We start from the raw sequence: 62,914 nt of genomic DNA, 5'->3' as shown, positions 1-62,914 counted from the left end.
ACAGTTGTGATTACATCGCTCTACCCAAAGTAAATGCTGCAGATGTTTGGAGCGTCTAAAAATAGGACGGAGAAACAGTAGGACTCCATCAATCACATGTCCAGGTTAGTCAAGGTGGGAGAAACATCCACTGAGAGTTCACAGATGAACTCTGTGGTTAAACTTCGACCTGCTGTACCTGCTCTTGTTGTTCACGCTCTCAGTTTGGAGATGTTGTAACAACGCTGTCGGCCTCCAAATGACTGGTTTAGATCATCTGGTTAAAATGTCAGTGTGTTTGAAATGTTGAAGTCTTTCTTGCCCGGTTGGACCAACTTTTCAACAACACTGCCATATTTCCACAATTACTTTGATGGGTATATTATTAGTTATAACCAACAGAACCAAAAGCCAGAGAGTTAAGAAGAATAAAACTCCCATTAAAATAGAAGTACAGTTTGTTTTCTCTGTTTTCATAGATTTCAAATTCTTCTAGCTTCCAGCTAAATCTAATAACGAAAAAAGATAAATCGGAGAGAAAGCAAAACAAGTTGTCAAGATGACAGATCCAAGTCTGTGACACCTCCTCTACAAATTGCTCAGTGATGTTTTACATTCTGTACATGTCTTTGTAACTAGAGGGAGTAGCTCCTCTGGTGTTCGCTTCACTTTAAAGAGGAGGATGAAAAATAGAAAAAATATGAGTTGTAATTCTGAGCTCAGTGGAGATTTAAAGGAAAAACAGCTCAACTCAAAAGTGAGGACAGATCACGGGACGTTTTCTACTCCAAAATCTTAGGCTTACGTCGTCACTGTGTGGATTTCCCATCAGTGTCCAGCTATGAAATGTTACTGCAGGTTCTCCTCCATCGCCGGTGTTTTGTTAACAGTCACATCCAAAACAATCTTCCCTGAGTGCCGTAATACTGTCCAGACGACGCTATTTATGATTGTGTAACTGCAAATGTGACATTTTCAGGAAGTCATTCAGTCAGCCGCTTCCTCCGGCCGCCCCAGATTACAGGGCCGTGAGTGAGCTCGTGGCATGGCGCCACACTTCACCACCACATTAGCCTTTCGTCACCTCTGAGACATTCGCCCAGGTGTTTCACCGCGGTCACTGTCACGGTTTATTGTAGCTCTGACTGACAGGGGGGCGGTTCCTCCCCTCGTCAAGGGGTGTAATTATGACCGCGGGTTTGGCAGCCGATGGTGTTACTGTCATTGTCTGTCTGCAGTGACACAGAGGGAGAGAGAGAGAGAAGAAGTGGAAGAAGGAGAAGAGGAGGAGGAGGAAGGGTGATGATAGAGACTCAGTGTCTCTGCAGAGGAGGAGGGGGCAAACACAAAAGGATGTTTGAGATAGACAACAAAGGACAACAGAATTCCAGCCATACATAAGTGATGTGTGTGTGTGTGTGTGGCGTACCTGTGCAAGTATGCACTCAAATGTATACGGTATTCAAATTCAATGACAAATGACATAAATACAGTGCGACATGAAAAAGCAAGTAATGTAAATCTATGCTCAGTCAAGATGAGATATGACCAGAGGTGTATAAAGTAGACTTGAAAAAAATAACTAAGTAAAAGTAGAAATACCAATAACTGAAAACGACTTTGGTAAAAGTTAAAGTCACCCATAAGAAAATCACTTGAGTAAGCTCACATTAAATGTACTTAAGTATCAAAAGTATCTTGTGAAAAAATATACTCAAGTATCAAAAGTACAAGTAAAGTACAAAGTAATTTGATCATAAAAAGAAGCAAAACAACCACTTGTTCACTTTATTTCACTTTCAGGTGAATTAAATAGATGTGGCACATACTGTATATAAAGCAAGCGTTTGTCTGTGTGTACGTATATGACCATTTAGTAGCCTGGGCGTTTAATATGCTAAATCAACTTGGAGTCCAGGCGTTTATAAGAACCAGGCGGATATGACAATAGGTCTGAATACAAGACCAGGTAGCAGCCAATAAAAAAAATTGAAATAGTTTATTGTTTATTAGATGGATCCCCATTAGCTGCCGCCTTGGTGACCAATCTTATTATTATGTTATAGATAAAGAACTATAGCAGCTGGTAAATAACTCTTCAAGTCTTAATGGTAGCAGCAGTGATGAGTCAAAGCTGCATGAGTTAGGATTCAGACAGACTCTCAGACCACAGGAAGGATGTTAACCAGGCTATAACAGACCAGTAGTTGCTGACGAAGGAGGTTTTCTTTTTTTTTTTCTTATTATTTCACAGTTCCTCATACACAAACTTCTCAGAGGAAAAGGGAAGAAGACTTCTTTACATATTTAGTCATTTCTAGGTCATATTAGCCTTACCCTGTCATTGAAAACCAGTGGAGGGGAAATGAGAGGAAGCGTGGGGACAGAGAGAAACGGTGGCATCTCAAGATCTCAGGGCCAGACACAACCAGAGCCACATCAGACTGTATAATTAATTCCTGTGAATCATATCTACACAACTGATCTAGAAAACAGCTCACAACACTGCACTGCACTGCCAAACGCAGCGAAGCAGCAACAAAACAAGCTTTGTACGTTGCACCGATTCAGTTTTTGTGCTGGTTTTCATTCCAAAAAAAGACTGTGAAAGTTTAGTCCAAAACTTCTGATAACTTACGGTATGTGTTATCTAAAAAACCTAAAATAACCCCGCTTTGAGAGAAAATCATGCAATCATTTTATTTGGTCGGTATTAACACTCCTCGTGACCTGAGAAGTCTGTGATTCGCTGAAAACACACTTCAAACAAACAGAGGCCAATATTCATGACACTAAAGCCATTTTTTCCAGCTCATATTTACATGATCAAGGATGATAAGCGATCTGTGATTCTTTGGGAAACATGTTGAACAAGAGCTGCCAGATTAATGCTTTGTAAAAAAACAAAAAAAAACAGAGTCACTTCTGTTAAAGTTTTTTTTGGCTTAAAATCTCCAAACAGAATTTGCATGAATCACAGAGAAGTCATGATAGAAAACTCTGTCATGTCACTGGGGAAAAAACAAGTTATTAATCTGTGAATATGAAGCATCAGTACCAAGAAACCTCTTTCACAACTCCCCCTGCACACAATATATTTCTTGTTTCATATTTCACAAGCCTTTTGACTTTTTTTTTTGCTGATTTACGACGCCAACTTTCCTTTCATTTGTCTCCTCAGTCCTGGACCAGGTGTGTGTGTGTGTGTGTGTGTGTGTGTGTGTGTGTGTGTGTGTGTGTGTGTGTGTGTGTGTGTGTGTGTGTGTGTGTGTGCACCATGAGTTTACTGTTAATCACAGCCTATTTAAAACAACAGTTTTGATGATTAACTGTGTCTCAAGCGCTTTTATAGATCACAGAAAAGCAGAGCAGAAGATGCAAATAATAGTGGTTTTTTAACAGCCTCTCCTGGTGAAACCTGTCAAGGCTTTTGAAATTTCCGAGCAGCGCTTTGAAGCTTTTCTCACGTTACAGCGAAAGAAACAGAAACAGCCGACTCCTGCCAACGAGTGCAGGTGTGTGGCTTCTGCCCCAGTTCCCAAGGAGAGGCAGGTGAAGCCGGCTGATTCAGGGTTATGATGTGTGCTGGTGTTAATAGCTCTTGTTTTGTGTGGCCAACATTTTCTGTGGCTGTGTGTGTGGACCGGACCTGTTGGACTTGGTCCCTCCCTGTGGTTGGTTGGTTGGTTTGATGCTGCTGCTCATTTGTTGTCTTATCACTTCAATACATTACATTTTAGAGGAAATATTTAGGGCTGAGTATATGGAGCAAACTTAAAGGGATAGAGTTCACTTTTGAATCGTCCAAAACACACATTATGAAACATCCAGATACCTCCATACTGCTCGTCTGTACTGACCCAAGTGTCCTGAAGTCGCCACATGAAAAAGTTGTTCTGAAAAAATGAATTTGATCTCTGTTTTTAGCCTTGTTGTAGTAGCTCCCAGTGGCTGTGTTGGTGTTTGTGCACATGCACAAGATTTGCTCATTCCACCATTGGATGTATGATGTAAACTTAAGCAAATCTTGTGCAGCTACATCTTGCACAGCCACTAGGAGCTACTACTACAACAAGGCTAAAAACAGAGATCAAATTATTTTTTTCCAAACAACTTCTTCATGTTGTTGCAGCTTCAGGACATTTGGGTCAATACGGACGAGCAGTATGGAGGTATTTGGATGTTTCACAGTGTGTGTGTTTTGGACGATTCAAAAATGAGCGCTATCCGCCGCCATTATATGAAAATAGATAGATAGATAGATAGATAGATAGATAGATAGATAGATAGATAGATAGATAGATAGATAGATAGATAGATAGATAGGTTTTATTTGTCATTCTTATGCGTCACATAAAAACGAAATTATGTTTCACACATCCACCGTTCGATCCGTTGCCAGGCGGACCCCCCCCCCCCCCTCCTCCTGGAACTCCAAAAGCGTTTTGATGGCTCTGAAAGTTCTCCAAACCCTTCCTTGGCATGACGGTGAGTAGAAAAATTGGTGATTTTGGGTGAAGTATCCCTTTAAGGGAAAGTTTTATCTTCATTCATCCAGAATATCTCTCCAGGTTAACCACAAAGTGATACTCCAGCACATGGCACAAGAACACCTGAGTCTCGCTCTTCCTTCGGCTGAAGTTTCTCTGTTTTAAAGTGGAACTATACAAATCCGTTTTGCTAACCCTCCTCCTGGCCATGTGCATTTGTTTTCAACAAAGCCATCGAGAAATCAATCCATGGAGCGGTGGATAACGTTATTTTATCATGTGTAGTATTATCTGTCATAAACAAGTATGGGTTACGGGGCGCGTTTGTGTCGCAGTGAAACAGAGACGAGAGCTGGGACACGGAGGCTCTGATCTTGCAAGGTTGGTTTTCAGCCAAGAGACGCTAGGTGGAAGGCAGAGAGCCTCCATTCTCCCTGGAGCAAGTTACAAGTCATTTATTTAACCATCACAATTAGTCTGAAGCTGTTTGATTAAGGTAAAAAAAATGTAGCAGAATGAAGGTAAAAATCCTGCATAGTTCCTCTTTAAATTCCAGTTGAGTCTCCCACCACACCGCGAGCAGCAGCTGTTCCTCTCCATCTGAGTCATGCAGGAATAATGAAAGTGGGAGGGGGCGGCTCCTGAGCCGATGCCAGAAATGACCTGATGGTGGAATTCATCCCAGTTGGACTCATCTCTCCTCCTGACAGATGTCACCTCCTGATGAACAGACATCTGTCAGCGGTGCGATTTTACCCTCAGTCAGATGGCGAAGCCCGGGTGGGAAGAGAGACATTCTGCTCCACGCCGAGCTTAGTGTCTGTGTGTGAACATGATAAATCCTGTTTAGCTGTTTAGTGTCACTGGATTATTGTCTTAATTGTTTCTGTTTAAAAAAATATTATTAATTACTGTTGTATTTAGCTATAATGATAAATATGTTTTTTCCTCCAAATTTCAGATATTAGATATAAATGTAGTGTAATAAAATTTGATAAATAACACTCTACTCATCTATAACCTTAAATTTTTCTAACTTTCATCTCTGCTGCATGCTTAGATTACACCTGCATGTTTTCTACTTTATATTACTGGAAGATAGTCATACAGTGAGTAACTTACAGACTGTACTATAACTATTATGTAGAAATATAGAGAGCACACTTAACTCCTCTTTTTTTCTTCAAGACAAAACACAGATAGGGGAAATGTTATTTCAAGGCACTTAAACCTATATAACACAAATTAGCTTTGATATAAAAACATAATTCATCATCTTAGATATTTGTGTTTTTATTTGAAGGATCCTCTAAAGTATGAATGTGCATTTTTTCCTCCTTCTAAATGAATGGGGTGTTTTTTTTTTCTTCTTTTTTTGTATTTGAGTCTTGTGATAAGGTAAATCAGCCAACACCAACTGTGCCTTCTATCCAACCTCTATGTCCCATCGCCCACCCAGGAGGAGTGAGTCTCTCACGGCCTCAGTCCCACCACAGGGCAGCTGACAGGTAAAAAAAAGAAAGAAAAGAAAACACACACACACATGCACACTATCACACTTATACATGTTCATTCTCACACACACACACACACACAGTCAGAAGTATCTCTCTTTCACACACACACTCCCACGTAAATCCGAACCCTGTGTGCCGACCCCGGCCTCGCCCTGAGAAATGTGTCATATCGATGCTGAGAAGCAGGTCAAGCATTCTGTAAGTGCAGCAAACTGAGATAATTGTAACATAGACTTGCTCTCGGCTTATTATTATTAAAACACCAACCACCCCCGCCAAAAAAAAAAAATCATCCAGACCCCGCCCCCTTCAGGCCCAACCCTCCTCCTCAACTCGCACAACATTCAAAACAACATGCTTTTCCACTGGCGGTGTGGCCTCTCCACTGGTGCAAAGGGCCGACGAGTGGCAGCAGCGGCGGTGGTGGTGGTGGTGGCGAGGCGATCGTTTTTAGGATGGACAGGTCATGAAATGCTCTGCGACAGAGTGATTAGTGAGCCGGGCTAACGAGCAGCCTGATTGGTCTGATCTCTGGCTCACTGCGGCCCTCTCCTGATCCTTCCCCTTGATGTGGATCCGTGTGATGTTCGACGGGTATTAGGTCACAGAGGCGGCAAGGCCGGTCTTAGAAACGCTCCGACTTTTCAAGTCACTCCCAACGACTGGTACCCCGTCCTCCTCCACCACCACCGCCACCGCCACCATGGCCTCTTAGCTATTCCTTTGAACCTCAGGGATGAAGGGTTGTGGGTGCAAGGAAGCATGACCAAGAGTGATCAAGCACATGTGAACGTATGTGTAGGTATGGGTGGATGTTAGAGAAAGGGGTGGGGGGGCAAAGGCAGCCTTAGGGAGGGGGAGTTGACTGAGGCTACAACGGGTTCACAGACAGTATCTCCGACTTTGGGTTGTTTTTAATTCCCGCTAGAGCTGGAAATTCTGTGGCCTGGTGCCCTCATTTAAGGTGGGATGTGTGAGCTGCTGGTACAGACTTGTTGCAGGATTAACACCACAGACTTTGATGTGAAATGAGTGACCAGAAAAAACCTATAATAAACTGGTTGAGTGGCGTGGTGTTATAGGACGAAATCTCTCCAGAAACAACATGTAGAGTGCAATTTACATTTATTTATACCAATGATTTGTCCAAACAATTGACAAGACCAATGATGTGAACCTCTGCACTCTTTTTTTTTTTTTACCTTCCATCCACTCTTTTCTGGGCAAACTGAGTCGTAGGCAACTGGACTTGTATTTGTCCGGGAAGACGTTTCGCCTCTTATCCAAAGGGCTTCATCAGTTCGTACGCAACAAGTCTCACTAGTCCGCACTAGCTAAGACAGTGGAGTAAGACCCATACTGTTACCACCTTTACAGCTCTTTGCCTCCACCACACAGACTAGTTTTAAGTGATATTTTTGCTGTGTGAATATACTTGAGTAATGGCTAAAAAGTGTTTTGTGAGGTCACACTGACCTTGACCTTTGACCTTCGACCACCAAAATCAAATCAGTCCGTCTTTGAGTCCAAGTTGAACATCTAAACCAAATGTGAGGACGTCACCCCATGGTGTTATGGCAACATTGCATTCACAAGATCAAAACTGCATTATCTGAGGTCACTGTGATCTTGACCTTTTAAGCCTTTGACCATCAAAATCAAGGTAACGACCTGTGGTTTGATTCCATGTGACCATTATGTGCCAGTGGGAAGCCAGTTGGGGATCATCCATTCATCTTGTTGCTCCATAGCGACACCGACTGGTGGACGAGTCTGGTTCTCCCAGGTGGCGCCTGTAGTGCAGATGTAAAGCAACTTATATGAGTGAAGGAAAACATCTACATCCACACACTGTAGTTGATATTCATCTGAACCAATACACTTTAGGTTTCTATCTGTGTATCTGACAATGACAAGATCTGCTCTACATGGGAAGCTGGGATGCTCCAACTGGAAGAAGAAGAAGAAGATGAAGACGAAGAACAAGAAGAGATTTTTTTTTAAACAAAAAACACACACTTTATTTACAATTATCTACTTAATCTACATTCCTAAGTGCAACAATGCCCAAAGACAATGCAGATTTACATATGAATAAAATTAATAAATACGTAAATAATTGGGGCAATCACTCAGATAGAAAACATCCAAACTGCAGTTAATCTCTAGCAACAGTAAGGATGTTTTTGTGGCACCAAATGTAGAAGAAAAAGAAAAAGAAGAAGAAGAAGAAGTCTCAATAAAAATGTAATATTTTAAGGAGGTAGGTAATACCTATTACCATATCTATCAATGATTGGTTACTCAGTGAATGTTTGTGGTTCCTGAAATAAATAGTGAAGAAAAATGTTAGAAAATTGAATTATCTGGAAAAAAAATAAAGCCAGGAAAATCAGTGTGTATTGGGAAAATATCTCAACCTTGTTACATTAGGTTGGAAAGATCAAGACCTCAAAAGCTGCTATTGAAAAGCCTGCAAGCCTTAAGAACCGCTCGCGGCCATCTATTGGAAATCTGTAACATCTGGATATAATGGGTCCATTCTGTACCGAACAAATATGAAAAATCCCCCGCCCCCAATATCGGCAGCATTGTGCATCATGTGTACTGATGCGGTCAATTCACATAAAAAAAAGAAAAAAAAAGAGAGCAGTCCTATGTCTGTTTGTGTCAGATGACCTGGATCTAATTATAACCAACACACTTAGGGAGATATTCACCCATCAGACGTGAGAGTTCACTTCAGAGACAAAAAGCAGAGAAAAATAATACTGTAAATGTGTGAAATGCATCAGATTAATTGGATTAAACTACAGGTATAGCTGCGTGCAAAGGGGGGCTTAAGGCGACTCTCTCACTCTTGGTGGGTGATTCCTCCCTTTGTGTACCAGCAGGTTTTCCCTCCGACCAGACAAAGAGATTAGGGAAGATATACAGCGACTGTCATTTGCCATTGCCCCTGCTCTTTTCATGCTGTGACCAAGTGGCCTGCAGGGAGCAACCACTTAAAGGCAATCCATGAGTCTCCTGGGCCTTGTGTCTGCTGACCTTTCCTTGTGTACAGTACGGTATGTGTTTTTTTTTACAGACACAGTCAAGACCCGACCTGAAAGAAAGGGAAGAGGCTGCTATACAACAGCGGGATTGTGGGTCAAACACTCAAAGGAAGATAAAAGCTTCCTTGGTGGAAATAATCCATGATGCTTCACTGGAAACAGATCCATATGTCAGAGGTTTTTGCTGAAGGAGCATCGAGGTTAATGAACTCTATTTAAATGCTTTTTGTTATGCTTCTTCTGATTGCGTTCTTATGGAGGAAGATATTTGAATGTGCACACATATGACACATCCAATAAATTCAATACTGCTCCCCTATACTGTACACCTATTCTGTGGAAACAAAGGAGCACAAGGGGGGTGGGGTTGTTGTGTGTGTGTGTGTGTTTTTTAATAAGACCTTTGAGGTACACACAAATAGACAGCTTCCTATAGACATCATCTCCTGTCACATGGGATGACCCACAATAAGCGATTCAGGAAATAGCCGGATGATAACAATGAAGCGGACGGAGATCATCATGAGTGAGCTAACGAGACAACTCATCTTAATTAAGAGCATCATTAATGGGTAAATGACTCGATAAGGGTTTTTTTTTTTTGGGGGGGGGTTTATTATTGCAGGAGGATTATTGCTCCTACGGAAACACGAGGGAAATCACCCGAGGATGGGGAGTGACCCACATTTGGGAGGAGTAAAGATGGGGGTGCACGCGACCCCCATTCCCCTAACCAGCACCCCCATATCCCCCCCTGGGCAGCCCACTGATTGGTTCATTACCCATGGTGAACACATCTACTACCCCCCACTCACACACACACACACACACACACACACACACACACACACACTGACCCTGCCCCCCCTCTCCAGTCTGTCTATGATCATCCTGCCAGTGTCCAGATTCCTTCAGATTCATAAATAGCTCCACACTCTCCCCATCTGCTGGAATGCAGAAAATATTTTGCCTCTTTGACGTTAAATTTTTACAAATTTTTACACAGAGAAGGAAATAATCAATCAACATAAAGTAAATGTACAGATTATTTTTCCTAATTAGATTCTTTAAGACAATAAATTTGTGACTTTTGGTCAGTAAAGTGAAAGAAAAATGACAAATACTGTAGGTGCAACATCTATCTGGCCGTATAGATGTAAGACCAACAGATACAAGAATTCCTTTATTCCCACTGTCACTAGTCTTTTAAACACTATTACGTGAGTCTTTTAACTATAGCTCCTCTTTTAATCGTTAAGCTGCTTTTTATTTTTATTGTATCATGTTTTTTATGCTGTATTTTATTCTTTGTATCATGTTCTCATACTGTATTCATTATGTCCACTGTTTGGTGAGTTTTCATGTTGATTCTGTATGACGTGGTTCTTCTTCTCTCTGCTGGCTGCACAACAAATTGCCCCATTGGGGGTAATAAAGACACCTTGAACCTTGAAAATGCTTAATTATATCAAACACTATCTGAATGAATACATGTTCTTTATGTGAGGTAGCTGTTGTTAGCATTAGTCAGATACATTTAAAGTTTTAAATATCCTTGGGCAGATGTGTTAAATGATCTTGCACCTATTAGCAGACAGGTGTACAGGCTACTTTATACCTGCAGGCGTTGTCACACCCTTGCACCAAGATGGTCCACTTTCACCTCAGATCAACACCAGGAGCTCTATTTATCTGGACACTTCTGCAGAGGCGGGAGTGGTACTGTTAAAACACATATATTTCAAGTTGTTCTTCAGGGCTGAATCCTGCCAGCTCTACACGGAAAGCCCCCCCCCCCTCCTCCTCCACCCCCACCTCCCCTTGATGGACCACACTCTCATCGCCTCCTCCAGGGGGGATTTGGATGAACACTCTCTGAAGGTCAAAGTTGTGACCGTGTTGCATACTAGATGGTTATACCTTTACCATCTGATGCCCGTGCCTCCCTGCTCTCCATTGGCTGTCACCCCTGGTTACTGCTGCTTCGCTGGGTCGCTGGCCATTGTCCTCAGGCGGCGGTGTTTGCTGGCAGCTGCGCTCAGATGGAGGAGGAGAGGACCACAGACGTGCTGCCGTTATGTGTTTGCAACTGGTTGAAAAGATAACAAAGGAATATATATCATACTGCAGAATAATGCAAGCAGAAATGCACCTTGTGATAGGGATAAGAGATCAGGAGATGGTAGATAATAGGGCAATTAGGACAAATAATGGCTCAGCACATAGCTTCAGTTCAGACACATCAAATACAATCGCACAAAATTAGCTTTCTTTGTTCACATTAACATACACTATCCCCTGAATAGCTTAACCCAGCGATCCAATGACAAGGGAATGGTTTAGAAGTGGTGATGCTCAGCAAGATGGAACCATAGATGTAATATTACATGTAACATCCATCAAAAAATAACATAAAAGAGACCATTTGCTAATTTGAAGAACTATAGTGCATACATTGTATTTCCGCTGGCCTTTGTGAACCCAGTATCTCATTGACCACCTGTATTGATGTAGCCTATGTCTGCCTTAGTCTTTGGCGCCCTCAAGTGTGCAAAACAACAAAAGTACAGTGGGGGCCAAAAATCTGAGATCACGTTAGACTGAAATTACAGTAAAATGATAAACAAGACATAATGAGAAAAAACTTTTGAACTTGATAGATAGATAGATAGATAGATACTGTAGATAGATAGATAGATAGATAGATAGATAGATAGATAGATAGATAGATAGATAGATAGATAGATAGATAGATAGATAGATAGTCTCTATTGTCATTCAAATATTACATCAAGATGTATTGTAGAACGAAATACCATTTGCATTAGGCCACAATAAAAACAAATAGATAAAAAATACCATAATAAAAATAACCAGGTAGTAAAAAACAGTATTAAATATTTATCACTGACATGCTCTGAATTTGTTCAGTGTGTGTGTGTGTGTGTGTGTTTGTGTGTGTGTCTAAAAAGTCAACCATGAAATTCCAACGCTGCCATGATGTGAGTTTTTTTTTTCCCCTTCGCGCTTTCCGTAGCTCAGCTGTGTTGCATCTCCATAGCAACAGTTGCCGCGTTGCCTACGTGCCTACGCCTGGACGTTAATGTTGGCATTTAAACAACTCAGCTCGGTAATATTTGGACTAAAGTTATCCACAAAGTACTTCAGAGAAGCGTGGTGGCGACGCGGGACCACACCTGTACATTTGAGACAAGGTTTGTCCACACGTTTGTTGTCTTTTGGTTTTTAAGATGAAAGTAATACACTTTACAAAGGCTGTTTGTGCACATTCAGGTGTCGCGTTTAACGGAAGCTAATGCGCACGACGGAATGATGATAACCTTTATTCTTACAGACACACTTTGATGTTTTGGTAGTTTTTAAGAGGTAGTAACTAACTTGACAACTTCAATCGACGTCAAATGACAAAGTTAGCTTACCTGTACTTGAATTGTTGTTATGGTTAGCTCAAATTACGTCATTTGTTTACAGTTCTCCTTAAATGAAAAAAAAGAGTTCGTTGTTTGGTCCTCCAAGGGCATAATATGGTCTGGGTCTCAATTATCACCTTCAATCCATTTTTTTTTTCTGATTTTCCAAACAAAAACAGAGAAAAACAAAATATATGTCTACTTTTTTCTGCTTTTATTTTGATTTTTATGCACATCACTTCCTCTTCCTGTCTGTCCCCGAGCTACTGACCGTACTAAATGAGAAATGAGAAATACAATTATGTGTATTCATTTTCCCCCCATTTAATTACGTTTTTTTCTTTCTTTCTTTTATTTATTTATCTGGTCTGGTTCTCAATCATCATTCCCAATCGATTTTGGTTTTTTTTCCTTCTGATTTTCCAAACAAAATTATTAGGCTATTTATAATTATTTATAGCTATATAGCTTTTATTTCGACACTTCCTCTTCCTGTCTGTCCACCGAGCTACTGACTCCACTAAATGAGAAATGAGAAATAAAATTGGATATATTCATTTTTTCCCCCTGATTTACTTACAGATTATTTTTCATCCACATATGACAAAGAGTTAAAAAGAGTGAAACAGCAGCGTATCAAATCCGGGATTTGTTGTTCTTCTAACATAAATTATTTTATTCTGCCAGATGATGGAGCGAAAAAGAGTCGTTTCTTTCGGGCCACTGGTGCCACATCCTCCCAGCAAACCTCCTGAGCCCAAGCGCCCAACTCGAAGTGACGTACGCTTCCCTATAATCAGAAAATGCGCCCTGATTGAACAGAATGGCCTCTACTCAGATGATATCACGATACCCAAGTATCAGGTAAAAACACCATGAGCTCATCATTTATATGATGCTAAGTCCTCGCTCTGGTTTAAACTAAGAAGGACTGTTTATTTAATAGTTTCTTACAGCTGGACCTGAACTCTGGCAGAGGCCACGGGGTCAATCCAGCCTTCAGCCACCCAGATACAACATGCCAAAAGGTGAGATTTTAAGGCATGTAAACGCTTTACATGGTCCTAGTATTTCTCATATGCTGCATGTTATTCTAAAATAAATGAATTGTTCTGTATAATCTCTGCCCGGCTCCATAGTAACAACCATCAAGACCACATGTGACAGGTTGAGGTCTGTTGGTAAGGATTTCCGTCGACCTGTCTCACACCCCTCTCAGAATCCTTACTTCTGCCAACGTGGAGTTACGCCCAAAGTTCAGATTCCCTACGAAACCTGTCCTGGGCAGATACCCCGCAAGTTGGAGATAGAGAGGTTTGTACTCTTTGTGCGTATACATTGTATGGCAAAACAGCTCATTACATGCCCTGTAGTCATAATATACTACAGGACTAGTCCATGTAGTAGGAAGTCCATCGATTATTTCAACCGCTTACTGTTGTGACTTATTTTCACTTTATTTGTTTTATTGTAGATGTCGAAGGGAATACTTGAAGATAGATCTTGAAGAGCTCCTGGAAGAAAAAGGCGTAAACTCTAGTCTTATAATGCCAAGATGTTCCAGCAGTCACGATGAGGCGGTGACACCTGAATCATCCTGTCTCCCGCTGGAGGTGAGCCAGTCACAGCTGCAAATCTTGTCTGCGCTATTTTGGTTCCTGTTAAACATAGGTAAAGATATCTAACACTTTGGGGTCCAGCAGCAGCAGCACCACACACCACACTCATCTTCCCTGCTGTGTTTCTTACTCAGATATTTGACAGTGTGGAGTATGACTGCTGGACTCCACAGGACTGGCTTGCCCTGGGCAAAGATGAAGTATCACCTGATCAAAAACCTATCCCAGCAAAAGCGCTGCTACCTACAGACGACCCTGCATCCTCTGGTGAAATGTCCTCAGAAAAACATTTTAGCAGAGTCAACCAAGACTTTTGTTTTTTTTCTTTTTTGCTCTTTTTATTGGTCTCTGTCTTCTCTCTCTTTAGACGAGGACGCAACCGACGCCTGCCTGGAGTACAGCTGGCATTTAGTCGGGGTCCTTAACTACAGTGAAAAGAAAGGCCAGTACCTGGTGGAGAAGGTTCGCCAACAGAGCGAAGTGACAGACGATGAGGAAAATCGTATTTCAAATGAAGAACAAAAAAAGAGCAAATTTCCTGGTTTGTTTTTATATCACTGTGCCGTAAATTGATAGTATTGACTATTGAATTTGTTCAATTTCCTGCGTTTTATAACCCTCCCCCCTCCCCCCTCCCCCTCTCTCTTGCACAGAAAAAGTCCCTTTTCTTCCAGGCACTCAGTACTGGGTGCCCAGGATCAGACTGTTCTTCTTCGCTGAGGACCCGCGGGTGTTTGTTGAGCGGCTTCAGTTTGCCCTGCACCTGCGGAAGCAAACAGAGGACCTGATCGCCTTCAACCGACCCGCGGACTGCATGCCCGTCTGGAGCGGAGGACCGTTTCTTGAAACCCACAGTCTTCAGTGTATGAAAAAGTTTGCTCTTTCAACCCCTGGGCTCAGGCAGGCAACGTAAGTGAAGTCTCTGTTGTAATTTCCCCCACCAGTACTGGCCATACTTCACCCAAAATCTATAATTCACCAATTTTCTACTCACCGTCATGTCAAGGAAGGGTTTGGAGAACTTTCGGAGTCATCAAAACACTTTAGGAGTTCTAGGGGGGGTCCGGCTGCTAACGGGTTTTCATATAATGGCGGTGGATAGAGTTCACTTTTGAATCATCCAAAACACACACTATGAAACATCCAAATACCTCCATACTGCTCGTCTGTACTGACCCAAGTGTCCTGAAGCCGCCACATGAAAAAGTTGTTCGGAAAACATTAATTTGATCTCTGTTTTTAGCCTTGATGTAGCAGCAGCTCCCAGTGGCTGCGCGAGATGCGCGAGATTTGCTGTGAGATGTTCTTCCGTGTTTACATCTTTACATGTTTAAATCTTGCGCATGTGCACAAACATCAACAGAGCCACTGGGAGCTGCTACTACAACAAGGCTAAAAACAGAGATCTGACTAAGAAGATAATTGACTTACGAATGAAAGTTGAATAAGCAAATATTATCTTTGCAGGGCTGAGAGGTTTATCAGAGACCTGGAGAAAGATATTAGTCTGGAATTTCACTTTGCTACGAACCGTATGATCTATGACAAAGTTGCGATGAGCATCTCAGAGGAGTTTTCATACCTCAACGTGCAAAAGAAGAAACCTGAGTCTGTACCACAACAAGGTGAGATACTATTTGTTCAAGTCACTCGAGTCAAGATTAAAGAAACGTTTCAGCATCCAAAACCTGGTATTCACCTCAAAATCTAATCACTGGGTTGTTTTACTCACAGGGTGCTTCCCAATTCCTCACATTGACTTTAAGGCGAGGCGAGCTGCATTCATCTTCCGCTCCTATGTGACAAGGGCAGAGGCGATTCATGCGATGTCTGCAGTGTGGCATGAGTGTAACAAAGTCACAACCATGAAGCTGTTCAACGTCACCTCAAACAAACCCCTGCGACTGGACGATTTCGAAGCCCTCCAGATTCAAATTCAAACAAAGGTATTTATTGTAGCATTAAAGCTTTTCTTTTACCAGAGCTAGGCAAGAGAGCTTTTAATGAAATGGCGAATGCATAGTTTGCTTTAACAATGGGTCACTAAGTAACATGGCTCGTTGCAATCATCAAATCACTTTCAAACCCTGGCCGAGAGGCTGAACTGGTGCACAACAATTATAAAAACAGTTGACATAACAATACAAATATTTCATCATTCAAGAATAGCAGGTGCACATTTATGTTACTGTAGTTTATATTTTATAAGAGCCTTGAATTCACCCATGAGGAAACGAGACCAGACAGTTGAAGAGAGTTCTGAATGTGCTTAATCACTTGTTGAACAAACTAAAACTAAACTGAAATAAAAAATCAAGCTGAAAAACTAAATGAAAATACAAACTAATGAAAATTTTAAAACTATAATAACCTTGGTGCTCACACAGAGACATAAAATCACAAACACTGATTTTCTCTCCTCTTCAGACAAACCTGTTTCTTCGGGAGCAGTGGAGGATCATGCTGAGCAACATTGTCACCTCCAATCTGGGACGTATCGGCAAGGGCACGTTCAACCTGAACGAGTCTCGATGGGAGATGTACTCGACGTCCAAGCTGTTCAGCATGATGGGCGTGGTGCGCTTTAAGATGCAGGAGTCTCTACGTAACCTGGTGCACAACTCGCTGCTCAGCCTGACCGGCCTTGTGCTGGACGCCTGCCACGGCGTGCTCAACTGTCCCCAGGACCTGGTCTGGGGGAAAGACCTCATCACCAGCCCTTACACGTAGGACAACATGCACTTCATCCTAGTACTACTTAGTATAAACACACACCACTGGAAATACGGCTGGGTCTCATTACTGATTTACTGGTTTGATTTGATTCCGATTCACAAGGTCCCGATTCGATTCAATGTTGACTCATTTAGAGATATTTCAAATACCAATTTTGCTTGGTTATGAAAGAGATTTTCACAAAACTAATGTTGCAAATTGAGATGAAACTCTCTCTAACCTGTTGTATTATTAAAAATATTCATGTTTACATTAAATTGACCAAAAAGCAGTTACATTAATGCACATTCATTTAAGTTTTTAGTAGTTTTAGTTTATTTGTTCGCACCAAAAAAAAAGACAAATGTAAACATCACACACTTTTATTCTGTATTGTTTTATTCTCTCATTATATCCTGAATTCAAGTTTAGGTGACACAAGCAATTATACTGTTGAATAAGTAGCATTATGCTGCTGATGTTAATGCATTGTTCCTATCTAGCCCAAAAAAGAACGCTGTCTTCATGTTGGACTTGATCCTGGACCAGAACGGGGTTCACTACAGCACACCGCCGGAGAACTTTCAGCCATCTGTCATTAGCCTGTTTGATAGAAGCATCGCGGCCACGTACAATGTACCGCGGCTCGAGAAGGTGAAGTTGAATATGCACCTCTCCGTCACCTCAATCCCACAGCATCAAGTTAAAAACGTGAACAAGGAATTTAACTCCTCCTCTCTTGTCCACTCAAGTTAGTGATGCAGAAGTTGCTAATCGGTGGCGATCCGTTGCTCGAGACGGTGCATTCATGGGAGCCACACGTCAATGAGCTGAGGGAGAAGGTCCGCCACGCACTGATACAAGCAGTCATACCCCTCAGGGCTTATGCTGCTGAATATGTACAGTATTTGGATCTACACAACCAGGACATAGACACCCTTCTCAGGTAAATGTGTTTTGAAAATGACCTATTTTGCATATCTGTAAGTGGGGTAAGAAATAAAGCAATGTCCAAGTATAAAGCTGTTATAGTATAATCTGTTTATAAAGATTTAATCCTTATCAAATATAGGAATGAAGCAATTGTTAAATGGTTTAAATGTCATTTCAAATGACATTAAACTAATATGAATACAAAATGTACATGTTTAACAAATCTGATGCATGCTTTTAAAACAATTATTTATTTATTTATTTATTCATTTTCATTTATTTAAAAACATTTTTATTTGTTATTAACCCATTTACAAGGTGGTATAGGGTAATGTAGCAATTTTGGAGAAGACCATTGTCCATTCGGGATGTTGTCTTTGACGTTTCCTTCTTCACTGGTGCTGCCAGCTCTCATACAGACACAGAACAGACAGCCCAAGAAGCGAAGAAGGAGGTGGAGCAACATCTCAAAAAGATGAAAGAGATCGACAACTCGATGCCATCGTCCATTATGATTGGTCCATTCATTGTCCGTGTGGAGGCCGTGCGTCAGAATCTCTCCAGCAAGAGAAAAACTTTAGCCAAGACAATACTCGATCGTCTGTCTCTGAGGCTGCGCAAGAAAGTCGATGATGTAAGTCATTTGATCAAACTATATTACTGTTTTACGTCCTGCAACTCAACAATAACCTTTCTTGCGTGTGTGTGTGTGTGTAGGCATGTGAAAAGTGTATCGTCATTAGTAGAAAGCTACAAGAGAAGCCCAACAACATCGAGGACCTGGCTGAAAAGAGAGAATGGATGAAGCAAATCCCAGGAGAGCTCAAGAGTCACAGGGTACAGAATGAATTATTTCTCTCTGTTCATATCATTTAAAGAGTTACTTTGACTTTGTTGACTCCTTTATTCTAATCCGTCCACAACAGGATTTCATGACCAAGACCGTGTCGGACTATGATGTACTGGACGACCTTCGTTACACTCTCTCAGATGAGGACGCAAGTAAAAAGTAAGTGCATACTCGTCATTTCATATGAAAATATCATTAACATGCTGTAATGTGGAATTGAGAGTGATTTAATGGGTTAGTTGTTAGAGCGAGCAGATGAAACAGAGGAGTATTTATACTTATCTATACAGGTGGGCAGCTGTTGCGTGGCCTCAGAGGATAGTCAGCCAGGTGGAGGCCACAACTGTCCAGCATGAGGAGGATGAGGAGCGCTTCCGCAAGATCCAGCTCTCCGATCAGGACAACTTTGGGGAGACCCTGGACTCTCTGCAGGTCAGCTGAGGCAGCTTGGGGTTTTTGGCTTCGGAGGTGTTTATTACAGTATCAGCTACAGCCAAGTGTCCTCTGTTGGCTGAGTTACTTACAGATGATTCCCAGAGGAAATCTTTTTGAAATGTTCCCAACATTTACAGGACTTTTGATCCAGCAAAACACGTCTAGAGGTGTGAAAACACGAAGACCAGCTTTTGTTTGTTGTGTTTTGGAAATTATTTTGTGCCATTTCAGGAAATAACCATCAAAAAACAGTGGTTATAAATCACCCAAACTCTGTTTTATAGATGCTTGTGGCTGGGTTTGCGACACATACAGACATCCACCGTGTCCACGAAATAGCCAACGAGATGAGGCGAACACAGAAGCAGCTGAAGGAATGCCAGGCCATGGCCCAAACCTACAACATCAGAGAACGTCTGTTAGGTATTCCTGTCACCAACGTAAGTGAAAAAGATTTTTTAATACATTTTTTAATGTTTTAAATGTTTAAATGCGTTTTCTGACAATTACAACGTATATTACAGTATGACCGCCTGCAGAAATTGATGAAGGACTTCCAGCCCTTCAAAGACCTGTGGATGACCACCTCTGATTGGCTACACTTGCACGAGAGCTGTCTCAACGATCCACTGTCGTCCATCGATGCCGAGCAGCTTGAGCAGAGTGTCACCGACGCCCACAGGACCATGCATAAATGTATCAAACAGTTCCAGGAAATCCCTGGTAGGTGACACATCTCTCACCAAACTAGACAAAGTAAAGGGTGTTTGTCTGCGTGCTGGGGTTGACCTGTTTATTTGTATTTCTATGTGACACTAGACTGCCAGATGGTGGCGACGTTAATCCGCGGCCAGATCGAGGACTTCCTTCCTCACGTTCCTCTGATTCAAGGCCTGAGGAACCCGGGGCTGAGGAGCCGCCACTGGGGGATACTTTCCGAGCGCATTAAGGTGAAAGTCCAGCCCAAGGCGAGTCTGACCTTCTCCCGCTGCCTGGAGCTCGGCCTGCAGAACCACATAGACGACGTCACTCATGTGGCTGAGATGGCTGGGAAAGAGTACACCATTGAGCAGGTATTTCAAAACCACAGTCAAACATGCATTGCAGTATGAATGTTTTGTATGGAGGCATAGAGAGGATTTGGGCGGCTTGTTTTACTGTCTAATTGCAGAGTATTTATTTATTTATTTGATTAGGACAATGCACATTAATCAACATATCAGCGAAAAGCATCAGTATAAATATGCCGGAGTTAGCAAAGCTGCTAAATTTCCTCCGTTGTCCTAAGGCAGGTATCATAAAAAAACATACAGAGATGACACCATGACAAATAGATAAAATATGTAGAAATCTTACATAAAAAATAAGTCCTGCTTCACATCAAGGTTAAGAGTCCATAGTACAAAATAGAGAAGACGAAGACAAGAGCAGGTCTGGGTTGTTTTCAAGTTAGGTTTTGGAAGGAAATCCACAAAGTGAAGGATCAGAAATAGACTTCACCTACCACCTACACCTACAAAATAATGTAATAGAAAAAAGTTGACTAATGTTTTTTTTTCTCACACCTTCTCCCCCAGACACTGGAAAAGATGGAGAATGAGTGGGCGGCGATTCTCTTTGAAGTGTTGCCCTACAAGGAGACGGGCACCTACATCATCAAGAGCCCAGATGAGGCATCGCAGCTGCTGGACGACCACATTGTCACCATGCAGAGCTTGTCCTTCTCTCCCTTCAAGAAAACCTTTGAGGAACGCATCAACGGCTGGGAGAACAGGCTCAAACTGACTCAGGTACAGTATGCACACACACACACACAACAGCATCGTGCAGTTTCATGTGCTGTGGCTTTGTGGTGCTACTGCCGTCCTGTCGTGCTGTGCTTGCAGAACGTGCTGGACGAGTGGCTGACGTGCCAGCGCTCCTGGCTCTACCTGGAGCCCATCTTCAGCTCCGACGACATCAACGAGCAGCTGCCTGTGGAAGGAAAGAAATACCAGCAGATGGAGAAAATATGGAGAGCGGCCATGAAAAGCGCCTTTAACAATCCAGTGGTCAGTGCTTGCTTGCACACTTGAAGGAAAGTGAATAAGAACGGATAATAATGGTGTCCAGGTGTTTGTTGACCACTCGTGTGTGTTTCTGTTTGTGCGTCCAGGTGATTAAGCTGTGTCCAGACGCTCGACTGCTGGACAAACTGACGGAGTGCAACGTGCTTTTGGAGCAGGTGCAGAAGGGTCTCAGTGAGTACTTGGAGACAAAACGAGGCTCCTTCCCCAGGTAAGCCAGAGTGAAAACAGTGACACCATTCAGTTTCAGCATTTAAACAAACTCTTGTATATCCTCACAAGCCAGACTATTCATGGGTTGCAGTGACGTCACGTTGAAGGGACCGCCGCCATATTTGTGTCCGATTTGACAGGTCTCCTCATATGACAGCATGCAAACCACAGGATGGAAATGACAGTTTCTTGACAAAATGACAGGGTTTCATACATCCTGTCTGGGTTTATATCTCTATAACAACAGACAAACTCTATATTATCCCACTTATTACACAGTTTATGAATTAATTAATTAATTAATTTGAGACGTAATGTTGATCAAAGTCCGGTCACTTCTCCGCTGTTTGCTCCTCACCCTCCTCCCGGTCGACTCGTGTGTAGTTGTTTTCAACGAGCTTTTGATAATCAATCAGCAGATTGATGAATTATCATGTAAATGTTACGATGTGCGCATTTATGTCGTCCTGTCTGTCATAAGAGACTACGGGACACGTTTGTGTGGCACAGACACAGCTGATCACAGCTGTGACACTGCGCTGGCCCGTCCGCTCTGTCCGCTCTGATCGCAGGTTTGGTTCCCAGCAGCGGTGAGGGAGGCAGAGAGCCTCCACTCTCCCTCTAACAAGCTACAAGTCATTTTTCTAACATCACAATTAGTCTGAAGCTGGTAAAAATGAAACACAAGGTAAAAATCCTTGATAGTTCTTCTGCCCTGCTCCGCGGATCAGAGCGGCGTCCCTAGCAACGGCCCGTTTTACTTAGCAACGGTCTGTTATACAGAAATAAAAGATCCTAAATGCAGAATCAGTGAGTAATTAATAAGAAAGTAATCAAAATGCAGAATTCAATATATCCATGTTATTAAAAAAAAGTGAATCCCCTCTTTTTGTGAGACTTGTCACAGCCCACGCTGCCACTGATAGACTGCCTGCAGTCAACCATTTATTCCGTCTATAACTTTACGTCTTTTGGGAATAAAACTGCAGTCCGGGGTTTTTTGGCGACTGCTATCACAGTCAACAGCACAATATAATCCTGGCATCTTTCAAATAACGTAAATTTTCGGTCTCTTGCTGATTTCCTCCTACTACTCCAGTTGTTCTGGTAACGTGACATGCTGTGATCTGTGCCCAGATCGCCCTGATTCGGACACAAATATGGCGGCGCAGAAACACAGTGACGTCATGTGAATCTGATGAATATCATTAAAATGTCTAGTCTGGCAACGACCGGTAGAGCTCGGCTCAATCCAGGGGGCGGGATGAAGGCTGTCTTTCAAACTGCCTCTGCACGCAATAGGGTAGCGCTACGACTAATCAGAGCAAAGAGCAGGATGACTTTAGCCTGACAAGCCAATTAAAATGCATGTCGTCATCGCGTTAAGCCCGCCCAACTAGCCTCGCATCACCAGGCTCTTCAGACAAGCGAAGAGCCTGGTGTCAGTTACCTCCCAATTAGTCTGCATTCTGGTTCCTGTCTGTAGCGGAAACAGAAATCACCAGATTCACCAAAATAAAAGTGTTCACCAACATAAAACTTATAAAATAAACATTAACTTGTAATACAATAAAAGCAAAATGTTAACTTAATGGCTCAGGGACTTTCTTGTAAATTATATTCCTTAAATCAAAGAGTTTTACCGCATTTTATTAGCTTGGTGCTTTTATTTTGAAGGAAAGGTCTGTCTCTCTCGCCCTGGATCCGTTTCCTACCAAAACAGCGAGTCAACGGCCCCAGACTATGCCCAACAACTCTCTAAACAGATAGAGCGCTGTGATTGGTGAACACAAATGGCGTTAGAGACTCAAATAGTTCCTATGGCTCGTTTCTAGACCCACCTACGGAGCAAATATACAGTATTTGCTGCCGCTAGGGTGCGTCTAGATTTCTAGGCTAACTCTTGTATGTACCGTAAGAAAAAAAAGACCATCCTGAAACACACACCGACGATTTGATGTGAATATTTGTTTTTAGGTTTTACTTCCTGTCCGACGATGAGCTCCTGGAGATCCTCTCCCAGACCAAAGATCCCACTGCTGTTCAGCCGCACCTGCGCAAATGTTTCGAGAACGTTGCACTGGTTTGTTTTGCCCGTTTCTTTCTTTTCAGTGACTCTTTCGTATCTATTCGTACCGCATGTCTGAAACATCTGTCGGTTCTCAGCTTCAGTTCCAGTCAGATCTACTGATCACCCACATGTACTCCGGAGAGGGGGAGGAGGTGAAGCTGTTCCTGCCAGTGAATCCAAGTGGAAATGTGGAGGACTGGCTGAGGGACGTGGAGAAGTCCATGAAGGCCACGCTGAGGGATAACATCGACCGCTCACTCAAAGTGTACCCTGAGGTCTGCAATCTTGATTTGTTTATCTTTTTTTTTTTTGTAATTGACTCTTTTATTGATTCCATACAGCATTATCTCATCGACATTTTACATCTTGTATACAACATTTACAAATATATAGAACATACCCATACTCCACACAGGGAAGCAAAGACAGAAATAGACATAAACTCACAATTAACCACAAAGTAGAGTAAATGAGAAGTAATATCAAGTACTGCTTTTCTACTCCCATCCCCCAGTCCCTTTTCCCCTAATACAGAAAATAAACATATGAACAATGAACAATTAAAGTCTGTAGCGTGAACCAAGGGACTCTATAATGCACAGTGTCCTTATTGCTCAAAATCTGCTCGCAATGGTGACACAAAATCAACCCAGTTTTCCCAGTAGTTCTTAAATTTAAGTTGATTCCTGCTAAGAAAGTCAGCTTCTCCATCCTATAAATCATAAACATTACCTCGACCCAATCCCTGATTTGATTTTCTTTTACACATTTGATGGTTAAAGTGTTTTTTTTTTCAAGTTTAAGCATTTTAAAAGTTTCTAGCTTTATAAGTGAGCTCTTGCTGTGTCCTGTCGACCCTCAGCATCCCCGTACAGAGTGGGTGTTGTCGTGGCCCGGTCAGGTGGTGATAGCTGGCTGCCAGGTCTTCTGGACCACTGAGGTGTCTGAGGCTCTGGAGCAGGGAGACTTGGCCGAACGCCTTTACCCCCAGTTACAGACACAGGTGTGGACAGGTGTCAGACGGGCAAATGTTAAAATAAGATTAAAATACAAAATTATCATGCACTGAACACATTACGGAATACGTAAGTATTTCGTTTTTCATTTGTGCAGCTGGGCGACTTGGTGCAGCTGGTGAGACAAGGCCTCTCCAGGATGCAGCGAGCCGTGCTGTCAGCGCTCATCGTCATTGAGGTCCATGCTAAGGATGTGGCGGCCAAGCTGGTGGAGCAGCAGGTCTCAAGTGTCAACGACTTTGAATGGATCAGTCAGCTCAGGTTATCTGACTGATTTTGCTCTATTTAGTTTTTGTTTTTTTACTCCTGTTACGGTTCTGACTAATAACATATGGTGTGCACATTTGTGTGCAGGTACTACTGGGCAAGAGATGACCTGTACATCCGCGCTGTGAACGCAGAGTTCTTGTATGGATACGAGTACCTTGGTAACTCTGGACGCCTGGTCATCACACCGCTCACCGACAGGTAGGCACCTAGCTATCAGGAAATACATAATGTTGTCCACTCTTTTATTGACTGAATGTCATGAGCTCCTTTGAACATGGTGCATTGTGGGGGCTTGCAGATGCTACTTGACCCTCACAGGAGCCCTGCACCTGAAGTTTGGAGGAGCTCCCGCTGGTCCAGCAGGAACAGGAAAGACAGAAACCACTAAAGACCTGGGGAAGGCTCTCGCCATCCAGACCGTGGTTTTCAATTGCTCTGATCAGCTGGACTTCATCGCTATGGGCAAGTTCCTCAAAGGACTGGCCAGGTGAGAGGCAATCACCCTCAAGCGTAGTGGGATTGTTCGATGACGCCATCAGACACGTTCTTATAAGATTTCTCATCTGTCCGTCACTCTGCAGCTCCGGTGCGTGGGCATGCTTTGATGAGTTCAACCGTATTGACGTGGAGGTGCTGTCTGTGGTGGCACAACAGATCACCACCATACAAAAGGCCCAGCAGGAAAGGGTGAGAAACAAAATGACAAGAAATTCACACAGTGGCACCCACAGTCACTTAAGTGTTTAGTACTTTACATTATTACAGTGATCTTCTTTATTTACTGTGAACATACAATACAAATATGTCATGCAAAAGTAGATTTTTATATGTTTGATTTGTGAATTCCTGAACAACTCTCCTCTCCTGAGAGCACGACACAGACTTGGAAGCACTGCTGTACAGTGAAATGTAAAAATCCATTGTCAGCATCAGCATCAAACATGACAAACGCAGCTCATGTGCGTTAGAAAAAATAAAAAAGTAAATTACAAGTTATGTTATAATGCATAGTTTTTATAGGAGTTTAATTACAGAATATTCTAAATACAAAATTTACCATTACCTCATTAAATATAAATTTCATTTCCACAGCACCAGCAGATCACAATGTGGCCACAAGGGGGCAGTGTTATCTTTCTCTGAAATTACTTTGTGCACCTTGTGCTTACAGGCAGAGCGGTTTGTGTTTGAAGGGTCAGAAATCCCTCTCGTCCCTTCCTGTGCTGTATTCATCACTATGAATCCTGGCTACGCCGGCCGCACAGAACTGCCAGACAATCTGAAGGTTTGAAACGATGACTGAATCATAAATGACAGTATAAAAGACACTGATGATGAGGCAGATGGGTTTCAACAAATGAGATTCAACCTCTTGCAGGCCCTGTTTCGTCCCGTGGCCATGATGGTGCCCAACTATGCGATGATCGCTGAGATCTCCCTGTACTCGTTCGGCTTCAGCGATGCCAAAGTCCTCTCCAAGAAGATCACCACCACTTTCAAGCTCTCCTCTGAACAGCTCAGCTCTCAGGTACTGTGAGGATGCAGAGGCCCAAAACTGAATTTAGTATGAATGCACATGCCTGTATATCAGAATAACAAGGATGCTGACTTTTACTTTACTTTACTTTATTGTTTTATTGTACGTGGACAGTCCCAATTAATCAACTGCATTAAATACAGTAAAAAGGGCAGCTTTAGCCAGCATGGCTAATATCCTGCTGTAGTCCCCGGCCAGATGACAATGGGCATCCTAAAAAAACAACAACAACAATATATTACAACACAATGATTAAAAAGAATCAATAGGGAAAGGATAGAACAGGTAGGCATCAGTACAATCATGCAAGGACAGCACATAGAAACATACAAGAGCAGCACATGTAATATACCAGTAATCACACACAATAGGCCACATCAGCACATACTGTACTACACATTCTGGGATGCAGACAGACAGGGGTGCATGCAGACATCACGTAGACAGATAAAACACAGACAGGCAGCATGATCATGACGCAAATAGCACAATATCTTAGTGGGTACAGGTGTAATTATGAGCGAGCCATGTTTTTAGTTTGGATGTAAAAGTACAGTATGTATTTCTTTAATATGGGTGGGAAGTGAGTTCCAATTTTGTAATAGCTTTAACAGAAAATGATAGCTGGCCAAATGTACTTTTCCTGAATGGGACTGTTAAGTCACCACGAGTGGCGCTTCTAGTGATCTGACTAGTGTTACTGCGTTGGTTTATGAATGAGTTCAATGGTGGAGGAGCTAAACCATGCAGGATTTTAAACGTTCGTTCTTGTTTATCTGAAGGATCATTATGATTTTGGCATGAGGGCTGTGAAGACTGTGATTTCAGCTGCTGGAAACCTGAAGAGAGAAAATCCCCAGATGAATGAGGTAAGGAATGCTTCATTTGTTTTTCATGGAAATAAAGTTTAAGAAAACAAAGCATTTGAGAAACTCCAGCGGTCCATTTAAATATCTTCCCGTTCTTGAATCCCCCAGGAGCTGATCTGTCTGCGAGCCATCCAAGACGTCAATGTGCCAAAGTTTTTACAGGACGATCTGAAGCTCTTCAACGGCATCGTGTCCGATCTTTTCCCAAAGATAAAACAGGAGCCAATCGACTACGGCACGCTGGAAGAGTCGATGCGCAACGTCTGCATCAAGAAGAACCTCAAAGATGTAGATGGTTAGTGTTGTTGGTGTGTCTCATCAGATATGTCTTCTTTTAAATCTCTTCTTAAAATTCACTTTTATCAATTGGCTCCTACTGTAACTTGATTGTATTGTACTTTCTGCTGATTTTATTGTATTCTATTTTATTTGTTATTGTTTGCTTGTTCCGGGTTTTATATTTGAAGCACTTTGTGATTTTGATTTTGATAAGTGCTATAGAAATGAAGTTATTATTATATGCTGTTGCCAAATTAGTAGATGAAAGTTTTTGTTGTTGTTATGATTGCAGGTTATATCAGTAAGTGTATCCAGCTGTACGAGACCACAGTGGTGAGACATGGCCTGATGTTGGTGGGACCTTCTGGATCTGGTAAAACACAGGTTAGTTTTTTGCTTGCAATGCTCAAAGTCAGTTAGGACTTTTATTTTGCAGTGTAGAGCTCAGTACATAACTGTTACTGTTACACACAAACTGTGGAATAATTGACCTCTTTCAGTTTGTTCTTCACCCTCCATTCATGTCTTCAAAACACGCCTAAAAACCCATCTCTCTTCCTTAGCATTTGATTCGGCATAGTACTAATACTCCATAGTCCCCCAAATTTATTTTATTATACCCACTGTTTTAAATTGTTCTATTATTATTCCATTGTCATTGTTGTTCTTGTTTGTGCACATAATTGTAAAGCACTTTGGTCAACATTTGTTTTTAAATGTGCTCTAAAAATAAAGCTGACTTGACATATGTTTCAGTGTTACGAGATACTGTGTGCAGCGATCACAGCTCTGAAGGGCAAGCCCTCTGTGAGCGGTGGAGTGTATGAGGCCGTTCACACATATGTCCTCAACCCCAAATCCATCACCATGGGACAACTGTACGGGGAGTACGACTTACTCACACACGAGTGGTAAGGAGTGTTTTGTTCTGCAGAATAAATAGAAAAAAGCCACATGTATTATTATCATTACTGTACCGATGCACTTTGCCTCTGTCTGCACACCTGTAGGACGGACGGCATCCTGTCATCTCTCATACGAAGCGGAGCGGTGGCTATGGACAAAGATAACAAGTGGTACATATTTGACGGGCCGGTGGACGCCGTGTGGATTGAGAACATGAACACGGTGCTGGATGACAACAAAAAACTCTGCCTCAGCTCGGGGGAGATCATGAAGCTCTCTGACGTACGGCTGAGTTTTTTTTAAAAGTCTTGGGTTATCAGTCTTTGTTCCACACTCCAGCACTCGGGATGTTCTGTGTCTCCGTCCTCCAGGTGATGACCATGATGTTTGAGGTGCAGGACTTGGCGGTGGCTTCCCCGGCCACGGTGTCTCGCTGTGGCATGGTCTACCTGGAGCCCAGTATTCTGGGCCTCGTCCCTTTCACAGAGTGCTGGCTGAGGCGGGTCCCTCGGTTGTTCAAACCCTTCACGGAGCAGCTCAACGACCTATTTTCCAGATTCCTGCAGGTGAGAGTTAAGACGAGACACAAGCAGGGAGTCTTACAGTATTTACATTATCGGAGTTAAAGGGATAGTTCACCCAAAATTCAAATTTCACTCATTATCTACTCACCCTCATGTCACCTAAGAGCTGTGAGAATTTTCAGAGTTATCCGTGCCTTCTCTGAGTTACGGGGGGGTCCGCGCAGCAGTATTTGTCCATATAATGATTGTGAATGGATACCACTTTTCTTTGTCCAAAAAGACACACCAAAAAACATCCAAATACCTCCATAGTGCTCGTGTGTAATGTCCCTCTTGTATTGAAGCCCCGACATGAGAAATTGTTCCGAAAAAAAATTAAATAAGTCTATATTTTAAGCTTGTTTGTAGCGGAAGCTCCCAGTGTCTCGGTTCACTGCTCTTCCTGTGTCAGTGCAAATCACGTGTTATTTGCACTGACCGGCGGAACAATTTCTCATGTCGGGGCTTCAATACAAGAGGGACATTACAGACGAGCAGTATGGAGGCATTTGGATGTTTTTTGGTGTGTCTTTTTGGACAAAGAAAAGTGGTAAACATTCACAACTTAGTCAACATGAGGGTGAGTAGATAATGAGTGAAATTTGAATTTTGGGTGAACTATCCCTTTAAATAATGACACAATGGTTTGCTTTTGTTCTTTCTTTTTTAATTATTTTACGCAGGACTCCATCACATTTGTCCGCGCTTCAGTAAAGGAGGTCATCACCTCCCTGGACAGCAACCTTGCCTGTAGTCTGCTTAAACTAATGGACTGCTTCTTCAAGCCCTTTGACTTCAAAGAGGTTCGTGTTAAAGAGGAATATCGTGTTTTCTGCACAAATATGCGAAAAAGGAACTGGTAGAAGTTTCAGCTCTGTGTCCTATGCTTTGTCTCTCCTCGTCTCACTTGTCTCGTAGGACGAAAGGCCACCACCCAAGAAGAACGTGGACCGTCTGAACGAGCTGATCGAGTCCTGGTTCTTTTTTGCTCTGGTGTGGAGCGTAGGAGCCACGGGCGACGCAGCCAGCTGCCAGCGCTTCAGTGCTTGGCTCAGGAAAAAGATGGCAGAGGAGAAGGTCAGATCACACACCTCTGCACCAAGTTATTTTTTATCTCTGTGGTTTAAATTAACACGCATCTATTTGTCCATCAGATTAATATGTGTTTTCCAGAGGAGGGTCTGGTGTATGACTACAGGCTCGATGATGCAGGGATAAGTAACTTTGACGATGACGAGGAAGACGGGGACAGAAGAGTAAGATGATGATTCATATAAGGAGACCGATTACTGTACATATGGACGGCACATCAGACACTCTCTCTTCTGTTGATTCATTCATTCATATTTTTGCCTGTGGTCTAGGTTGAATGGGTCAGTTGGATGAAATACGCAAAGGATGTCGTCATCACCCCAGAGACAAACTACTCTGACATCATCATTCCCACCGCTGATACAATCAGAATGTCTTTCCTCATGGACATGCTCTTAACCAATAAGAAACCAGTGAGTACTCATCTGTCTACATACCATAAGTGTGAATGTTTTATATTGAAATAAGAATTCATTATCCGATATTTTAATGCTTTCCTTTCCTTAAAAAAAAAAATAAAATTCAAACATGTAAAACAAAATAAGACACAATTTCAGTTAGTTCCTTCATATGTTAATAACATAAATGAAATTTGGAAACAAAAACACAAAAGCATAATCATACATATTCGAAAAGGAGTGAGAAGAAGCTGTTCTTATTGAATCCCTTAAACTGGTACCATTGGATTAAATCTAAGTTTGTCTGTGATTGTGATCCAGGTGCTCTGTATTGGACCAAGTGGCACAGGAAAGACTCTGACCATGTCAGACAAGCTCCTGAAGAACATGCCTGCCGAATTCATCACACATTTCCTCATGTTCTCTGCCCGCACCTCGGCCAACCAGACCCAAGATTTAATCGACAGTAAACTTGACAAAAGGTACACATCCTCTACTGCCATGAATACAACACATACTGTACAGTACATACAGGTGTATATACATGTGGCTCACAATTTGAATGGTGTGTGTCAGGCGGAAAGGAGTGTTTGGGCCTCCGATAGGGAAGTACTTTATCTTCTTCATTGATGATCTAAACATGCCAATGCTGGAGACGTACGGTGCACAGCCTCCTATTGAGCTGCTGCGGCAGTGGATGGACCACGGAGGCTGGTATGACAGGAAGCAGATAGGTGAGAACATTGAAGTATGTTTATATAGACTGTTCCTCCGTGTTTCACCTTGATTACAACTTAAATTGTTAATCATCATCATTTCTTTTGTTTTGCCTGTCCTCACTCCACAGGCACTTTCATGCACGTGGTGGACTTAAATTTTGCCTGTGCCATGGGACCCCCCGGTGGAGGCCGAAACCCCATCACCCAGCGCTTCACACGTCACTTTAACTTCCTGTCCTTCACCGAAATGGACGACACCAGCAAGAAGAAAATTTTCTCCACTATTCTCGGCAATTGGATGGGTAATGTGTTTAAATTTAAGTTCATAATATGTTTGTGGCTGCAAATACATATAATGAGTGAACAGTTTCTGACCGAATCTTTGTTTTCTTTCAGGGGGAAATATGAGTAAAAAGGAGTCAGGCAGTAAGTCAGGGACACAGTGAAAGGAGTTGTTTAAATGCTTGGCGGGTCATTTTATTTATACAGCACATTTATAGCAAATATAAAAACAAAAAGTGATTATCAATGTTTGTAAAATATCTGTTATACTTTTTTTTTAATCTATAAGAAAATAGATATTCAAGTGAATGTTTTACTAATATAATTTCTCTCTGCTGCCCTGCTGTTGTTTTTTAATCAGCACCTGTGGCAGCAATCACGCCGCTGAACGAGCCTCTTGTAGACGCCACTATCCACGTCTATACCACCATTACCTCCCAGCTCCTCCCAACTCCATCCAAGTCCCATTACACCTTCAACCTGAGGGACCTGTCCAAGGTCTTCCAGGGCATCCTGATGGCGGAGGCGCGCATGATAGAGGTAGTCAGATCTAGAGCACTGGAAAAGAGAGTAACGACACCACCATTGACTCCCGTGGTAAGGGTTTTGCGCCCCGAGTGGCAGGATATGGGTATTGCAAAAGCACCCAGAAAACCCATTCACTCCAATGTATGTGTTGCCCACTTGCTTGTAAATTGATGAAAACGGCCGTGTTTTTGTTTTTAGGTGTCTTGGTCATATCAAATTATACTTATAATTTGTTTATTACAAAATGTAGATTGAAACATTAATGTAGATAACTATTTTTTATTTTTTTCTCGCCTATGTGTTAATGTTTATCTGTAAAGGATCCTCAATGATGCTATTAACGTGGGTGATCTATAAATGTCCTTAAATTATTGAAAATACCACACTTGCTCATTCACCAACAATGCAGAGTTGTCAGTTCTTGGGCGCTTTTGCAATACCCATATTCCGCCATCAGGAGGCGCTTCCATTGAACCAATGAATAGAATAGAATAGAATAGAATAAACTTTAATGTCCCACAGGGGAAATTGGTTGTGGACTCAGTGCATGGTAAAAAGCTGCCTTAATATACATACAATGCGTGTCGTTACTCTATTTTCCAGTGCTCTAGTCAGATCTAGTTAATGTGAAAACACCACGTTACTATAGACTGTGAGTTGCTGTATCCACCTGAAATAACTGGCATGAGCATGAGTGTGATTATTCGCGGTGCTCTTACGCAGGACAAAGGGCACCTGCTGCAGCTGTGGTACCACGAGAGCTGTCGGATCTTCCAGGACCGGCTGGTGTGTGCCGAGGACAGAGACTGGTTCACCAGGCTCCTCAGAGATTGCATTCAACAGTTTGGGTGCAGCTTTGAGGAGGTTGTGCCATGTCATCCTCTTCTGTACGGAGATTTCATGGCACCTGGAGATGACATCAAAGTCTACAAATTCATAGACGACGAAGAAAAGGTTGGCGAGTCATGTTATGTTCAATAGACATTTAGTATAATACATATAATTCATCCATTCTTGTGGTTGTTATCTGATTATTTTATTGCAGTGTCATTGTTGTTCACAATTATCTTGCGCTTTCCATCTTTTATCCAGTTAGCAAAGGTGATGGAGGAATACATGGACGACTACAACCAGACCAGTACCGCCAAGATGAAGCTGGTCCTCTTCATGGACGCCATCGAGCATGTGTGCCGTATCAGCCGCATCCTCCGCCAGCCGTTGGGCAACGCTCTGCTGCTCGGAGTGGGCGGCAGTGGACGTCAGTCGCTCACCAGGCTCGCAACACACATGTGAGTCATATGTTTTTATCCTCCAGTTATTTGCTTAATTAAGGGAACACCCTGTTGGTTTTGTGTGTTTTTTTCTTCTAAATATTTGGACTAAGCCTTTGTCCAATTTTTTTATAGTCCTGTGGCACTGATTACGTGTTCCTATGTTCAGTTCAGGATATGAGTGTTTCCAGATTGAACTGGCGAAGAACTACGGTCAAACAGAGTGGAGGGAAGACATTAAAGGCATCATGATGAAGGCTGGCCTGCAGAACCTGCAGATCACCTTCCTCTTTGTGGACACACAGGTAAAACAACAGTATGCCATGTGCTGCACAGCTGTGGGAATATGCTTTTTAATCAGTCTAATGTAAACATGTACACTACCAGTCAAAAGTTTGGACACACCTTCTCATTCAATGTTTTTTCTTTATTTCCATTACTTTAGATTCAGACTGAAGACATCAAAACTATAAAGGAACACATATGGAATTATGAAAACGCAGAATATATGTAATATTTTAGATTTTTCGAAGTAGCCACCTTTTGCTTTGATGGCTCACCCCAAACGCTTTTTTGATTACCATATAATTCCATATGTGTTCCTTCATAGTTTTGATGTATGTTATATCAATCTACAATGTAGAAAGTAATAAACATACCGGTAAAGAAAAAACATTGAATGAGAGTGTGTCCAAACGTCATTTTTTTAACACTTTATTTATAAAACATTTTAAGTTTCAACCACATGTAAAAACAGAAACAATATACAACAAAACGAACAGAACAAAATAAAACGAAACAAACCGCCAGCCCACAGAAATATAAACATGTAAAAATTACTGTTATGCATGTCAGTCCACACACTGAATCAAAAGTACAAAAGTGGATTTTAAAGTCCAAGACAGAGTTCAGAGAGCCAGGACCAAGTGAGGTCAAGGTGCGTCCAAACTTTTGACTGGAAGCGTATCTCTGTAAGACACCGTGCCTTTACTCATATTGTACTGCATGTGCTAACCTCGCAGATTAAGAGTGAGTCGTTCCTGGAGGACATCAACAACATCTTGAACTCCGGGGATGTTCCCAACCTGTACGCGTCGGACGAGCAGGAGCGCATCATGGCATCCATGAAGCCCGTGGTGATGGAGCTGGGGCAGCAGCCGACCAAAGCCAACTTAATGGCCGCCTACATCAGGAGGGTTCGCAACAACATCCACACTGTGCTCTGCATGAGGTCGGTGAATGTGCTGACTTCATTTTGACTGAATGAACGGAAATGAAAATAGATAATAATCCTGTTGCTCACACCCCTGCAGTCCTATCGGTGAAGTGTTTCGTGCGCGGCTGAGGCAGTTTCCCTCCCTGGTGACGTGCTGCACAATAGACTGGTTCAGCGCCTGGCCGGAGGAGGCTCTGCAGGCCGTCGCTACGTCGTTTCTTCAAGAGCTGCCTCAGCTAGACGCCAGCCCGGAGGCCATGAGGGGAATGGTGAGTGCTGCTCGTCGTGTCTTTATGCGTGACTTTCGTTTCTTGGTTTTCACTAATCACAGTCTTCTCCTCCTTGTTGATTTTCTTCTCCAGACAATTATGTGTGTGAAGATCCACCAGATGGTGGCCAGGAAGTGTGCTCAGTACCTGGCCGAGCTTTCACGCTACAACTACGTGACGCCCAAGAGCTACCTGGAACTCCTCAAAATCTTCTCGGATCTCATTCGGCTCAAGAAACAAGAGCTGTGTTCTGCTCGTCAGAGGATGAAGACGGGTCTGGACAAGGCAAGCTGTCTAGTTTGGCTTTAGTTTATCAGAATCAGAATCAGAATGCCTTTATTTGTCATTATACTCGCGGTATAACAAAATTAGAGCACCCCTTCAGTGCAAAACAAGCAATACCATAAAAATACAATATAAAAACACTTTCAATAGTATAAAAATAAATAGATGAAAATAAATTATATGCACAGTATATTGCACAGTGAATTATGTATATTGCACATTACATTGAGGTAGTTGGGTATATTGCCATATATGTTATTTGTCCTTTCCAGGATAATCATTTTCATATGTAGTTTATTTGTCCTCTCCAGGATAGTAATTTTTCATATTTAGTTTATTTGTCCTCTCCAGGATAATCAGTTTCATGTTTAGTTTATTTGTCCTTTCCAGGATAATCATTCTCATATTGCATGACACATTCCCCAAAAACACCCAAAAGAAGCATAAATACATGACTCAGATCATTGATACAGTACGGAACAAATGATGTGGCAACATATATCCACTGCCATCTACACAGTCATTCAAAATACAATCAAATACATTAATACCATTGCTGTCTCTTAAATGTTTTGTTTAATTCAGTTACAGTATTGCAGTGAGAATAAAGCTTTCACTGAACTTGACCTTTTTCCAGGCGAGCGGCCTGCTGCTGAAGCTGCTGGAAGAAAATAGCAATACAACTCATTATAGTTTGTGTGCCTTTGTATTTTGTAATTTGTGTACATGTCACTACTACTATACTACACTGTGATCCCGTAGCTCCTTAGCACGGCAGAGGACGTGAGTAAAATGCAAGAGGACCTGGGGACAATGAGGCCTCTTCTGGAGGAGGCTGCAAGGGAGACTGAAGTCACCATGGAGACCATCCAGGCAAGGAAACGTTCATACAGTTTCGAAGTCACACAAAGACGCGTATTGCATATTTTGCATTGCGTATATTTATATTTTATATTGACAGAAAGACACAGCGGTTGCGGAGGTGACCCGAAAGTCGGTGAAGGAAGAAGAAGACAAAGCCTCAGACAAAGCCCGGTTTGCCGGAGCCATCGCCGCCGACGCCCAGAAAGACCTGGACGAGGCTCTGCCGGCCCTGGACGCTGCCCTCAATAGTCTCAAGTCACTCAACAAGAACGATGTCACTGAGGTCGGGGATTTTGATGATGCTAATTTACTATGACCACCTTTTAAAGGGATAGTTCAACATTTTGGCAAATTGGCCCATTGCCATAATCCCTATAGTCATAGCAGTAGGTTCGTTACCTTTAATTGTCAGTGCAAACTATTTTTAGAACAGCGGAGCAGAGCCGCGAGCTGCTCAGAGCTATGCTACAGAGTTGTTTTCGAGGTAAATTCATGCAAAACCGCTGATGTGCGTTCCTGTTGGGGGCAGTTTTTCAGCAAGGAGTCTCTGCATTTACCTCTAAAACAACTCTGTCTCGTAAGTCTGTCTCTGCTCCACCGTTCTAAAAGTAGCTTGCACCGACAATTAAAGGTAACGAACCTACTGCTAAAACTATAGGGATTATGGCAATGGGCCAATTTGCCAAAATGTTGAACTATCCGTTTAAATGGTTTTATTGAATTGGGATCAAATGTTTTTCACAGGTGCGAGCGATGCAGCGGCCGCCTCACGGGGTCAAGCTGGTTATCGAGGCAGTGTGCATTATGAAGGGCATCAAACCCAAAAAAGTACCCGGAGAGAAGCCTGGCACCAAGATCAACGACTACTGGGAACCTGGGAAGGGTCTTTTACAGGACCCTGGCAAGTTTCTGGAGAGCCTGTTCAGTTATGACAAGGTAGAGCACATATCTAATGAATTTACATTGCTTCCATGTTCTGGTTACGCTGTTGATTATTTTCTTTTTCTTTTTTCTACTGAATTTCACTCTCAGAGTTTGATGCTGATTTGGGCATTTCCTGTTACTGCTAATAAGAGAAGCTTTTTTTGTGAGAATAATTTCTCCATTTCTGCAGGAAAACATCCCCGATAGTGTGATCAGTCTGGTGCAGCCCTACATCGACAATGAGGAATTCACGCCAGACTCCATCGCTAAGGTTTCAAAAGCGTGTACCTCCATCTGCCAGTGGGTGCGAGCCATGCACATCTATCACTTTGTGGCCAGAGCTGTGGAACCCAAGAGGGTAAAAAAAAAACCAAAAAACATGTTTATTGTTTAAAAATATTTGGTGACGTGAATGTATTTAATGTGGAATTTCCTCACTTGACAAAGTCGTCTAAACATTGAAATTGTATTTCTGCAGAAAGCCTTAGAGGAGGCCCAGGAGGACTTAGCGGCGACTCAGCTGATCCTGGATGATGCTAACGAAAAGCTGGGAGCGGTGGAGGCCGGCATCGCCGCTTTACAGGCCAAGTACCGGGACTGTCTCGCGAAGAAAGACGAGCTGGACAACAAGTATCAACTGTGTGAGGCCCGACTCGTCCGAGCAGACAAGGTCCGATAAGTTGAGAAAGAGGGACGAGATGTTTACACGACGGATATAAACGGTCCTAAAATGAGACATATTGAATGATCGTTTGATGATTTATGTCTCCTCAGCTTATTGGCGGACTGGCAGATGAAAAAGTGCGCTGGAAGGAAACAGTGGAACATCTGGATTACATGGTTAATAACGTAGCAGGCGACGTGCTTCTGTCTGCAGGATACATAGCGTACCTGGGCCCCTTCACTGTGAGTCTGTTGTAACTAGGCTAGCGTGTCCTTCGCTGCACTTAACTTCATCCTTATCAGGACAGACTAATGAGGATAAAGAGAGACAGGTTTGAAGATGAAATTACATTTATTGTGCACAAAAATAAACTTTGGCGCTTGGCCCCGGGGAGAGTTTTGCTGAAATGACAGCTGGATGACGGCAGAGAAAGGGAGTGCTTTGACAGCTAATGACTGTGATTGGTAGAAGAGAGAGGGTGGCAGACTGTGATTGGATGTATTAGGAGAAGAAAGAAGAGGAGAGGAGAGGATAGCGGGAAAACTGAGAGGAGGCTTGGAGGCGTGCTTAAAGAGATAGTCTTCTTGGCTGAACATTCGCTTATCTCCATAAATACATATTTCCTTTGTGCATAAACGGCACAGAGCAATCAAAACAAGGACAAACTGATTCAAAAACATTTTCCACACCAAATAACATAATCACAGTGCAATATGAGAGTGCAATTTGGCAGATTTAATTTAATGAATTCTTGTGTGTTTGTTTTGTTTATTATTAATATTATTAATTTTAGTTTTTTTTAATGCTCCGGCTGGTTTGGCATTTTAATTTCGTTGTACATGTGACAGTGACAATAAAGGATATTCTCTTCCTTTCTATAGGGAGAATACAGGGCAGCCATGGCGGAGGATTGGCTCCATTGCTTCACAGAGCTAAGTGTCCCACACACCGACGAACCCAACCTGATGAACACCCTAGGAGATCCGGTCAAGATCCGGTCCTGGCAGGTCGGACCCACGCTTCTACACTCAAATCAACTCAGTCGCTTACCTTAGCTTTTCTCATACGTCGTCTCTTTTGCATGTCTAGATATCAGGTTTGCCCAAGGACAACCTTTCAGTGGAGAACGGTGTGATCGCTCAGTACTCTCTGCGCTGGGCTCTGTTCATCGATCCTCAGGGACAAGCCAACACGTGGATCAAAAACATGGTAAAGGACGGTTTCCTCTCTCTGTTCTGATCTCAGCTCGGCTGCAAAGGATACAAGAGAGATAACAGATTACAAAAAACAGACATCATACATATCGCCAAAAGTATTCGCTCATCCGCCTATATTCTTAATCAATAGAGTTTGATATGATATCGCCCCACCTTTTGCAGTTTAATCCGCTTCAACTCTTCTGGGAAGGCTTTTCACAAGATTTTGGAGTGAGTTTATCGGAATGTTTGACCACCCTTCCAAAAGCACATTTGTGATTTGAGGTCAGACACTGATGTTGGCTCATCCATGTCTCGATGGACCTTGCGTCATGTTGGAACAGGAAGGGGCCATCCCCAAACTGTTGCCACAAAGTTGGGAGCATGAAATTGTCCAATATCTCTTGGTATACAGAAGAATTAAGAGTTCCTTTCACTGGAACTAAAGTGCCAAGCCCAAATCCTGAAAAAACTATCCCACACCCATAATCCCCCTCCAGACTCGTCCATCAGATTGCCAGACAGAGAAGCGTGATTCGTCACTCCAGAGAACACGTCTCCACTGCTCTAGGGTCCAGTGGCGGCGTGCTTTACACCACTTTGTGGCTGAGTTGCTGTTGTTCCCAATCATTTCCACTTTGTTATCAGAGAGTCAGAGTCAGAGTCATTTTATTGTCCCTCAACAGGGAAATTCGTTTTGCAGTTACAATCACGTCAATAGTAACTGTCACTAAAAATGGGTAAAAGTGGAGTGCTTGAGACAGTGCAGGCATATTTTTGTCGTTTCAAGTTAAAAGCCTAGTGCAGGTTGTTCATTCTGAGTGCAGTAGGGATAAAATAAAAATTTTATTTATTTCTTTTGGCCCTCTGAAGCCTTTAACACCGTCCAGAGGGGAGAAGGACAAACTCCTTTGACAGAGGGGGATCAGGCCTGGACAAGATTTCCTGTGCCTTTTTCAAGACTCGACCCTCGTAGATGTCGGCTAAAGAAAGCTGCTGAGTGCCGATTAATTTACTGGCCACTTGGACAATGTCTTGCAAGCAACTGTTTTTTGTTTTTGCACTGTTAAGTTGCCGTACCATGAGACAATACAAAAGGTTAAGATGGATTAGATGAAAGACTTATAAAATAACTCCAGAAGTTTTTTAGTCCACATTAATCTGCGCAGAAAATAAAGTCCTTGCAGGCCCTTTTTACAGATGATAGATGTGTTGAGGTCATGGCCAGATGTTACCCAGATGTTACTGCTATGTTCTGACACTGTACTGTTTTTATGTTTTGGGACTCCGGATGGAAACTAGCACTAGCTGCTACAATCCGGCACATTTACATGTTTTTATATGTCCATTAATGTGCATTGTCCCACCCAAATAAACCAATAAATAAATAAAATAAATGTTTGTAACTTTCTACCATACTACGCACGTATACTACTGAGAGTTGACTGTGGAATATTTCGTAGCGAGGAAACTTCACAACTGGACTTGTCGCACAGGTGGCATCCTATCACAGCTCCTGAGAGCGACCCATTCTTTCACAAATGCTTGTAGCAGTCTTCATGCCTAGGTGATTGATTTTATACACCTGTGGCCATGGAAGTGATTGGAACACCTGAATTCAATGATTTGGGTGGGTGAGTGAATACTTTTGGAAATATAGTATCTACAGTGATCTACTGCTCATATTTATTTGCTTTCCTTCACCAGGAGCAAGACAATGGGTTAGTGGTTATGAAGCTCAGTGACGGCGACTTTCTGAATAGACTTGAAAATGCCATTTGCCTCGGTCAACCCTGTCTTCTGGAAAACGTAGGAGAGGAGCTCGATCCTGTTCTGGAGCCCGTCCTGCTGCAACAGGTGACGACACACACACACACACTGATGAAACAAACCGAAATCAAATGAAAATCACTTGTATGCTAGTGTTACATGCTTCTCCACCACACACTGTTAGTTAGTTAGTTTATTTGCACATTATATACAGTAGCCTACATAAAAACAATGAAAATAGTGAAATTAAACATTGTGCAGGAGAGGTGGAAGCAAAAAGAGGCTTATGAAAATATCTCCCCTATATAAAAACAACAGTGGTGGTCTTCAAAGTCAAAAAAAGATGATAATACAGAAATTCATAACAATAGCAATGTACATACAAAATGAAAAATAAAGATTGACAGATGCAGAAGTGCTACAAATCTTTTCTTAAGAATGATTTGTTTCAGTTGTTCTCTGCTTAACGCATTGATTCGTGCCTCTCAGACATTTAAGCAGCAGGGCAGCACCAAGCTGAAGCTGGGCGACTCGGTCATCCTCTACCATGAAAGCTTCAAGATGTACATCACCACCAAGCTGCCAAACCCACACTACTCTCCTGAGACCTCCTCCGCTGTCACGCTCATTAACTTCACTCTGTCTCCCAGGTAACATATCACATCATGTGGAGTTCAGGTTACTGAGGGTAATTGTAAAAAGTCCTACACTCTGTCATAGTGTTTCTTTAAAGGGATAGTTCAACATTCTGGCAAAATGGCCCATTGCCATAATCCCTATAGTCATAGCAGTAGGTTCGTTACCTTTAATTGTCGGTGCAAGCTATTTTTAGAACGGCGGAGCAGAGCCGCGAGCTGCTCAGAGCTACGCTACGGAGGCTCATGGGATTTCTTGGTTTCCCTCATCAAACTCATCAAATACACAATCCAACAACTCCAAAACACTCTAGTGGACAAGTTGTGACCTGCACATTCACCACGCTATGAGATAACAGAACATTACGAGATGGAGTTGTTTGCGATGTAAATTCATGCAAAACCGCTGATGTGCGTTCCCGTTGGGGCCAGTTTTTCGGCAAGCAGTCTCTGCATTTGTCTCGAAAACAACTCTTGGTGAGTTGGTGAATGTGCAGGTCACAACTTGTCCACCAGAGCGATTTGGGGTTGTTGGATTGTGTATTTGATGAGTTTGATGGGGGAAACCTAGAAATCCCAATAGCCTCCGTAGCGTAGCTCTGAGCAGCTCGCGGCTCTGCTCTGCCGTTCTAAAAATAGCTTGCACCGACAAATAAAGGTAACGAATCTACTCCTAAAGCTATAGGGATTATGGCAATGGGCCAATTTGCCAAAATGTTGAACCGTCCCTTTAAAAGTGCACCGTGTGTGTATTCAGTGGTCTGGAGGACCAGCTGCTGGCCCGCGTGGTCGCTACGGAGCGCTCAGAGCTGGAGGAGGCCAAGAACCAGCTGATCATCAGCAACGCCCAGATGAAACAGGACCTGAAGGAAATCGAGGACGAGATCCTGCTGCGACTCAGCTCCACAGAGGGAAACCCCGTGGACAACGAGGAGCTCATCCAAGTGTTGGGCGTCTCCAAAATCAAAGCTGCAGAGATCCAGGTCAGCGAGCTGCTTCATCGATGCATCACCGAACACCAACAAGCTTCTTCCCCCCTGTTGGATTTCCTACTAACACACAATGGTTTTCCCGGCAGGCCAAAGTGGCGGAAGCAGAGAAGACGGAGCAGCACATCGACGCCACCCGCCTGGAGTATGTACCGGTGGCCGTGCGCGGGCAGATCCTCTTCTTCTGCATATCGGACCTGTCCATCATAGACCCGATGTACCAGTACTCTGTGGAGTGGTTCCTCGGCATCTTCATGGGCGGCATTACCAAATCTGAGAAAACAGGTACGGAGAGTTCACACAGGAAGTTACTGTATCTCTGTAGTTGTAGATGTTACAAGTGGTTCACGGACACACACACGTAAAACATATGTTTCTGCTACTGATGATTGTTGATGATTGTTCTCTACATGTTTCTTGCAGACATAGTGAAGGAGCGCGTCGACAACATCAACAACTTTTTCACCTTCAGCCTCTACAGCAACGTGTGTCGCAGTCTGTTTGAGAAGCACAAACTCATGTTCGCCTTCCTTCTCTGCGCTCGAATCATGATGAACGAGAACAAAATCAACATGGTGAGCGCCGTTGGAGTTTTGTACTGTTGTCTCGTCTCTTTAAAGGAATAGTTCAAGAATTAGGCAAATTGGCCCATTGCTATAATCCCTATAGTTTTAGGAGTAGGTTTATTACCTTTAATTGTCGGTGCAAGCTATTTTTAGATCGGCGGGGCAGGGAAATGAGCTCTGCACTGCGCGTGGTATTTCCGGATTTCTCTCATCGAACTCATCAAATACACAATCCAACACCTCGAAAACGCTCTTGTGGACAAGTTGTGGCCTGCACATTCACCACGTTTTGAGACAATCATGTAACATTACGAGACAGAGTTGTTGTAGGCAAATGCGTAGCCGGAACTACATTCCCGACACGGCTGCTGGGTGGAGTGATTTCAAAAGCGAAAGTAGTTCCGAGTACTTGCTTCATGTGTCGTAATTTTACAGAATTATACGTGATCATTTCATAGCGTGGCGAATGTGCAGGCCAGAACTTGTCCACGTTTTGGAGTTGTTGGATTACGTATGTATTTGATGAGTTTGATGAGGGAAACATGGGAATACTGTGCACCTCTGTTGCTTTAGCTGAGCAGCTCACATCTCTGCCCCATGATCCAAAAATAGCTTGCACCGACAATTAAAGGTAACGATCCTACTCCTAAAACTATAGGGATTATGGCAATGGGCCAATTTGCCAAAATGTTGAACTATCCCTTTAATCTTCTCCTGAGTTAATCCAAGTATGTTTATGACTCTATATCAGACTGAGTGGCGCTACCTGCTGTCTGGGGGGATGCCCGCCCAAATGCTGCCCAACCCGGCAGCGAGCTGGCTGTCGGAGCGCGCCTGGCTGGACGTCCTGGGCCTCAGCGCTCTGGACACCTTCAGCAAACTGGCGGCGAGCTTCACCAGACACCAGCTGGGTTTCAAGAGGATTTTTGACAGCAACCAGCCTCACAGGCACGCAGCCTCTTTTCCTTCCTTTACACAGTGCAGACAGAGTGGCGTTCCCATTACTTTCAACACATCCCGCAAATTGAGACGCCGTCCCGCATTGTTCTTGACAGGCTCCCATTTTGTTTTAAAATCTGGCATTTATAAAAATGATTATGTGACAGAAGCAGGGAGGGCTGTTGGGCTGTGTGATCATGACTACACTGGCCGTCCGGCTGATTTGATTCACATGAATGTCAATCAAACTAGGAACTTTAATACAGGTTAAGGGCGCGTCCACCAACAACAAACAAACAACAAAAAAGTGAGTGAGGATGGAGGAAAGGGAGACAACGACTGCGGCGAAGAAAAGAAAATGCAGTTATAACAAGAGACTGGGAAAGCCTTGACTGCTTGTTCTGTTTGATTGTACATAGTTAAAGGGATAGTTCAACATTTTGGCAAATTGCCATAATCAAAAAATTAAAATAGCTTGCACCAACAGTTAAAGGTAACAAACCTACTCCTAAAACTATAGGGATTATTGCAATGGGCCAATTCCCCAAAATGTTGAACTATCCCTTTAAGGTGTGTTAACTTTAGAGGAACTGTGAAATAGCATGAAAGCTTCATGCTTACTATGTGAGACATAAGAGACAAGTTGAATCTAAATTAAATACATAATACATAATTGCTAAGTTTTTATAGTAATGTTAGAATAAAAGTTATTTTAAACTTTATCTTGATGCATTGGAATCTCATATTGTCCCACACACATGTAGTCTCTGTCCCACATTTGGTGAGTTGGGATCTGGTCACCCTAAATACAGAAGCTGTCAGTCACTGTCTAACGAAGAGTGTGTGTTTGCCTACAGGGAGCCGCTCCCAGCGGAGTGGGACACGGGGCTGGACTCGTTCCAGAAGCTGCTGATCCTGCGCTGCCTGAGGGCCGACTGCCTCGTTCAAGGCCTGCAGGACTTTGTCTCGGCTCACTTAGGGCAACGCTTCATTGAACCTCAGGTAGACAGCCAGTCCCGCTTCTAGCTCAGTGGTTGTAATTGCTCCACATGTCAGGGCTGGGTCTGCAGCAGTGCAGATCTGAAAATGATTCATGTTTATATTTCTGCTTTGCGGCCATAAGACTTTTTAATGATCAATAGTGTGCAATAAGCTGTTCTTATCTCAATTAGTGTTTTAATTATTTAAATATGTTTTTTTTAATGGTTGCTGTTTCCTTTTGTGTCTGTATCTTGATATGCTCGATATGCATCAGTGCTTCTCTCTCCCATCCTCCCACAGACTTCAGACCTGTCCGCCGTGTTCGCAGAGTCGTCCCCCTCCACTCCTCTCATCTTTGTCCTTTCCCCTGGCACCGACCCCGCTGCCGACCTCTACAAGTTTGCGGACGTCATGGAGTTCTCCAAGAAGATGAGGTCCATCTCTCTGGGCCAGGGCCAGGTCAGAGCCACGGGGACACCTGGGAACTCTCTGTCTCTGTGCACTCGCCTCGGTGCTATTTGTCTTCTCCATTTCAGACAATGTAGCATACTAATTTGATTGACAGATGCTAAATATTAAAGGAGAATTCCGGCCATTTTTGACCCCTAATGGTCACCAAGTGTTGGGGGGAGCAAAAAACGCGACTAAAATTGATGCAGGCAAACCGGAGTTACACTATGGCTACCCGGCTTTGTGATTTTGCATGTGGTCACTCACCTCAGATAGCCTAACTCTGAAACATCCTGGAATCCGACCGCAGAGCGCCTGCTCTCCCCGCCACGGAAACAAACAGTTTTTCCTTGTTCTGATGATTTCTTTACAAAAATAAACGGTCGAGCAGTGCAGTGGTAATGTCCAAAATATCTCTGACCTCTTTTTTTGCTCCCCCCAACACTGGATGACCATCAGGAAAACAATTTAGGGGTCAAAAATGGCCGGAATTCTCCTTTAAGGCATACAGTACAACAAGCGTAAACACACCATGTGTAGGTTTTTAAGATGAAACCAGATTCTTTGACCATGAACACAAGCTGTATTTCAGTTTACCGTGTTTACAGTGGACTGAGTGCCAGACCGTTAGGAAATCTAAATGTTGTCTCTTAACTGAAAGCCTTGCCTTTGTCCTCACATCTATAGTCACATCTGTCCTCTTCTCTGCTGTCGCGTGTGTGTGTGTGTGTGTGTGTGTGTGTGTGTGTGTGTGTGTGTGTGTGTGTGTGTGTGTGTGTGTGTGTGTGTGTGTGTGTGTGTGTGACTCAGGGCCCTTGGGCTGAGACTCTGATGCACGCTGCCATGGAAAAGGGTCAGTGGGTGTTTTTCCAGAACTGCCACTTGGCTCCAAGCTGGATGCCCTCACTGGAAAGACTGATTGAAAACATAAACCCGGCAAAGGTCAGAACCGAGGCGTACATAAGGGCACGGACACAAACCACACACACAAAACACAGAATTCACTTTTAATATAGTTTATTGCCTCTTACATGAAAATAGGCATGACGTCGTGTTGCTTGACACGATAAAAGCAGACACATTTAGGACAGGACATATTAAAATTCACAAGGCAATTCACGGAGGCAGAATTAGGTCACACAAAACAGACTGATGCCGTGTAGACTCACCAAAGACACTGAACACGTCCAATCCTCTCCACAGGTGCACAAGGACTTCCGCCTGTGGCTCACCAGTCTTCCCAGCAACAGGTTCCCAGTGTCCATCCTCCAAAATGGCTCCAAGATGACCATCGAGCCTCCCCGGGGCATCAAGGCCAACCTACAGAAAACATACCTGAGGCTCACTAACGATTTCATCTCCACTTCCACCAAGGTCCGTCTCGTCCTCTGTTACGCCTCCTCATCGTTTCCTCTTGATTCAAAAATCTGCTTTTTTGTGCATTGTTTTTGTTCTCCAAAACATCCTCTGCAGTTTTGTGTCGTGTTACGTCCTCACACGTGCCTCTTTGTGTTTCCTCTGCAGGTAACAGACCTCAAGTCTTTGCTTCTGTCTCTGTGTCTGTTCCATGGAATCGCTTTGGAGCGAAGGAAGTTCGGCCCTCTGGGCTTCAACATCCCCTACGAGTACACAGACGGAGACCTGAACATCTGCATCAGCCAACTCAAAATGTTCCTGGACGAGTATCAGGACATCCCCTACAAGGTGGGGACACCTGTTATTAACAAAGCCTAATTTTCTCCATTGTTTTGTCATCATCCCTCTGTTCTCTTTTCCTCCTTTGCAGCTGTTTTATCATTCAGCGTTTGTCTCCGTAACCTGTCAATCATTTTGTGTCTGTTGTTATTTCACAATGAAATGTTTATTGTCATTTCTCTCAGTCATACACAGTGTTATTGTTCCTCCTCCACCCGTCCAGGTGCTGAAGTACACCGCGGGGGAGATAAACTATGGCGGCCGTGTGACGGATGATTGGGACAGACGCTGTCTGCTCAGTGTGCTGGAGGATTTCTACTGTCCCGCTGTTCTAACGGAAGATCATGTCTACTCCAAGTCTGGAGTCTACCGGCAGATAGACAGAAGTCTGGACATCCAGGTTAGACACTGGAGGATAGAGAGCGATCACAGGATTAGTACAATAGATTTGCACCTTGATACTGTGTATTTTGTGGAGTCATTAACCATGTCATCAAACAGGATGTTACAGGGTTTATGCAACTAAGCAACAGAAAAACAAGAAGGCAATGTTTATCTAAATTATGACAGAACTGCGTTATTTGTGTCACCTCATATTGTGCCATTTAAAACCAAAAAAAAAGTACAAATTAGAAATATTCTTCTGTGTGCGCTTGTTCTCCGATGAGTTCACAATAACTAAAACTTTTCTCTCTGTTCTTGCTGCATTTAACAAACAAGGAAATGTAAGAAGTGAGACTGTAAGTATATGTTGTGTTGCAAAAAAAACTCACGACGTGCAGTAACACAGGAGTTGCACATGCTGAGTCCAGACTACAGCACCTGGATTTTCTCTTGTGTTACTTTTTAAATGTCGCACATATGAAATCAGAGAACAGCAGCTTGTGACCTGCTGACTGTCAGACTGACTGATGGCAGTCGGTGACGGTCTCCAGTGACCATGCAGGTTTAATGGAAACTCTCATCCCCCTAGGGCTACCTGACGTACATTCGTGGTTTGCCCATCAACGATACACCCGAGATCTTTGGTCTCCATGACAACGCGAACATCAGCTTCGCCCAGAGTGAGACCTTCGCCCTGCTGGGAGCCGTGGTTCGTCTGCAGCCTCGAGCCGCGTCTGCAGGCGGGAAAAGTCAAGAGGAGGTACAAACAACACTGGTTTACTGTGTCTGTTCTTTGTTTGAGTATATTAATCAAACACAAACTGTGGAAAAATACTTTTAGGAAAATGTACCTAGGCACGCTTCCACTGCAGGAGTTCCTGGTAAAGGGAGGGGGCAGGAACTTTTACAGGAACCGTTCTCTCACTCGGCCCTCTCGGCGGTGTCTCCACTGCAAACCAGACTCTTGTGGCAACTTCCAACATTGAGCAAACTTATCATACTTTTCTTTTACTACGACTATTCTCATACGTCTTTTACTGACATATTCTCTTTTTTCCGGCCGGGAAAATGCTTTTTTTTTTTTTAAATAACACTGGGTTTTAAAAATGCCTCTTGGCGCCATATCCCGTTTTGAGTCTGTCCAATCCTCACAGAGTAAATCTCAAGCCCCACCTGGGAATTTTTCGGGGCCGATCTGAGTACCTACCCCCAGGCAGGGACTCTTTTTTGCCCCGTAAATGTTCCAGTAAATGGCCCCACGGGGGAGGGTTCCTGCAGTGGAGTCACGCACCAACGGCCCCCGGCACCGTAAAATTACCCCGAAGTTCCTGCAGTGGAAACGCGCCTCTTGACAGCAAAATGTCAGGTAGTGTCAGGGCTCTAGGACTTGTAAAGTTTCATCTGTAATCTGCCTCCTTCCTGGACCACAGATCGTGGAGGAGATAGTGGGAGGCATTGCTGAAAAGATCCCGCGGCCTTTCAGCATCCAGGAGGTGATGGAAAAGTACCCGGTCCTCTATGAAGAGTCCATGAACACTGTGCTCATCCAAGAAGTCATCAGGTAGCAATTACCGTACACAGTACATCACACCGCAAACCACATGGGTATAAAAACACACGTCAGTTGCTGGTAAAAAATGAATAAACACAAGAAATACACATGTTCTTGCGATTGTTTATTTTAAAACTAGTTGAATTAGATCCCAGTAATCACACGTCATTGTATATGCCGTGTCTTTCAGATACAACAAGCTTCTGGCGGTCATCTCCCAGAGTCTCGGTGATATCGTCAAGGCTCTGAAGGGTTTGGTGGTGATGTCATCAGAGCTGGAGCTTATGGCCAACAGCCTGTTCAACAACACCGTGCCTGACATGTGGAAAGCGAAGGCAAGACAGACACACACACACACGTACCAGTTATGACCAGATGTCATAATATTATATACATAACCCATTTACAGCCCCTTGTTGATTATTCACAAACCTGAACTCTTCTGCCCGTATAAACAACTCTCCCTGCAGGCCTACCCGTCTCTGAAGCCTCTGGCCTCCTGGGTGTCCGACCTGCTTCAGAGGATCAGTTTTGTGCGGGGGTGGATCAATGAGGGCATCCCCCCCGTCTTCTGGATTAGTGGCTTCTTCTTCCCGCAGGCGTTTCTCACCGGGACCCTCCAGAACTACGCCCGTCGCTCCAGCATCTCCATCGACACTATTGGATTTGACTTTGAGGTCAAAATGAAATGATATTTTCCAGTTTTATATTACAGATTTAGAGGATTAAGTAATATCTTCTGCATGCATGTTAATGTATACAATATTTGTTCTCATTTAAATATTAAAGGGATAGTTCAACATTTAGGCAAATTGGCCCATTGCCATAATCCCTATAGTCTTAGCAGTAGGTTCGTTACCTTAAATTTTCAGTGCAAGCTATTTTTAGAATGGCGGAGCAGAGCCGTGAGCTGCTCAGAGCTACGCTACGGAGGCTCATGGGATTTCTTGGTTTCCCTCATCAAACACATCAAATACACAATCCAACGACTCCAAAACGCTCTGGTGGCAAGTTGTGACCTGCACATTCACCACACTATGAGATAATAACACAACGTTATGAGACAGAGTTGTTTTCGAGGTAAATTCATGCAAAACCGCTGATGTGCGTTCCCATCGGCGGCAGTTTTTCAGCAAGCAGTCTCTGCATTTCCCTCAAAAACAACTCTGTCTTGTAACGGTCTGTTATTATCTCATAGCGTGGTGAATAGCATTGATGAGTTTGATGAGGGAAACCAAGAAATCCCATTAGTCTCCGTAGCGTAGCTCTGAGCAGCTCGCAGCTCTGCTCCGCCGTTCTAAAAATAGCTTGCACCCTTGCAACCTACTCCTAAAACTATAGGGATTATTTGCCAAAATGTTGAACTATCCCTTTAAACTTAACCTGTTTCCTTCCCATCTCTTTTGTAATGCGTCCTCCCACAGGTGATAGGGAAGTCATTGTCAGAAATAAGACAGAAACCAGATGCAGGCTGCTACATCCACGGCCTCTTCCTGGAGGGGGCTCGCTGGGATAATGAGGCGGGTCAGCTCACGGAGTCCAGGCCCAAGGAGCTCTACACGGAGATGGCCGTCATCTGGCTGGTCCCCCAACCTGACCGCAAACCTCCCACCTCTGGGGTCTACCTCTGTCCCATTTATAAGACACTGACGCGCGCTGGGACACTGTCCACCACCGGTCATTCCACCAACTACGTGATTGCAGTGGAGCTGCCTACGGATCGCAGTCAGGGACACTGGATCAAACGTGGAGTGGCCCTCCAGTGTGCACTGGACTACTGAATACAGTCTTTTTTTCATTTGCCATTGTTGCTTCATACATGTAATTTATGTCCAAAATGATGATGACTGCAGGTGTTTTTGCTGAAAACCAATTCAAATCAAACAGATTCTTTACCTAGACATCATATTTTACGAAATAAATACGAAATAAACATTGATTGTTAAAATAATAATAAAAAATCACAATGTTATATTTTAATTTATGAGCAATTCCTGCGATGAAAATAGATCCAGCTTCAGTGTTTTTAATATAAAATGGTGTAACTTTTCAGGACAATAAACATTGCTCTTTTTACATTTAAAAGCAATTAATGCAAGTATTTGTGTCTTTCCAATAAAAGTACATTAAATATGGTTTTAACAGTATGTATTTTATCCTTAAAGGGGAATTGCCGTTTTTTACAATCTGGACCTTATTTCTAGCATAAAATATGATCATTTACTCACCCAGATAACTTTGGTGTCATTACAAGTCGTTCTGACGAAATTAGCTCCAGCCGAGAGCCGCGTCCGTATAATGCGAGTACACGGGGCAGCGCAATGCAGCCTCTAAATAACACATTATCTGCCGCGAAACTCGTTGATTTCACCAATATTTTGTTAAGATACGCTAGTGCTATTCCCCTTTGAGTCCGGGGTTAGCTGTTATCAACATCCGGGGTCTGTAGAGTAGAGTAGAGTAGAGAATACTTTATTCATCCCTAGGAGGGAAATTCAAATTAGTCCAGTAGCTCACACGACAATGACACAAAAAAGAAAGAAAGATGGAGCAGGACCGCCGGATGAAGCAGGACCTCTGGATGGAGCAAGGCCACCAGGTGGAGCAGGACTGCTGAATGGTGCAGGACCGATGGTGAAGGGGCAGCTGGGTGGATCAGGATCATTGGAGGGGCCAAATCATTTTGCTTACCGGTATCTGCCCCACTACTATATTCCTCCATCTTGCAGCAAGGAGAGAGGAGCCGTCCACCACCGCTGCTTTCCTGGTCAGTCAAGGTGCCATGAAGTGGATGATCCAGGCCATCCATCCTTCTTCAGTGCTCAGTGCCTCAGGATGTTTAGTCTGTATCCTAGCAACAACTTCATGGAGAACTTCAGATGGAACTTACACAAGTGTTGTTATGATTAGGAAAAAATAAAATAAATGTCTACTTTCTGAGTCTTCACCAATATCTCCAGCTCTTCATCACTCTTGTTGGGCAGAGTTGATATTTCCAATGATGACTGACCTCAGAAAGGACCGATAGGACATCTCCACCTCCCAGCCTTTAACTTTGCACCAGCAGCAGCACAGCAACCACCACAAAAGCACCTCTTCAGCTCATCTGGGACAGGATGGTGTCCTCCAGATCTGTCCATTTTCAATGAAAGAAGCTCATCTCTGAAGAATCTCTTCTCCCCACAGAAGCATCCATCAGTAGATAACAAAAAACACAACAAAACTAAAGCAAATGTTGAGTAAAAACTCAGAGCTACCAGACTTTGCTGCTCCCAGTTGAAGCGCATGCATGTGGTCTTACTCTTAACCACTGTGAATTACAACTTTCAACAGCTTTCTCAACAAAATGCTCAATATTCACACTGTGTTTGTGTGTGTAAAGCAGAGCCCACAAACGCGCCCACGATTTGAAATGTAACCGTCCGCGTGAAGTCACAGCAGCGAGCAGCGCAAGCAGCAGTTAAAAAAAAAGAAAAAGCAAGCTGCAGTTGGACATCGGGAGGAGAAACATTCAAAGTAAGTACTTAATTTAAAAAATATACTTGATATGAAAGTTTCGGTATGCTTTTCTCTTTCATTCTTGGGCTCTCATTAAAGTTATCTTTTGAATGAGAGACATTCAGCATTGCTAGCGTTAGCGTAGCGTGTTAGCGTTAGCATAACGTGCTACAGATTCTTACTGAAAATGTTAAAACAACAAACTACACACATCATGAATCCAGTTCCAGTGGCATAATGGCTCTGTTTCTGTTCGGACTGCATTACTGTGAAAGTGTTAGCAGCGCAAACAATTTTCAAGCACCAACTAGCATACAAACTGTTATCATTAATGTAGCCTTTAGCTTTACCATGAATCAAACTGTGTGTCTGCCCCATAGGGTCTGCCCTCATCGGGAAGTGTCAAAGTTAATTTTAACACAGCTCAGAAGCCACAGGCTGCTTAACCTTACTGAATTTTAATTATAATGTCAGTAACATGAGCTTTAATGCTACGAAAAGTGAGTAATGCTTGGTTCACAACATGCATTAATTTTAAAGTTTTTGTGCACATCTGCCTGCACAACTGCTTCTCCCGCCTGTGTTGTGTGTTGTGGAAATTTCCTTTAACTTGTGAGAGAGAAAATCATAAGTCCAGCAAATTGAGGTTTCACTTTAAGTACTTTATTTTATCTTGCAAGAGGTGGACTATCATACACACAAAAGTCTGTAGCTACGAGAGTGCACACTGAAATTTGGTCACATCAGGTTACATAGGCACAAGAGCAGGAAGGAGCCATGTGCTCCTCCTTGGAGGCGGCATCATACATTGTCCAATAACGTTATTGCATTCTTGCAGAATAAGTTTGCGTACAAGTTTGCACTTAGCGCTCATGACATGTCACTGGACTATTATAAGATTAACTCATATGTAAAGGCAGGAAGCTAGTGGTTGACTGTAACTTAAGGTTAGTTGTGGTTTTTTCACACTTCAGCATGTTGACATTTCGTTGACATCTCACTGTGGTTTTGGATATGGAGACAACTGCTTGCTTAAGCGTAATCATCATAAAATAACAGGAACCAAGTCGGACACCTGCATACTGCTCTATGCACAGCAGACAAGTGCAACTTGCGCTTTCTTCGAAGTTGATTGAAATTTGTTTATTTGGATAAAACCCCTTGAGATGTATCATCTCGTTTTCAAGGGGGTCCAAACATATAGACAAACATAGATTCAACAGACAAACATGTTCTCAACAATATGGAAAAACAAACAGACAAATAAACGAACAAAACAAGCAAACCAAAAGACAAAAACAATAGTACAAACAAGGACAAACCACAGTTATTGTAACTACATTGGGACAAAACAAAACAACCATAGTAAGGCCACAAAGGTCAACACTGGGACTAAAATGACAGTATATAATGATTAGTAACAGATCAACAAATCAGAAATGCGTCTTCAGTGAAAACAGGAACAGGTCACCATGAGATGAGAAGACAGAGCATGCTTGAAAATACCAAGAGAGGAACTGGATCTGATATTAGCAGGAAGGTTGTTCCAATCTGCAGGTGCTTTAAACATAAAAGCTCTTCTACCAATTGATATAATGACATTGGGAACAGAAAAAAAGGGCTGCGATGAATGTCTGATATGATAACTTGTTGTATATGGTATAAGATACTGCTCACCTAAAGTTCATGAGCATACATCTTCAAAGTTCAATCAAGGGTCATAAACATAAAAATTTCCATTACATGTGTCAGCCGTGCTGTAAAGGGTAGGTTAAATTATATAGGATTTATCACAGGATGTCTGTCTGATCATTCAAGTCAGCAGTATAAAGTATATTTTGTGTCATGCCTTTACTGCAAAGATTGAAACAGTAGGTAACATTGTTCAACGTGATCTCCATATTTGATGGGATCGTGAGCAGTCTGTGGTTTATGATTTGGAAGAACATTGCCATTAGAAAAGGCAGAACAATTGCACATTTGCATTGAAATTATTAATGCCAGCTGGCATTCAAATAGCAGTCATATTTATTGTTGATATTACACATTTTCTTTGGTATTAATGTATATTTTCTTTTGTGTTAATAGCCACTGCTCAGGTGATACAGATTAATGGAAGAGGTTCCTCAAAACAACCAGGCCTGATCACCACAGCCTTCAAAATCTAATTCTCTGCAGTCCTCGTCGTGCCCTGCACCACCAGCACCATCCCCTTACCAGTCATCACTTCCTGAGAGGCCACGGTCACTTCCACGACCACCAGTGTCTTCTCCTCGGGCATCTTCTCCAAGGTAAATCAAAGATGACTGGATTGTTTTGAGTTATTGTTATAAAATAAGTGAATAGGCTTTAATTATGCACAGCTCCACTATTTACTGAACTTATGGAAAAACACGGGTTACAGGTTGCCTAGAACGCTACAAAGTCGTTAGTCGTGATTTACGGGTTCAAAAGCCTGCCTGGAACGCGGCATTAAACCGGCTCCTTTATTTCCTGTCTTACATTATTGGACAATCTGATTAATCCAGGTGTGTCTGACCATTGTTGTGACTACTGAGGTCAGAGTCCGACACACCTTGATTAATTAGTTTGTTTGTCCAATATGAATTGTCTGTTGATTGTTTCTGTTGATTATGCCTTCACTCCACCAGTTCTTCATGTCTCTCCTTTCTTTACACCCCATATTTAGACACCAAATTCCATCTTCAAATTGGTCGTCTCGGAGCCCCATTCAGTCTCCTCATCCTCGGCACACCACTCAGTCGGTCTCAAGACACTCCTGAACTCTTCAGGCCATCTTTGAGAGTGGGCCGATCAGAAGTAGAGCAGATACCTTGCTCTGGTAAGTTTCCACAATTGTTTTTCCTAAGTCCACATCAGCTTAGTGATCATTACTTCATCAATCTGCAGAGCTATCATTCCTCTTAAGACAATGTTGTGTTTGTGCTGGACAATAAACAAGTAACCAACTTCCACTCTCAGTCTCTCTCAGCTGCTGAATTCCACATCCTGAAACTACTTTAACACATGAAGCACCAGCTAACACAACTGACTGCAATGGTCAGCTTGATCCCTGGGAGGATGGCTGATGAACTGCTCCAACTGAAGAACCTGACGGCATTCAGTTTCCCTTTGGCTCACTGGATGGAAGGGCTGAAAGAACCACGCAATTCCTCACAGAAAAAGAACTTGGTATGAATTAGTTGTTGTAACATTTTAACTATTAGATCCACTATGACTATCCTTAATTTCTCTCTCGGTGTGAATGCTGATGACCATCTTCTTCAGAATCTGCACTTTAAACCCTTTCATTTCACATACTTTGAACTAGATAAACCTCCAAACCATTTCCATCTGCAGAAAACCAGTGTATATACTTTTAGTAATGTTGTTGAATGATCATGATCCAAATCCAGATAGTTCAGTGCAAAGTATAAAATCTGCACTTTATTCTAAAAATGTCCCTTTACCGGTTGGCAGCCTCTCTAAGTCATAGTGAAATACAGTGGTTTCCGTTGGGAATATAGACATGGGTCTGAAATAGGTAGTGCATCCCAAAATGTTCAGTGTTAACATTCATTTATTTTCAGATAGTTTTTCTGTCTGTGACATTGCTGGAACACTGATTCATCCATCAAAAGCATGTTTACTTTTAGCTTCACTGCTGTTTTGCTCTGGGTGCGTTGAGCTGCTATGCACCGGTCCAGATTGTAAAAAACGGCAATTCCCATTCAAGGTTCATTGTAATTAAATATTTATTAACCAAATTCATATATTTCAAACATCTGGGATAATTACACTGTGTGCACAATTATTAGGCCTACATGTTTTCCAACTTCAAGTCATATAAACTTGAATGTTTGGATTTAAATATCTGTGCTTTATTGCAACACTTTACATACTATAAAACAAATAACTAACGTATGTCACAGCAAAAATGTTCACATGTTAACAGTGGGGATTAGAGGTGCATGGATAGATGCTATGCCTGTAACACATAGGGCTTCATTTCAAAATAAAAGCTCACAGGAAAACAGTAGAAAAAATTCTGTACATGATACAAGGTCTTAATTTGATTGAAGTTTACATACAAACTACAAATACAATAAATGCATTTCATCTGAGATGAATCTTCATTTGGGATTCTGATATATAGCCTAAATACTATACATATAGGACTTCCCTCAGATAGTTTTTATACATGCCATAGATTTGTCAGAGCAAATAAGACTGTATAAGTGTTTCAAACAATTGCCGATTGTGAACATTTCTTGGCCGGAGTTGCAGGCATTAGGTATCGTACTCTCTTCCAGAAGCGTGAGTTCCACGAGGCAGCTCCCCGTGAACCGTCAGGCCACCTCAGTGGGGCGCTCTTGCGAATCAGGTGTTGCAAGCCGATGGGAAGTTGTGTGTATCCCTGCGGCCCGGTGTCCCCGAGCTGGATCAGAATCACACTCATCTCCCTCTGGACCAACGCATGGTGGAGCCCCACCTGGAATATGACCAATAACATTTTTTTTTTTACTGCTTAATCACAATCAAATAATTCTCATTAGCAGAAGAAAGCCACAAATGACAAATTTTATTTTAGTCTTAAGTTAAAGCAGAAGTAAGTGATATATTTGGGTTAATATAAGTCTTAAATAGTTATATCTTCCGACAGCAATCACTTACATAGAGTGTTTGGACCGAAACACGGGTCTCTCAGTCACTCTGCTCTGCTCTGAGCCGAGGAGAAAACATTTATCGTATCCTACAGTTTTTATCCAATGAGGAGAGAGAACGGCATGCAGGGCTGTGTGTGCAGCCAAGGGACGCCGTGAATGTGGTGACGTAGGGACGAGGACTGTTATGGTGCGTTCAAGGAAACTCATGTTTTTCCGACCTGTGAAGTCGTACCAGTTCGATCTGGTACGAGTTCACGGGTCAGAAGTTACGAGTGGCCGTTATAGTGACTTTCACCGGTAAAACAGGTCGGAGAAACACGAGTGGGTTGCCTGGAACGCTACAAAGTCGTAAGTCGTGACTTGAAGCTGTAATTTACGATTTCAAAAGCCTGCCTGGAACGCAGCATTAGCGAAAACGACTGGACCACTTACTTCTGCTTTAATACAGGGCACAACTTGATAATCAAGTATCAAGAAATCAAACAGTTCTATGTTGATTCAGTCTTGATTATCTCAACATTTTAGGACAACAAATTATAATATTCTGGTATCATTAAAGGTACGATATGTAAGAATGTGGCCAAAATTGTTGCTGCAGTCAAATTCAAAACACAGCAGCGCGTTGTCCCCCCCCCCCTACCCACCAGACTCCAGGTTGCCAGACAGCGACGCGCTAACCTCCGCTCTGCTCACTCAGTCAGTCTCAAAGCAGAGTAAAAAGCTAAATATTCATCAACAACCTCACTGTTTTATTGCTCTGACTCACAGTAACTACGAGCGGAGTTCACGTCACTCAGGTGATCTGCAAGTTATTGTTACATTCACCGCTCCGACGCTGTGTCTGCAGCGCTGACACACAGACACGCACACACACACACGCACACACACACACACACGCACGCACAGACACGCACACACAGACACACACACTGTAACCCCGCATCTACCGGAGCCGTAGTGCGTGTTATTCACTCCGGTTCTCCTCCACTTTCTGACGTCGGATCATAAAACATGAGGACCGGAGACAGGCGACCTGACCGGGACAGACTCCTCTCATGAACCGCTCCACACGTTCACAATCACTTCATTTACCATCGGCTCCATTTCGCCACATTTCCTCCCTCTTTTCTAACTTTCACTTTGTAATTCTTCCCTTTAGCTTTAGCGTTAGCAGCAGCTCAAACTAACTAGGCTACATGCTCACAACAGCAAGCTGTGTAGCCTATTAAAGGACAGAGCGACAAGCCGCTTATTTCTACCGTGTGATATCAAGCAAATATGACCAATAACCGATAATAGAACACAATCTTTTTTTTCATGATCTCGTTTTATCTCCCAGCCGTATTTGCAGCTCAGTCAGTGGAAGCTAACTGGCAACCCGGAGGCTGAAATGCCACAGACGCTGTGACAGGGAGAGAGCGCTGGGTGGCGACACAGGCCAACCATAGAAATTCAAAACATAAACATGATTTGCGGTCCGCAAAAAAAAAAAATTTTATGCGAATATCTTGGCTGTAGGATTGTTGTTGGTGAGTTCAGTATGTTATATGAACATTATTCCTGAGTCTCTGTTACATATTAGGACAATTTTACAGCCAGTTGCTTTAGATTTCTTACATACTGTACCTTTAACTACCTTTGCTCAACTCTCTATAGCTAATTTATGTTAATAAATCAGACAGAGGATTTGTGAACCTTTATTTTGAACAAATCCAAACTAAGGATGCTCATTTTGAATTTTTTTTCTAATCAACAAGATTAAAACATGTCTGTGACCCTTTAAAAAAATACCAATACAACATGTACTGTTCTCCTTCGATGTTGATAACAAATTTAACAGCAAGCTAAACCTTTCCGCACGAACAGTCGTGTGTTATGATTGGCAGGAATGAAGAAAAGGTGAAAACGGAAACCCTCCCAGGTCTCCAGATGCACTTTGAGGAATAAAAAAAACTACTCCTTAGTATTCATCAGCATGAGAGTAAGTCACTAATGACTGTATTTCATTTTTTGGTGAACTATTCCTTTAACGTCAGTTCCTTTTCGCTGCCAAAATAAAAGCTTACATTTCAAAATAAAACAATACACATTTTGATGTTACACCACACAACATGTTTGTTTTAAAGCAGAAGTAAGCGATCCGGTCGTTTTGGCTAACTTCTTGTCAGCCGATGGAGTTAGCAGTCCCCGCCCTCGTCATGGATCTATTGGTCCTCGTCCCTACGTCACCACATTCACACGCATCCCTTTGCTGCACACACCGCCCTTCATGCCGTTCTCTCTCCTCATTGGATAAAGGTTGTAGGATACAAGGAAGTATACAAGGGGTTCTCTCCTCGGCTTACAGCGTACTGTGTACTTACGAGTGACTGACAGACCCGTGTTTCAGACCAAACACTCTATGTAAGTGATTGCCGTCGGAAGATATAACTATTTAAGACTTATATTAACACAAATATTCCGCTTACTTCTGCTTTAATTTTAATAAGATGGGGTATTTTAAAATGTGCAAAACTGAACCAATAAGAACTTGGATCTCCTATCCAGGTAAATATTTTATGACTTAAATAAATAAACTGTTTATACATGAGAAATCCTTATTGTATTGTTAATGGTGAACAGTCAAGATCCCTAAGGCTTTGTGACTCCTACCTGCCAGTCGAACCCTCCTATCGCTGACTCTTGGGTGGAGGCGGGACACTGGTCTGTGACCTCAGGCGCTGATCCTGAGTCCGGGGTGAGGATGACCATCAGTCTCCTGCTCTGCTTTATGCTGTCCTCCACCAGCTCCAGGCGATCTGTGGGGTCGGAGAGAAGGCTTAAAAAAAACAAACTACCTTTTAAACCACAACAAGTAGCTCCATAGCCTCCATCCATACTTTACAGTATTTATCTTTGTTTAAAGCCAAAATAGAGGAGAGTAAAGGCAAAATGAATTCAGACCTTCCCCAGGTATGTCGTCCCTCCCGTGGATGAAGAGCCGGTAACCGCACTTGTCCTCGAGGACAGAGGGTAACATCTGTGTGACAAACCGACTGAGTTTATCCTCTGTGACCTTGTCCATGCTCTGCGTCTGGTAGACCACGTAGGGATCGTACATCCTCTCATCTGTTCAACGCAAACAAATTCCCCAAAGCAAAATGTAAATTGGAGACAACGTGGTGTCGTCTTGAACAAAAAACCCCTTACTGTACCTTTTCTCTGACTGCTCAGGGGGACGTAGCGTCTGAAGAGGAGAGCGAGGTCGATGGCGAAGCACTTCACCAGCACGGCAGTACACACGCAGACGAGCAATGCACGGATCGAGGCAAAGATGAGAGGAGTTCTTGACCCTGGAAAACAAACACAACAGTCAAGTAAGTCACATGTGTTTGGATACAGTCAGCATTTTGATAATATCTACAAATTTCACTACAAGACTAAAACCAACAATTGAATAACTTAAAGCAGAAGTAAGCGATCCGGTCATTTTGGCTAACTTCTTGTCAGCCGATGGAGTTAGCAGTCCCTGTCCTCGTCCCTACGTCACCACATTCACGCGCATCCCTTGGCTGCACACACAGAGAGGACCGCCCCTTTATGCCGTTCTCTCTCCTCATTGGATAAAGGTTGTAGGATACAAGGAAAGTTTTCTCCTCGGCTTACAGCAGAGCAGAGTGACTGACAGACCCGTGTTTCGGTCCAAACACTCTATGTAAGTGATTGCTGTCGGAAGATAAAACTATTTAAGATTTATATTAAAGCAGAAGTAAGTGATATATTTGTGTTAATATAAGTCTTAAATAGTTATATCTTCCGACAGCAATCACTTACATAGAGTGTTTGGACCGAAACACGGGTCTGTCAGTCCCTCTGCTCTGCTCTGAGTCGAGGAGAAAACATTTATCGTATCCTACAGTTTTTATCCAATGAGGAGAGAGAACGGCATGAAGGGCTGTGTGTGCAGCCAAGGAACGCCATGAATGTGGCGACGTAGGGACGAGGACTGTTATGGTGCGTTCAAGGAAACTCGTATTTTTCCGACCGTGAAGTGGTACCAGTTCGATCTGGTACGAGTTCACCGGTCGGAAGTTACGAGTGGCCGTTATAGTGACTTTCACCGGTAAAACAGGTCGGAAAAACACGAGTGGGTTGCCTGGAACGCTACAAAGTCGTAAGTCGTGACTTGAAGCTGTAATTTACGATTTCAAAAGCCTGCCTGGAACGCAGCATTAGCGAAAACGACCGGATCACTTACTTCTGCTTTAACACAAATATTCCGCTTACTTCTGCTTTAACTCTCAGGACAAAACATTTTTAATTTTGTCTTTTTCTACTTGGGGATCATTATGGCTGTCCTAGACCTAATGGCATGAATTTCTGCAAGAAGGATACTTCTTTGACATTTTTCTTTTTATTTAATGTAATTACACTCACAGGTCTATTGTGCACCACAGACCATCTTTGCACACTTCGAGCCAAAAATGTGCAACTAAACAAATGCTTTAGAATTGTCATACATCTTTTTATTTCTGCTTCTTTTTTTTGCAGAACTCACTGCAAAATGCACATACCCACATGATATAAATCATCTCAAGCATCCATGATGTTGGATCCTACTTTGACCTTTTATTCACTCCTGACATGATCAGTGCATGGGCGTACACACACAATAGTGCTGCACGGTTTGACGAAAATGTGTGATTGCTATTATGGTGGACAATATTGCGATTTGCGATTACGATATTCTACTTGCTTGATTATGAAGGACAACACAGAGAATAACATAGATTTGAGTGTATTCCTCAACTCTTATTAAGTAACATTAGAAATACAAAACCAGAGGTTTTTACAGTAGTGTTTTCCAAATAACTAAATATTCTAAATAAATAAACACATAAAAGTAACTCCAGTCCAGTGTGTGGATCATTTTCCAACACCCTTCCTTGCTGACTCAGTGTTTCCCTTACTGTTCATTTTGGGTGTTTTTTTATTATATAGAAAAGAGCTAACTTGTTTTTGTGAAATTTCATACTGGAGCCTATTGCTATCATTTCATTAGATTTATTACAATGCATTTCTCTCCTTTGCAATGGGAGGGGCTCCCCCCTCCCTCCTCTCTACAGTATCACACCAGTAACACAGACACATCCACCCACACTAACGACAGATGATTAACCCTAACCCAAGGGTATTTTCCTATTTTCCAAATGGACAACGATCTATCATGCTATCACTGACCTCTCTGTTTAAGGGTTAAAGTTGCGATCTTCCAATAACAATAACATGAGCTGGTGCATTTAAATGTCCGTTGAAAATCCTCAGCTGACACTTTGTCAATGGTCAGGATGGCAGTGGCGATGGTCCTATTTATGCTATTATCAATGGTTCTGAAAAAGGACACACAAGTTGTCATCAACGTGAAGCGGTTCACCATGAAACCAAAGACAAAGTATATACATTTAAGTTACAGTAGTAGAGATGTTTTAGATACTTGGGGGGGGGGGGGGGGGGGGGGGGGGGGGCTAATAATCAAAAAATCACTTGTACACAAGATTGAGTCAAAGGATTGGCACAAATATTTTACATAAATACAAAAACCATGTACACGTGTTGATGTTTCTAAGCAGAGAGATTTGTGCTGTAATTTTGGTCGGTATTAAGTGTGGGTGAACAATAATGTTTAAACAAGTGGAAAAGCTTTCGATCAGTCTTACACATTGGTGGTTTCTTTGTATCTGTCACTCATGCCTTGGTCAAGTGGGAGCCAGCTGGCACCACAGCGACGTTCAGCCCTAAATCCACAATAAACTGAACAGTTCAACTTGATCTCAACACCTGGTGGACAGAAAAAGAGATATTACACAGATGAAGCGACAGTGACTTTGTGAATCATTGAGACATTATTGTCTGAATAGAGTTGCTTTGAACCATCACACACAAAATCAAAACAGTTTCGCTTCTGCTCCACTGAAAGTATTTTCTGTCAGTCTAACAGAAATGTCAGAGTTGTTGGTTCAAAAGTTCAGCACAGTTCAGGACATCAAAACTCTTCAACTTCCTGTCTTCCTTTTGTTCTTCTCCTTTCAAAGGGCTGCTCTTGTTAATGCTTCAACTTTTCATCCTTGAGTTTGTTGTGTCTCACAAAGTTGAAACAACTCACCTGAGCTGTAGCTTTGACGGAATTTTTTGTCATAAAATATGTAAGGGATAATGTATAGTTCGGAGGTTGTTATGGAGAAATATCTACTCTGTATGTTAGACTTTATCATTAACAATATGCCAT

General features: G+C 42.7%; 2 protein-coding genes across 2 annotated transcripts in view; one reads left to right on the top strand and one right to left on the bottom strand.

Moving 5' to 3' along the window:
- Positions 1 to 13,491: 13,491 nt before the first annotated feature.
- Positions 13,492 to 50,265, top strand: dnah1 (dynein, axonemal, heavy chain 1; the record flags this gene model as incomplete). Its single annotated transcript, XM_083996015.1, has 75 exons — positions 13,492 to 13,501; positions 13,613 to 13,787; positions 13,948 to 14,086; positions 14,227 to 14,359; positions 14,460 to 14,594; positions 14,746 to 15,001; positions 15,560 to 15,717; positions 15,827 to 16,038; positions 16,520 to 16,818; positions 17,311 to 17,461; positions 17,560 to 17,753; positions 18,149 to 18,374; positions 18,458 to 18,577; positions 18,667 to 18,749; positions 18,881 to 19,022; positions 19,310 to 19,465; positions 19,550 to 19,748; positions 19,845 to 20,098; positions 20,603 to 20,815; positions 20,912 to 21,076; positions 21,181 to 21,302; positions 23,282 to 23,387; positions 23,471 to 23,650; positions 24,238 to 24,378; positions 24,489 to 24,652; positions 24,746 to 24,859; positions 24,960 to 25,148; positions 25,243 to 25,348; positions 25,833 to 25,946; positions 26,040 to 26,189; positions 26,981 to 27,067; positions 27,176 to 27,362; positions 27,639 to 27,730; positions 28,103 to 28,257; positions 28,357 to 28,534; positions 28,624 to 28,818; positions 29,499 to 29,618; positions 29,734 to 29,892; positions 29,970 to 30,071; positions 30,180 to 30,320; positions 30,627 to 30,787; positions 30,882 to 31,039; positions 31,153 to 31,326; positions 31,668 to 31,846; positions 32,558 to 32,788; positions 32,927 to 33,123; positions 33,275 to 33,410; positions 34,128 to 34,336; positions 34,419 to 34,590; positions 34,684 to 34,875; positions 35,638 to 35,748; positions 35,837 to 36,022; positions 36,484 to 36,675; positions 36,854 to 37,021; positions 37,142 to 37,333; positions 37,438 to 37,569; positions 38,209 to 38,334; positions 38,417 to 38,536; positions 40,231 to 40,380; positions 40,783 to 40,943; positions 41,686 to 41,911; positions 42,007 to 42,202; positions 42,341 to 42,492; positions 43,235 to 43,431; positions 44,280 to 44,424; positions 44,704 to 44,862; positions 45,664 to 45,795; positions 46,057 to 46,227; positions 46,378 to 46,557; positions 46,772 to 46,948; positions 47,522 to 47,692; positions 48,363 to 48,493; positions 48,675 to 48,819; positions 48,955 to 49,161; positions 49,909 to 50,265. The coding sequence occupies 75 exons, from the start codon at positions 13,492 to 13,494 to the stop codon at positions 50,263 to 50,265; spliced, it is 12,315 nt and encodes a 4,104-aa protein (XP_083852141.1).
- Positions 50,266 to 56,225: 5,960 nt separating this feature from the next.
- LOC311004066 (interleukin-1 receptor type 1-like) overlaps positions 56,226 to 62,914 on the bottom strand; it is a gene marked incomplete at both ends in the record, with an annotated part of 22,211 nt that continues 15,522 nt past the window's right edge. Inside the window, 4 exons of the mRNA XM_083996014.1 lie at positions 56,226 to 56,474; positions 59,302 to 59,447; positions 59,593 to 59,757; positions 59,844 to 59,981. Coding sequence (XP_083852140.1) covers positions 56,226 to 56,474; positions 59,302 to 59,447; positions 59,593 to 59,757; positions 59,844 to 59,981 — 698 coding nt within the window. The remainder of the gene's footprint in view (positions 56,475 to 59,301; positions 59,448 to 59,592; positions 59,758 to 59,843; positions 59,982 to 62,914) is intronic.

Source organism: Trachurus trachurus, assembly GCF_905171665.1.
Source record: "Trachurus trachurus genome assembly, chromosome: 21".
Lineage (NCBI taxonomy): Eukaryota > Metazoa > Chordata > Actinopteri > Carangiformes > Carangidae > Trachurus > Trachurus trachurus.
This window is presented reverse-complemented; position numbering and strand designations above follow the sequence as displayed.